Below are 60,948 nucleotides of genomic sequence, written 5' to 3'. Positions count from 1 at the left end.
TTCACCCTGAATATCAATCAGAATAAACTAAGTATCATGTCACTAAATGGTCGAGAATGATAAAATTGAAAACAAAAAGACACAATAGGCAGTTGATGAGAAATGTGACTTGACAGCCATTTAAGGCGTTCATTTTGGTTGGTAACAATTCTTAAATCACATTTTGTACCTTTGACCTGTTAAAAACAACAGCTCCCAAGACAAATATACTACTTAGTTAAAAATTCAAGACAAAGACAGTATCCATAGCTATTTCAAGTCAATATTTTTGAACTCTCTGACTCTGCGCCAGATTTGAAGAACATATGCGCACAATGGTATCAGGTGACAAGAAGTACAACCATATCCTACCCTGATCACATTAAATATGATAATAATTGCTATAATCTAAAATTTTACTATCATTTTTAGGAAGTGAAAAGACTGGTATTAACAGATTGATCAAATATTGGCACTAAGGAAGAATTTTTTTTGGGAAACCTCTGTCATTTGTGTATTGGAAACGTCAAATAAGAGAAAAAAAGAATGTATCAATGTCAAATACGCGTCAGTGTTTTGGCAGCTTTCGAGACTAATGCAGTCTTTTCCTTAAAACAACCTGAACAAAGATTATCAGTTTCTGGTTTACCGTAAAATTGACATGCAGTCGTCAAACATTTTTGTGCATTGCCAGCAACTAACTGAGACCCATCCTTTTGTTCTTCAGGATAATCAACATTATCATAATCAGGGGACGGAGAGCGTTCTTTAGTTTGTTTTGTGTGGTCAGATGTGCGTATGTCATCAGCTGATCGTGGACGATCTAAATTGTTTATGATATTAACCCGACTAGCCAGTTCAGATGAAGGACGATCATCTGTCATTGTATAAAATTTAGATTTACCATGTCTATAGATATATGTATCATCATATTGATGTACTCTGGCTGGTCCTCTGTACATCATGTCTGGTTGGTTACGTGGAAATGTGTTGTATTGGACAGCTTGTGAAGCAGACCTGTGTTTTCTGTCTTCGTCGACCATTATCTGTGATTTTTGTCGGTTATAACACTGTGAACACATGTATGAGTATTCAGATGTGCCATAATGTTGACAGTTGGGAGTTACACATTTAGTTTGATGACAATTCAGAGACATATCGTTGACTCGACTTCTGAGTTCTTCACCTTTTAGTCGTTTCAATTCTCGATCTTTTTCATAACGCTCTCGTGCATTCTGCATATAATTCTTGATCATAGATTGTTGATTTTCTGGGCGTTGTGTTGAAAGTTTTGCACACCGGACGCGATCTTTATCAGAGTTTGTGGCCAGTGTGGTGATGACCTTTGTACTCTGTGTGATCACACTACCAACAGACGCTTTTCTGTTGTTCAATTTATCACTGTCATGAGTTGATTTAGGAGTCTTCCCGAAATTTGCAAAGTTTTTCTTGAATTTTTTACCTACAGACTTCCCAATACTGCCAAATTGTTTACCAATACTCTGCATTTGTTTGGCTTCTTTTTTCTTTTCTGCCTTTTCACCTTTTCCAACACAACCAACACTGTCGATATCAGAATCGCAGGAACTAAAAGAGTTTTTATCGGATTCCATTCCATCTTCACCATTAAAACAAGGTATGGGCAGTTTTTCCACATCCATAAATTTTTGAAGTAAATTAAGTTTATCCTCACAAGATAAATCATTGATAATTGTTTTATTGGGTTTGGTCCAGTCATATTTTGCACCAGGATCCATATGAAAATGAATGGGAAGTAAGTTGAATTCTGGGTCTACTACAGGTATAGCAGCTGAAAGAATATAAAAGAAGAAGAATTTTGATATAGACATTTTGGTCATGACGGTGCCATCAAAGAGATTTATGTTAGAAGTGGCTAAATTTAAAATAAAAGCTAATATCAAAACGGAACAAAAGTTTGGTCTAAGCTCCTAAATTATATTTCCAAGACAGATCTTCTAAGATGCTCACACAAGTCTCGAAAATTAAATGGAATGTAATTTGGAAAGCAAAATGGAATATAGAATTGAATTTAGCAACCCAACAAAGGAAATTGGAAACCTGACAATAATTAACAATAGCCGCGTTTAGACAGCCACAATTTATCCGGGCCAGGTCCGGACTCGGAGTACGGAGTACGGTTCGGCACAAAAAGTGGCTGTGTGAACGGGTTGAGAGGGCTCGGCACCGTGCTAGTTTCAAGAGGGCCGAGTCCCGCAAGAAGAGGTGGTCTCGGTCCGGACCAATACGGCACGGCAAAATATTAGTGCTGTGTAAACGCGCCAAAGGGCCGGGCCAAGTTGACCCACTTAGCCGGGGGCATGCGCAACAATGACCTTCACCCTGTTACTTTATTCGCGGGAACAACAAACTAGGCTAAACTTTGACAAAAAAGGATCGACTTACTGTTAAAATATGTGCCTAAGGGGGAGCTACCGAAGCTCTGATCGCTATTTGGGGTGACGAGATCGTCCAAGTTCAATTGGAAGGTGCCCGTCATAAATAAACGAGACAAATTCAACAAAAACTTCAAAATCATAGCTTTGTTTATAGCGGGAGCCATTTTGTATGTTTGTTTTTTTTTCGCCTCCTCTGACTGGAGAGCAGGTCTACTTTTGATTTTGGCCCAGTGAAAACAGTGCTGTGTAAACGGTACAGGCCAACCGGGCCGAGTACGTTTCACTTCAATTGGGCCAGTTTTTATGGCTGTCTAAACGCGGCTATTGACATATGCCAAATCCTTTAATTACACAAACTACAGACAAAATATATGGTATTTGACTGAAATAGATAGCCAGATTTCTACTTTACCTGGTGGAGAGTTTGGAGTTTCATGATCCATTGGAACTAAAGCCGAGAAGTGGGCAGCATCATATGTAAGCAGTAAAGGTGATCTAAAGTACCGGGGTGCACATTCTAAAGGTAAGTAAATACCACCAAATGGTATAGGTGCCAAAGCTTCTCCACTTGAATCCTTTAAAACTTTATCAGCTACCACTATAATAGGTCTCTCTAATACATGTGATAATACAAACACATGAAATTCTTCTAAACTTTCATATACTACTGGTGTGTCAGAGCTGTAACTAAGAAACAACACTGTTTAGTTTTAGATGTAGGCATACATATGCACCAGGGGAAGAAAATGACATTTCAATTTCCAGCGGACAAAAACGATTTTCAAAACCTCCAACACTAAATCACCCCTTTTGTCTCAGTTTTCATATTCCAAAGACATACAGCACATGTAAGGGTAAATCCTGGTTGAGACATACACACCAGAGGCGTTTTTGTTGACCGATTCGATTAGGTAGTACGATTTGGTGCAATTTGGTTTAGATTATCAGTGGTCCACAAATGCGAAATTCAAATGACAACTAATGAAAGACCACTATTTTTATTACATTAGTAACTTCCACATGCTGCTATCTTGGAAATCTTGGAAAAGCCTAATCGAATCGCCTAACCACCTCCTGGGACGATTAGGATGCTTAGTCAAATCAGTCTAGGTAAACTGGCTCACAAATGTACCGATTAGCCTAATCGTCCTGGCTCACAAACGCACAAAATAGCTAATCTACCTAATTGAATCGACAAAAAGCCTCAATGCCTCCAAATTTGAAAATCAAGCCCCTGCCCCATATTCATTTGCATTTTTGCAAATATTTTTTTAGATGTCAGTTTTAAAATAGCATTGATAGCCTTAAAAATACATTTGTATAAAGGTCTAGACCAGATTATTTTCAACATGAAGAATTATGCTAATTATGCGTGAACCTATATCTTAACCCTTTATTCTAGTTTCTATAAATGTACCTGGCCACTGAGGAATTTTTTTAAAACATCAAATTTGAAGTTTCGTTTACAAATGCAGAATGACAGAGTTTATCACAAATTCATGTTCAAGTCAAAGTGAAATAAAAACCAGTTAAGATTAACAAGTATAACTCAAATGAAAAAAGAAAAGAATTAGTACCCAGTTGATTGAGTGAGTGGACTCTCACAACAGCTATGTCTTCTGTTATTATCTTGATCAGGTAATGTTCGTGGTTTGGTAGAAGCTAATCTTAATAAATTACTCCATTCTTCTGACCATTCTGATTCCGAAAACACTAGTCCTGACTGAAATATCCAAAAATTGTTAATCATTTTTCAACATATGAAAAAACATCACTCATAGATTGTGTAATATCACTTAAAAACAAATTTTATTTTCTTCAAAAATATAGACTTTTCAAAAGACAAGCTTTCATAGTACACTGAATCCACAAAAAGGTGAAAAAATGTTAAAGACCGCTATTTAAATTCTTAAATGGATAAAAAAAAACAAATGCAGCTCTACGATCAAATCAGTAGCTTAAGTGTATACTTAATATAGCTTAAATCATGGGATTGAATTTTCGAAAAACCTGAAACCTTTTAAAGTGAGACTACATTTTAGAATGAACATAAAATTTAAGAATTTTAAACTTAGCGAATAAGAGCCAGTAGATATACCTGATGTCATAAATAACATAACAGGATCCTTTTATAATTCGATAAATCCAAAAAACTTAGTAATTAACCATTAATATGCAATTAACTATTGAAAAACACTTAATATTACCATTAAACGTTTTTCAATAATTACTTAGTTTTATGAATTTTCCAATTTTCCAGATTCTTGCAGGGATTCTGTTGTAACTTTATGACACCAGGTAAGTTCACTGATGAATATATACTCATATTGACCATTCTTGAGAACTTAAATTTTATGTTCATTCTATGACGTAGTATTACTTTAAGACATGGCAGAGAGGTTTACAAATACAGTACAGAATAACTTGCTGTAGACTGAGTTGTCTGCCTACCCTGAATGTCAGCAGAAATTCAGCATGTTTGCTCATGGTACCCAAATGCACAATTCAACCTTGTGTTCATAGGAAATTAAATAAACTACCTCTTTATTAGCAATAGTCTGCTGCCATCTCCACCGTCTGTATAAAGCATCTCGGAAAGTACTTTTAGTTAACATATCATACAGGGCATTTCTTAATATAAGTTGTCTATCATGAACGCCCCACATAGCTATAAAATATTAAATATTGTATGTATCTTAGTTCCACAATGTCCTTTCCATCCTGCATGTCCAGAGATGGGACATTAAAACACTAAAATTATCACAACTTTTTAAATGACACAGATCCATATGGGATGATTGCTCATTGCCAGAACTACGGATAATATACATTTGTTGAAGTTTTGTTTTGTGTTTTTAGGCAAGACTACACTCTTTATGATCTATGCAAAATATCAAAATCTAAAATTTGATAAACATGATATATTCGTTGACCATACCAAATCTTCTTCATTTCAGACACCTACAATTTTGCTTAGGCTCTGGTCAGTTATTTAGGTTATGATTAAATGACCTTCTATAAGATAAAAACATATATTTTGAAATCCTAATCCCATCTTAAAGATATAAATGCGTGACCAAGGTTTATTGATGAATAATGCATACCTAATGAGGCAGCATGTAAGAGACAGTTGCCATCACCAGTAGTGGCCATTGGCCATAATCTCTGACAAATTCTCATTTCAGCCCACCAATTTAATCTCCCTAAAATATAGATAGCATATTAGCAGTATTACTGAAGTAAATCCAAACAAACATATTAATAAGGGCAATTAAAACTGAATTTGATGAACATCACTTGTGATATTTAGATAATGGCAAACTGTCACTAAAATCCATGTATTGATATGACTACTATATGGACAAATGTTATTTCAAATTGATTTTACAATCATGTTCAAAAAATTTGCATACGATGTTCATTAAGTTCAAAAAAGGAAAGTTATCCCCAATTTCTCCTGATGAGGATAATACATTTGAAACAATCTAATCTATTAAATAATTACAAGCATTTTAAAGCTGATTTTTACATTTTCATGAAAATCATTGAAAATGTACAATTTACAAACTAATGTTTGGAAACTGAGACAAAATACCAACCTGCTTGTTCTAAAGAGACTAAGGTAGAAGTTTCTACAAGTTCTTTTTGTAAGAAGGCTCGGAAACCATCGTTATGTACAGTTAAATCAGGTAGCACAAAGGTTTGTATATACATATGATCATGACTATCTTCTTCTATATCATGTAATACACAGCTTCTAGTTTCAGTTAATAAAGAAGCATTCTCTATAATATTTGATATGCCGCGTTTTAACTTGGGTTCTGAAATACAGAAGGTTTAAAAATTATCCTGGTGTGGATACAGTTGGCCTTGTAAATAAAGAGCAGGGGATAAAGCTCACAGATCATCTAGAGATCAATGTAACCTAGCAACAGCATATTTCAGGATGCCAATCCTACATCATAATTGATGAAATAAAATATAGACTTATGGTGCTAATAGACAGTATATTGACTGGAATAATCAATAATAAATGGAATGCTGATATGGTGCAGACATAGAAGCACAGTTTAAGAAAATAAGATTATAGCATACACAAACCTGATTTAGGTACAGTACTAGTTGCTGCAGGTTGTTTAAATTCTGTATTAGGAGGTGTTTTCTCTTTAACTATTTTCTCATCACGGAAAGTTTGAGACTGAACTTGTTGAGACTGGGAGGAAGGGTAGGATTCTTGAATCACAGCACGTGGTTGAACTTTCTTAGGTGATGAATTCAAAGCAGAACCCATTACTTGGATTGGTATTATTCGCTCATTTGATTTAGTTACTGGTTGTTGTGAACTTGAATTGCCTTCCAGTGGACCCACAGGAAATTTAGGAACATGAGCCCTTTGTAAGGGGGGTGTAAAAGTTTGCCCTGAAGAGTTGGAAGATCTATTAGGCACAGGAACGCCATAACCATATTCTAAGCCCCCACCAACAGTGGCCTGACTCACACAAGGTGTTGCTCTACTTATACCACCACCTATTCCTTGACTTGCTCCACCAACATTTGACCGGCTGACTGTACCCTGACTTCCACCACTAGATGGCCTACCACCAACTGTTCCTTGAATAGGCACCTGACGTTGCTGACTACTAGAAACATTAGCTTGTCTCTCTAATGTGGGAACACGTGGTCTAATTTGGTGATTTGCTGTGTTTTGGTCCTTACATGCCTTTTCAACTGAAGCATAGGCCTTCTTTAAATCCCAATTATTTCCTAAAACATATTAAAATATACCTCTTAACCGTTTGAGTGAATTTTTGTTACTGTAAGCTTACTTAATTTCAGATAAAAACAAAATAATATAAGTAATACATTGTAAATTATTGTTAATATTAGTGTTGAAACGGTTAATCAGTAAACTGATTTCGGGTAGTATTTCACGGGTGACCAGGTCTGATTTGAGATAATCTGTTAAACGTCAATTTTATAAGAAGTAAAAAGAGAGCAATTTTGACAGAAAATTTGTCACTGTTTGAGTCTTTAAGCTGTTTTCTTTAGTAAATAAACATCTTTATTGATTGAATAATTGAGATTAATAAATCAAGATAGGGTATCAATTATCAAAACACTAACGAGTAGCAAGAATTGTTGTTAAGATTATCAAGCCTCTTTTTTGATACAATTTCAACTAATTACTCGTTCTGGATAATCGCGATGGTCTAAGTTTGTCAACAGTCACCGTTAACCTAATTGCGGTTTTGAATCCTTTCATAATCTCTAGTAATTAACTGGGATTAACCGGGTAACAAACGGTTATTGCTGACGATTACCCGGTTCGTAAAATTCACTAACCGTTTCAACACTAGTTAATATATGTTTAAGGTACTGCTGTGACAATCACCAATGGAACTTCTTCCTTCTATTTCTCCTGCATATGGTAACATTATTTAATATGTGATATTGTGAAAGGATTGATTAAGATAAGAGTATCATTATATGTTATATCGTGATGTATTGATTTACTGATATAGAGAGTGGATACTGATTAAGATATAGGTATCTTAAATTGAGTTAGACAGGTGTATCCATTCATTAATAACAAAATCACTTCATGACCAAACTTTTGTGTATTTTGTTATTAGATCTACCTTCTCTACAGTCAAAACTACATTTATAATCTTATTCAGACCATGAAATGAACAAACAGAACAGAGTTAATTATCATCCATTTCAAAAGCTCGTCTTCCATCATAATACATGAAATTTCATTTCACAAATTCAAGGGTAATATACTTACGTTCTAAAATATCAGCAGCATAGACTTCATCTGTCAGAGTGTTTCGTACAAATTCACTGATAATACGATCTCTATTGATATCATAATGATGATACATCATGAACTAATGATGGTGGAGGGGTTATTTCAATATATCTCGTAACAAATAGTACTTCATTCTTCACTCTCCCTGTATCTAAACACAAATAAATATTCCAAAATTTTTATTTTGTCCAAACCTGGTATGCTTGTCCAAAGATATGAATAAACATTGTTCTTGTCTCAAACTATTATAGGTACACCTTTCTTGTCTTTGAGGTATTCAAAGGCCTTACTTTTTGAAAACTCACATAGGTTCAATTTGATTTACCAATGGTCCAGAAAAAAAGATTTTGATATCACTATTGAAATTACCATCCAAGATCTTATTATGTTCCCGTTTCTGGAATCATAAGTGCATAGATTGAAAGCCTGATGCCCGGACTGGTGCACAAATACTGAATATAGCATTTAGAACTTCCAAACTAACCTGTCAAAATTTGAAAATTGCTAAAGCTTTTAAAAATACGGTAGTAGGCTGATTTGCACACACACAACTTACAGCACTAAACAAAATATGCTTGCTTTTCACAGGCCTCGAATTCCATTTGACAAATGTTGCCAATGGAAAAAGTGAAATATAGATTCAGGTAACAAATAAACAAGTCAACAGGAAAGGGATAATAATAATGTAGCCCGATTTATAAAATGATGACTCAGTCCCTTACAATTCTGCCAAAAAAAAATAATAAAGAAATAATCAGAACACTTTCTATGGCAATAGTGTGATATGCACATACACAATATGAATAAATCATGATTAGCCAATACTTAAAGCGATTCTTACAAATTAATCCAAATTAGGCTAAGTCAATTCATAAGTTGATTAATAAATTCTTCTTCGACAACCTGTCTTCACTTCCGGTGCAATTTTCGTACTTCCTTCAAGTTTTTGTAACAAACCAAAAAAATGAAATCGATGTGATGTCAATTTCAACTTTGTATGAGAAAGAATGGCCCAATAGTTCATCTCTCATATGCATGGCCCCCATACACTTACAATTTAGTACAGATCATCTTTCAAAAAGATAGATATTTTATACAGAAATATGTGTGAACGAAACATCCTTGATTAAGATACGAAATGACCGTAAACAAAAAAGTCAGAGCCGAAACGTCTTAATCCAGATGGCGATAATTTCAAAATGGAGTGTAACTAATGAAGCTTTCTAATCCTCCCAAGCATGTCAAACATTTACTCGCACTCTCATCTTGCAGTTCTTGTCTCTGAAACTGCATGTCATGAATGAAATACTTTAGTATTTGCCTAAAAAGAACTTGGATTAAAAAAGTAGTGTATGACTATTTTTTGTTATTACATGGACACCGAGATAGCAGACGAATTATAAACGAAAACAGGTTTATTATTGGCATGTCTGGTCTTGTTTTAATGATGTGATTTTCTGGGTCAACCTTCTCAATTGTATTGTATAAGGGCTGAATTACATCTAAGAGCCAATGGGCAAATTAGGACATGTTCTAGACAGGTAAAAAAAACAACTTTCTTTTTTGTCATTTCAAAGAAACAATTTCTTACTAACTTGTTCATATTCGTGGTCAACAGACATGCACCTTGGAGCTGTGTGTAATTAGTCAAAAGATTGGAAGTGAAAAAGTTTGTTTACTATCTGATTGGTATGGAATTACTAGACCATTTAGCACTCATAGTTTTTATTGAATCAATATTTCCTATTGGATTTCATTGGTTGTAGGCTTGATAATTTGCCAACATTGTCTTTGCAATACAATTGAATATGTCTAAGTCTATTTGAATAAAAAGGAATAGAATGACGTCATCTTCTTAGGCTTATCTTGAGTATAAAAAAAAATTGATTCTATTGAAATATCTGAAATTGATTTTTTATTGGAATGTTTCCTTCCCAGGCTAGACCCTAGCAAAGAAAGGGTTTCTCTTTCAACATCATACCATAGTGGACCCATCCAATCTAAATGAAAGACTTTATTTGCTAGGCGAATACAGTGCTAAATGAAAACTATTCTATAAAAGACAGGTTGACATCATTTCTTATTATAGACATTCGATAAATCAAAACATAGAAATTTGTCATCTAGCAACTCAAAATATGATGGTGTTTTTCTTTGTGTGATATTGATTTTTGTTGCTTTTTGATTAAAGAAAGAATTTATAGAATTACAGTATTTAGTGAAATAAGTGAGGCCTAAATGTGTGATACTTTTAATTCTTTCAAATAAGGTCATTGATGAGAAATGCTATAAATCTGAAAATCTCAAATTATTATTTATTATGTACCGTACGGTAACGAAAAAATAACCTAAGGAATGGTTTAGAGAGAGAGTACGGTAATGGATTATTTTATTAAAAACAAACTAATGAGATAAGCTTATTAGAATTTAATTGTCTAATTATTTCCTTGAATAACAATGAACTATGACATGTACAATGGGTTTATATTTGTAGGTAGCCTATTGTCAGAATAAAACTTAAAAAATGGGAACTTTATATGAATGTTTGAAAGAAGCTAGATTAGAGAAATACTATCCGACATTTCGTGCCAATGGAATTTCCAGATCAGATACTCTTGCCAGGTTAACAATAGAAGAATGTGCAGCTATGGGCGTAAATTCACTAGATGATAAAAGACGTTTAAATGAACTTATTGACATAGTGAGATCTGTACACTTTGGTTCCCCTGTCAGAAACATCTCTACCCCATCTCGTGGACAAAGTAGATCATTTAGATCTTCAAGAACTGATCATCCTCAGGTAAATATTTGTTTTTTGTGACCACGAATTTTAGCTATGCTATGATAAGTATCTTTGAATAGATTATTCAACTCGGCATCTCTAATGCAAACTCCACTCCACAAGTGGAAAATTATACAAAAAATCTGCTACTACTCATTCTCTTTGAGTACCAGTACTAGATTAGTGCTTAAAGGGGTTGATGCACCATTTTGGGGGGTTGATATGTGTCTTGAATATTTTGTAAATAGTCTTCAGAAGTATTAAAAATGCAAGAAGATCGCATGATTCCTTTAAACTAGGAATTTCTTTTCCTATTTCTATTGATGTCTTTTTCTATATATAACTGTGTCTCTAAAAAAGATAACCTGTCTTTTAAGCTTTCAAACGCAGATAATGCTGGACACACATGGATTTGAAGGCTCAAATTCGACAATGAGCTCTGTTAACACTATTACTAAAGTATAAAAAAAATGGTGCATCTGTCCCTTTAAGGTCAATGCAACTGGATTTGAAATCCCCAATTTTTATTTAAATAAACAGTCATATAAACAGATATATATAAAGTATTTCTTGGTATTGATTTACTCCTATAACATAGTTAACTAGTGCTTTACTGATCTCGATTTTGTTTCATCACATTCCCCTGGGATTAGTCTATATATTTACCTTCAGTTATATATTGATTGTTCATGGTAATTAAATTAATAATAAATGCCAATAAGATTAGATATGGATAATTAATTACTAGAACCTTAACAAGTAGAATTAAAGGTGGATTCCCATGCTCCTTAATTACAAACTTTAAGTATTTAATAAGGCTTGTATATACACAAACAGGGCACAACAGTAAATATTGAGACAGCCACATCCCTTTAAGCATTTTGTCAGTTTTATAAATCAAAATTAATGCTTTAATGAAATTTATAATACATTAAGCAAATTTTTATAATGCCACCATTTCTGATTTTTTTTACAGACACCAAGCAGACAGCCTGACAGAGATGGCAGACAGTACTCTGGTAGAGGTCTAGAAATAACCAGAGATGTGACAGTTCGTGATCGAACACCTAATTACTCTTCAGCCTCATACCTAGATTTGATAGACATTCTTACAGATACAACCTCTGAAGAGTCTACTGAGGAATCCATGTCTGATGATGAACCTCAAGCTAGACAACCAGCTAGACCTCCTGACTTATCTCGCCATGGTCGTAACCCCACAGAGCGTGTCAAACACGATTCTGGATACAATTATGGCGTACCTAAAAATAAAGTAATGAAAAGACACAAGTCCTCGTCAAAACGTGGAGAGGACAGAATCAGGGTGTGCGTTAGAAAACGACCCGTCATGAAAAGGGAAGTGAAAGCTTCAGATAAAGATATTGTTGATGCTGAGAGTACCACAACTTTAACTGTTAATGAACCTAAAGTTGCTGTAGATTTAAAACCATATTTATTACAGGTAGGCCTATTCTAAAATCATACATAATATATAAGGCTTATTACTTGTAATTTATATGTTTTAGATAAGGAAGATGAATCTCTAATAGATCTAAGTGGGACATGATAGTTTAGCATTTGCATTTCAAAGATTCCTACTTTACTAAGGATCTTTTCTGTCTACTCCTGTCAATTTTTTGCACAGATGTTCCTCTGCAATCTAAACACTTAGAGCTACTATGACTGTAAACACTATATCTTTATCTGTCCCACTTCATCTGTTCCTGCTTGACTGCTCAATAGAAGGAAACCAAGTAAATTTCGTAGGTAGGATGCAAGTCAATCACTAACTGTTTTATTTATTGGTAAATCAATTGGAAACTTGTCTTTCAGCATGAGTTTCGTTTCGATGAAGTATTTGATGAGAATTGTACCAATGATGATGTCTATGTTCGAGCAACCAGACCATTAATTAGCTGTTTATTTGAGGGGTAAGCCAATATGAAATTATGGGGTCTGCCAATTATTAGTATGCCAGACCTAAAAAATCTGGGAATCTCCAAATCGCGTAGAGACTCACATAAATACTGATTGCAATAGTCTTCTTGGATTCCGATGGAACCACTACCGGTAATAGTGATTAATTTTTAGTGCAGTGCATAACACTTTTTTTTGGTGCCATTTCAGGGGTAGTGCTACATGTTTTGCATATGGTCAGACAGGAGCTGGTAAGACACATACCATGATGGGTAATAAAGACACACCAGGACTGTATCTACTAGCTGCTAATGATATATTTTCTCTCATACAATCTGGTAAATATGGCCGGGGGCTACACGTCTGGGTCAGTTTCTTTGAGATATATTGTGGTCAACTGTTTGATCTACTGAATAAAAGAAACCGGTACGTTTATCTTTTGTGTTCGGACAAGGATTTTTAGTGATATTTTTCCTTCCAGGATTTATGCTTTGGTCTATGTTTCATACATCTACTTAATAAAAGCTTAAGCTTACTGTATCATGAACCCAGAAAAGTGAAATGTAGCAGGAAAGTAGGATGTAAAAGTGCCCTTCATTTTGTTTTCAACTTACATAATTGTGATGCAAGTGTGAAAAAGCCATGTCTATATAGTTCCAATCATCATGTCTTATAATGATTTTGCAGGTTACACCCTCGTGAAGATGGTTCTCATCGTGTCTGTATAGCTGGTTTAACTGAAACAGAGGCAGTAGATTCTAATGTTCTTGTTGAGGTTTGTTCACACATTATAAACTAATGAATGTATGTTTGCCTGATACACTGCTAAAAGAATAAAATTTGGAATGATCCTGGAATTATAATAATAATAATGATAATAATATTTATTGTTTAAAGATCATTACACATAATTTTCAACATTTTTCCTGATATTTATCAAATTTGAGTGCTTAAATATTAAGCCCTTAGTTATTTTCCCTTGTAATCTTGTGTTTTGAAAATGTGTATCCAAAATTGAAGAGCAAGTTTGAAGTGTATAACAACATGTTTTGTATTGTGTAGGTATTAGAATATGGTAATTCTGTAAGAAGTAAAGGTGCTACTGGCGTCAACCCTGATTCTTCTAGATCACATGCAATATTACAGATGGAAATTAGAGATGATAATGATCATAGGAATGGAAGGTATATTCTAGTTCATAATTTTACTCAGTAATTCTTAGTATCCCTTTTAGAGTGTTCACAATGCTAAAAAAAATATTGTGTACATTTATAAATATTCATTATCTAAATTGGGTCAAATTTATCTATAATGTGCCCACAAAATTTCATATTTGTTTTATATTTTATTTATGTATTTTATATTTGGATGTAGTTTTTCATTAATATTTTGGAAATTTTTTCATTGAAGTTTTTTTTACTTTCAGTTTATTTAAAATTTGTATGTTACAGGATCTCATTTATAGATTTAGCAGGAAGTGAAAGAGCTGCAGATGTTACTGATACTGACAAACAAACCAGATTAGAAGGGGCAGAAATAAATCAGAGTTTATTAGCAGTAAGTCACATTTAGCAGTTCATCTTATTTTTTGTCTAGTCATGGAGAAATCAACAAGATCTGTCTCATTTTCATGGTGTTGTCCATGTTAGTAGTACTAGAGCTTATAGATTGGACGCACTTTCCCCATGGAATGAAATGTTGAATAAATAAAAAGAAGAAAAGCAAATTTCAGTGGTCATAATACACGACTATAATACTCTTCCCTAATCAAATAATACTTTTTTCTTACAGTTAAAAGAATGTATCCGATCAATAGACCAAGATTCCCGTCATACACCATTTCGTCAAAGTAAACTGACTCATATACTTAAAGATTCTTTTGTTGGTAACAGTAAAACTTGTATGATAGCTAATATATCACCAACACAAACAGCTTGTGAAAATACCCTTAATACACTAAGATATGCTGATAGGTAAGATATTTGACTTTGTATTCAAACAGTTACACCAGAAATGTTGTTTTTAAAATGATCAGAGCTGTGAATTCTGACTTTTGTCAATAACTTTTGAATTTTGAGCCACGTTACTATGATAGAAAATTAAATTTTTGATCGATGCCATCCATTTTGTTTGTGTTGAAAAAACAAATTAGGCTTTTACTTCCATTTGAATTACTCCACTCACTGAATTACATGTTTCCTATTTTTCAGAGTCAAAGAGTTGAGAAGAGACTCAAAGAATACCAACATCAATCAAACCATGAATTTATTAATGAACATTCCCATAACCACTGCTACAGTCTTTAATCCTTCTACAGTGTTAGCTTCTTCAACACCTATGAAATCACAGCAGACCTCTCGACATACCCCACAGAGACATTCTGATTACACAGAATCATCAGACACTCCATTAAGGGGGCACACTCCCCATAGAAAATCAGTAAAAGGACACTCAAGTAAGAAAAAATCTACATCACCATCAAGAGCTTCAACGAGTCGTAGTGTAGCATCACGTTTAGCAGATATTCCCAGGAAGCTGAAAGAGGCTGCCTCAAGATCTGCACCATCCCCTCGACAATCTTTAGCTGGTGCATCAGCTTCATATTCCATAGCAACCAATATCCCTTCTGGTGCATCAGCTTCTCAAGGTTCTGCTATGACATCTGCTGCTATGAAAACATCAGCTTCAGCCAGTGAATCGGACCATACTGATACAGATTCAAATAATGTGAATGTGCCAAAATCTGGAGAATTTGTGGTTTCCAATTTTGCTGTGGTTCGTTCAACAGACACTGATGTTGATTTTCCAACATCAGATTTCAATAATGTTGAAGACCAGTTAAATGACTTGAACAGAAATGGAAATAATGTTAAAAACAAGGATGCCTCATTTGTACCAGTACAAGCTTGGGGAGCTGCAGAAGTTCCAGAGCCAAAATCATCATATTTTCCAGATACTAATATGTTTCAAAATGTCCCACCTCAGTCCATAGATCTCAATCAGCAATTGGATGTATTAGGCCAAAAAGACCAAAAACCCAGAAGTGATTATGCATTTGAACCTGGTTATTTCTTACAATCAGACCAAGTGAGACCAAAAACAAACATTGGAAACAATCAAACACAATCTGGTTCAAAATCTCAACCTCTAGTTACTAGACCATTTAATTCAACATTATTAAAAGAAAGTTTCGAAGATGACTTACTCTTTGAACAGCCATCTGGGAATGCATTTCAAAGAGCCAGCCAACTAAGGCAAGAGTCGTTTGGTTTTCCACAACCATATGTATGGGGCTCTTCATTGGGTGATGGAAGTTCTAATGAGCCTGTGGTACACACACCTAGAAATGGCAATGGTACACTGAATCAACTGTCAAACATACCAGCTGTACTTCCAGCACAAAGTAGTGATCTTACTACATTTTCACAAAGAGCACCATTGAAAGCAGACACAAAACAAATTACTCACCCACGTGTTGTAGACTCCCCGCCTAAAAGTAGATCACTATCTCCAATGTCACAAACTCCACCCTTATCACCAGGAGCACGACCAAAATCTCCAAAATTAAGGATAAAGAAAGCTGACTCATTACCATCATCTAGTCCTATTCCCAAGTCACCAACGCATAGTGATGACTCAATAGAAGGTGTTCGAATGAGTCACTCAGATCAAGGTCAAGGACCATACAGAAATGTCAGATCTGCCAGTTTACGAAAAGGAAACAGTGACCCAATGCTGGCTCTCCATATACAGAACAAGAAGCATACAGCTCCTGATCCAGGAGATTATGCAAAGTATTTGTCCAGAGGAGGAGCTCAAAGATCAAATCCTTCACCAACACCATTTAGTGCTAACCAGAGTCCACGAAGACAATATGGTGATGAACAGGTTTTAACTGATAGTCACAAAGAAATAGAAAGTAGGCGTACACATTCAGATGAATCTTTATCTAGTAGTGTTCAAACAGGAAGCTTACCAGATACCAAGATATCAAAGCAGAGAGGTCTTCATCGTAGCAGCTCTTTGAAGAGCCATCAAGCTTCAAATTCAACCAGAAATAATTCACCTCCCATCATTACAAAAGAAAAATTCAATACAGATCATATCTCTTTGAGCTCTCAAACTGAACTTTTAAAACCAGTTACATCCATAACTCAGAGCAGAATTGTCACACCACAAAATATAAGTGAAGAACCAGTGAACAGAGGTCATACGTCTGTTGCTGATTCAGTACTAGTCCAAACAAGAACCTCTACTGCTGTTTCTATCTTTTCACCTATTCATCCTCAACCAATCACAAGTAAAGGTGTGTCTCAGTCTGTTACCACGGAGATAGTGAGCCAGAATGTTGTTCAACCAAAGCCAATGAGTAGTCGACCGTGGGAATCTGTCAATTTAACCAGACCATCAGCAGAATCTACTGACACAAGGTAAGAGGAGACCAAAGTGCATCAGGAAAATGTATTTCCAATCCAGCTGTCGTGACTGGTATTGCATGTCAAGAAAAATGTATACTGCAAGAAATGGGTATTTGTTGAACACACAGGAATTCGCTAATCTTAACTTTATAAAAAGCTATGTGCATTTCGGCAACCGGTTTTGTCAATGGGGCTTCCATTTCAGAGAGTCAAATAGCTGGTTTTGTAATATTGTTATTTTGTTTTATTTCATTTCAATGTCTGTTTTCAGAACAAGGTTGATTTCTGCTCATGAAGATCAGTTAACGAAGGTAACTTCTATGTGTAAACAAGAAATGAAACTATTGCTGACTGCTAAAAAATCTGGTCAAAAGGTAAAAAATTTTGTTTTATAACTTAGAAAATGACTGAACTCATATCAAAATAGAAGGTATGACTATGCTTTTCAAAATTTCAATATCAATTCCTTTTATTCGACAATAGATCATTTTGTCTTGTGACAAATTACTTTGATAATGTGAAACTCTTAATTAAAATCATTAGGTTCTGTTTTAATATTTCTATATCCCTCTACAATTTATGTACTGAGCACTGTTTAAACAGGGAGAATTTTGTGTTATTATTTGTTATTTGCTATATGATACTTAACATTTATCATTTCAGAATTTTGAAGAATATCTAAAAAGACTTAACGATTTGTTAGGACAGAAAATGGCTACCATACAACTTTTACAAGAAAATATCAACACTTATTTTATAGAGAGTCAGTTACCTTAATGAAAAGCTGACAGTGTTCAAAAATGATGGTAGAGTCCAAGAGTTTGGATTTCCAGTGCATTTATGTGAAAAATTTATACAAAATTTTATGTAGCTTTTAGAAGCCTCTGAAGGTTAAGGTTACTGCTGAACGTTTCAAAAACTAACCTGTAACAAATATTGGAAATAAATTCACTACAATATTACTGAAAGTGAGAGTAGACATCTCCAAAAAATTGGTATGAATTCGTAGGATACCTTTGTATGAAGTTATAAATTGGGCATTTTGCTGGTTGCTTTGTATATGAGTACATATCAATTAGCAATGTGAAAAATTTGTAATCTGCAAACTTTGATGTCCAAACTTTTTAAGTCAATTTAAGATATTTGAAAAGGAGATTCTTTGAAAGAATTGTTAGGTGACAAATCCTGATGCAAAGCAGCATATTTTTAGTTGCATGAAAACATAATTCTTCAATTAGCAAACTTTCACATTCATAGTTTTAAATCGTTACTGCTAATTGGTTGATATTTTTAGTAAAAATTCCCAAATTAAAAGCAGTTGTAAAATAATTAATTGTATATTTAATGTTAAATTATTAACTTAACTTGTCTTTCAAATTTTTCTACATGAAATCCTTCAAAATTTGTTATAACTTATTATTGTCATCCTTGATATATTTTAAAAACTATATTGTATGTGTATCAAGAAAAGCATATTCATAATCAATATTCATTAATTAGAAAGGCTGGAAGCTTTTGAACCTAATAATTTGTTTGCTTTCAATGTGCTTCAACACCCCATACCATAGCTTGTACCCTTTATCAAGCGATAAATATGATTTTGGTTTTTTATGATTGGTTTATTTTAATTTATTGAATTACCAATTAAGTATTCAAAGGTGATTGTTATCCTAACTTGAAGAGCTCAAATGGATCTATCCCTAGTACTTCTCAAATTTGAAATCGTACATCAACAAAACATACTGTGGAAGTTTGGACTTGTGGCTACTTAAAAAGTTGGTAACAGTATCGAAAAGTCAACAGTGTAAACTGAAATATTTTTAACTTTAGTGTTTTTATTTAATTGTAAGAAACCTGAAAGCCAGATTTTAATTCCGATGAGTGATATGGATAGCTGAAAATGACCTCTTTTAGCTGGCTAAAAATATTTGAACAACTATATGCTTTTAAGAATATGTCATATTATGCTTAATGTCTTCATGTAATAAAGTATTTTAGGTTCGCTTCCATTTCAATCATTGTATATTCACGTATTCTCCATAATTTTAATCTATTTTATTTATATAAATATAATGTTTTATTCACAATAAATTGTGCTGTGATAGACATTTCAAAGCTTTTTCTGTTGAAGAATTTTTTTTGCAGCCTCGCTGAATTTTGCAAAATGATACAGATTGAAAACTATCTAAAGCCTTGATGAACTGCAATTGACTTTGCAACACTAAAGATGGGTGCACACAAGGTCTTGGTTGGGGATTTTTGTCGCCGACTAGAGTCTTAATTAAAATCTTGTGTGCGACCATGCTTCCAGGACAGGGGATAAAATTATCGCGTTCCCAACAGTATTTATGATATCATAATTCTCTCTATAATTTTATCATCTGCAGGACAGACAGTCATCATCCAATCAGATTTATTTTCGTTTCAATTGCATGCTCCGCACATGATTATGTGGAAAAACTGACTGGAGATTTTTGTCTCCTCATGTTCCCATGCCATTCGGAGAAACTCTTGACAAGACTTTAGTCGGCAACAAAAATCTTCGACCAACACTGTTCATGTGCCTTTACCTTTACAATAACATATCTTCTACTTGATGAAATGAATTTTATAATTCTTTGGCTCTGATATCCAACTACCCTAATACGGGAGCTATTTCATTGTTCATAGTCCTTATTTATTTCAAGGACATTCGAGGAGTTTTTAGAAGAAAATTTGGAACATTTCAAAAAATCAAGACAAACATTTTTAGGTCACAGGCTACTTTGTTGCTGTGAACTTAAGAGACAATTCTTAAATAATTATTCCCATATAATCAAAGATTTTCAATAATTGTTTACTAAAGTCTGTATTTACTGCCTACTACTAGAGTCATTGCTAACAAAACAAAGCAAATTCAATTTAAGGGTAGGTATTCTCTTTATTGTTATATAACAACATATGAATAATAATAGAGAGAACAAAACAATAATGAATAAGGCACATCATAGACAATGTGCACAAACAAATAATGCAGATGAAAAAGCAGACAGCAATCATCTCTAGACCAACTAAAATGTAAATTTTGGCCACATTACCAGTTGCCCATGTAACAAGTTCCAGACACAAAATCCTCATCAGGACAACTGGTTTTAAATTAGGGTTTGATTTGTTAGTGTAGTCAAACAAACATATTTGTGCACATTCTGCACAGTTCAAAACATAAACGCAGCTGTTCATTTAATTAGTACATTATATAGTAATTTATACTATATGCTTTCAATCCACAGTCTGTACACAAATATCTTTCCTCACCTATATAAATGATCATTTTGAAAACAAGTATAGTTAAAGGGACAGATGCGCCATTTTCAGGGGTTGATTTAAGTCTTGAATATATGTTAATAGTCTTCAGAAATATCTCAAACTAGGATTTTCTTTTCTTATTTCTATAGATGTATTTTTTAAATATGGCAGAGTCTCAAAAAAGCAGACTCATCTTTTTAACTTTCAAATGTGAATAATTCTGGACACACATGGATTTGAAGGCTCAAATTTCGACAGTGAGCTGTGAAAACTATTATTGATTGGCTTAGGCAAAAAATTCTCATTACTGAGACTAAAGTATGATTGGTTAAAAAAAAAATGGCACATTTGTCCTTTTATTAACAAATACAAAGATATTATAAACATAAATATTGTTTAATAATGTAGTCATTAAATACAAAATAATACATTATAATTCATAATAAATTAGATTAGTACAAAAGTAAGAAATAACAGATAACAAACAAAATTAGTATAAATTTAACAGATGGGTTTTTACAACAAAAGTTAGAGCCATTTCATATCATTTTGCCATTTAAGAATATAATACAATAGGTAATCAAATTTAATGGAATACAGTCATCAGAATATATATCTAGCTTATCATTTTTCAGAATTAATATCTTGTGTCCCGTTCTCCTACAATCTAACAAAAGCACACCACAGTGTTTGAGACTTAAAGGGCCCTATATGACATTCTTGTGGGTATTTATTTACCTTTATGTCATTAAGAAAGTTGATAATTGAACATGAGAAGGCCAATAAACTCCCTTGAAGTAACCAGTCTTTTTGCTTGGATTATAACAAAACCAGATGTCAGTTTTTAATTCTGAAAAGTGATATGGATGGCTCAAATTGAGTTTTATTTGCTGATATAATAAATATTTAGGTGACTACATCCTATAAAAGAATTAATGCTGTTATAACATATTAAGTATTGAGGAATAGATGTACACTATGAAATACTACTTTTCTGCACCATGTGAGCTAATGAGAACAGGCAACGCCGGCTTTAGCCTTCTTTTTTTCGATTTCCAACTGTTGTTGGATCTTTAACATGCACAGCCTGTAGCATAAGAGTCCACTGTTTATTTCCCCATCTGAATGACTAGACGCTTTTTAGATGCTAATAAGAGACTGGAATTGATCACAAAGAAAATATCTAACTATAACTTAAAAGCCAATATCTTTGAAAAAAAAAAAAAGAAGCTATACATAACATATTTTCTTTTGCATCAAATAAACAATGTCCTTCTTTAATGTAGAAAGATATATTTCAATAAAATCAAAATTGAGCAAACATCCATTATAATACAAAAGGAATTCCTTAAAAAACCAAAACATGAAATAAGAATCTTCTGCTTTGAGTACATTCAAATTATCAAACTTTTTGGTACATATATTGTCATATATATTTAAAAGACTTTTTTAGCTTAAAAATTGGCATTTCAATAATATTATCGTACTACTTTTTTATTTCATAATCAAATTTCCATCATATAGAAACAAATGCAGTAACATTTAACATTTACACTGTCATCTGTGTAGATTTATACCAAGGATATCAGTTATTCATTTAAGGTGATTATGGTGGATTTCATCTTTGGGAACGGTTTGTTATGTATTTAAATTGTGGTGCATGTCAATAAAATATTTTAACCAATAATATGCTGTCTCTCATAAGGCTTTGTCATCGTTTTTCATAATTGACCTTTATTTGGAGCCTTAAACAATAACATGCACCTTTTCAAAATTGACTTTTACCGTAAGTGCCATAACCAATAACATGCTCTGTTTAGGCTTTTTCATCGTTTTTCATAATTGACTTATATTGAGAGACTTCTTTTACTGTGCTTTGATTGGTTAGCAATATATAAAAAATTCCTCAGATCATAGGTGTTGAGTGCGGTAACCCACATAAATGCCAAAAACTGAACATCTATCTCTGCATCTTAGTAACAGATGTGGTCTAGAAATTAATATTATTCAAGCTATTGTTCAACTCAATAATCTTATCCACATCACACAATAATAAATACTGTTTGAGAGAATTCGGTAGTGATAGATTCTCTGTTAAATCATTAACAGATCTTTTAGCACTTTGGCGAATTGTCACTCGACATAAATGTTGTAAGGAAGGTACATGTACTTGTAAATTTTGGCACCAATTGGCAAGACTTTCTGAAACTCTGTTGACTAGAAGAATCTCATGTTTTTTCCAGGATCTGCCAGTAGCCGAAGCATACAGAACCAAATTTCTCAGGGTTCTGACTTGACAATCTCTAGATGTCCAATGAGAATCCACATAATATACAAAACTGTTGATGATGTCACACAAGGAAGCCATGTCGGTTTGCTTTATGATTTTTAAAGCTAACCATGAAATCTTCATAAGAAAATGGTCAGTGTTGCCATCATAAATTGGTTGAGAGCGATGAAGTTTGACCAATAAAAGTTCATGAGCAATAGGTGCTAGCGTACCATTCAAGAAGATTTCAATCAACTGATTAATGAATTGATCATCAATATATTTAAAAGCTGTACGAACCACGTACATCATGGCATCACGAGAAGAAGGCTTAGCACCATGTTCCAATAATAGAGACACTATCTTCCAACAAACTGAGTGGCGAGGTTCTAACCGATTATCAAATGTGGTTATCAGAGCCACATCTAACGGAGAGAAGTTATTCACATTCAATTTGTTAGCGTCACAAAAATGGCTTTCTAAGAGCACTTTTACAATATCATACTTTGTCAATTTCACAGCTAGTATCAAAGCAGATTCTCTTTGCTTGTTTAAAGCTTTGCTTACATTGGGAGTTGACTTCAAAATTTCTTTGAGTCTAGTAGTATCGTCTGTTATTACAGCTTCTTCAATAATATCGGAAATCTTAGGAGCTCCATTACCATTATCATTTCTAGTTCCTATGTCAATGTTGTGTGTATGGGTGGGAAACAGGATATTTTCACTACTGATAGGGCTGTTATCAGCTGAGATACTACTAGGTAGTTCATCATTGTCTTCATTATTATTAGTTGTCTCACAAACACTAACAGTTCTACTTATATTCTCCATAATATATCTACCGTAATCTAATAGTACATCTATAGTCAGGTTTCAATCTTCTAGCCATAGTCCATCTAAAAAATACCAATCAAACCATTATCTCACTTAATGAATAAACCTCTGCAATTATATAACATATGGACAGTTAGTCAGTCAGCTGGTGTAGAGACAGAAAAACTAGGTGTGAGGGTTTTCAACCCTTAAATCTAAATCGGATCACTAAAGCCCAAATATATTCAGAAAGATACATATTTTTGCAGTTCATCCATACCATCTTTCAGGTGATGTTATATGAACAAAACAAAAGTATCGGTGATGCTTTACATCAATTGACAATCATCTTTAAAGAACACACCTTCAGATGTATCAGTGATGCTTTACATCAATTGATAGTCATCTTTAAAGAACACACCTTCAGATGTATGGAAAATGTCCATAAAACAGGACTAGTTTTTCCGACTCTAATCCAGCCAACAACTGTAAAAGTAGCTATCAGAGAATGGAAACAGAAACAGGGAGAAAATGAAATTGATTTTAATTTAATTTCTATCCCAAAAAGGTGCATTTTGCTATTTATATATGTCTAATGAGCGCCATGAAAAAAAGAATGCATAATTATTGATATGATTGGAAGAAAGCTCTAACATACCTTTTCAAACTCCAACCTTTCAAGTTTCAACTTTGTTTACAAGGCCTATACTATTATTTTCTCCTAAACAAGAGAGTGCATCATAATGGTACTAGTTTGATATAATTTGGGTAAGATTAAAATTTGTGACCGGCGTTCTTCACAACTGCTCTAGCGATTAAGATATTTGAAGCCGGTCACGTGACCGATCAACGCCGAATGATTCATCTGATCGACTTCTTTAAAGGGAGGTTATTGCCTTTCGACAAATTTCAATTGTTATAATTTATTTGCCACCCGTTTCCATGTTAAATGACGAAATTTAACCTTCTATAACTTTTTCCAGAAATCTCGTTGAAAACTTTCCTATATGTCACATGAAAGCCTGGCCAATTCTTAGTTTCTGGACAAAAATTCAAAATAACACGACTATGAAAATCTTGAGGTAGCCAAACTGAAAGTAGACCACCACATAGACTTAATCCACGAAAACATTTGCCAATGATTGTAGTCTAGCGTTACTTTGAGAAATCTTTTCTCTCTCCCTTTTAGAGTCTTAGCATGCCTAATTTTTGAGTAATTTTTGGTCCAGATTTGGAATTTGATGTTTGAAATTGCATTATCTTTAAGTTTTGCTGAGATGATGAGAGACTTAAAGGCGGAAGGATAATACTAATTTTGTGAACTGTCACACTCTAGCGGATGAGTATAACTGGTAGTAGTCTACTTTCAAATTAAGTACCTCAACATTTTCATGGTCATCATATATTGAATTATTTAGGAGACATTGAGGATTGGTCTTGCTTTCATTCAACATATAGGAAAGCTTTCAACGAGATTTCTAAAAAAAGTTGTAGAGGGTTGAATTTCGTGTTTCAACATGGGAAGAGATGGCAAATGAATTAGTGGAGTGAGGCCATCAACACCCGCTTGACAGTCTGCACACAAAACGACTGTTTTTAAAATTATCCTTCTGCATGAAAATCTAGCTTCATCTCAGATATCAAATTCCAAATCTAGACCAAAGATTAGTCAAAAGTTGGCATGCAAAACCAAAAAGGGAGGGTAGAAAGAGGATTTCTAAAAATAACAGGGACTACATATAAACAATCATTGGCATAAAATTAATTACCATAAACTTAATCATTGGAGTGGGCCCATTCAAATCCTTGTGTTTTTCTTTTTTCCGGACCATTTTGTGTTGAGAAGATGCTCAACGCTCTTTCATTTCATTTGCGGAAACCATAGCTTGGAACAAGCTTTAACCCTTTTCTGAGCTAACCCTAATTGGCTTTTCAAAACTAGGGTTAACCCAACCTTAACCCTAAGGTTAACCCTCGCTTACCCCAGGTCTCGGTAGCCCAGTGGTTCGTGCACTTGCCCGGCAACTTTGAGGTCCCAGGTTCGAGTCCCTATCGAAGTTTTAAAAAAAAATTATTTTGCTAAGTCAAACACCGTCTGCTGTATCATTGCAAGTATACAAAAGACGTCTTTGAACTCTAGAATGGCTGAAAACTAGCTGAAACCAAATCGGACACATTAACCCCTTTGGGGCCACTGCAGTATAGATTGTTTCGGGCCCATTTAAACCCCTGTGTTATTCTTTTTTCAAGACCATTTTGTACTGAGAAGATGCAACGAAGTGCTCTTTCATATCATATGCGGAAACCATAGCTTGGAACAAGCTTTAACCCTTTCCTGAGCTAACCCTAATTGGCTTTTCAAAACTAGGGTTAACCCGCAACCTTAACAATAGGGTTAACCCTCGCTTACCCAGGTTTCGGTAGCCCAGTGGTTTGCGCACTTGCCCGGCAACTTTGAGGTCCCAGGTTTGAGTCCCTATCGAAGCTTTATTTAAAAAATATTTTTTTGCTAAGTCAAACACCGTCTGATGTATCATTGTAAGTATACAAAAGAGGTCTATGAACTCTAGAATGGCTGAAAACTAGCTGAAACTAAATCGGACACATTAACCCCTTTGGAGCCATGCACTGGGGTATTTCGGGTCCATTCAAACCCCTGTGTTATTCTTTTTTCCGGACCATTTTGTGCCGAGAAGATGCGCAATGTAGTGCTCTTTCATTTCATATGCGGAAACCATAGCTTAGAACAAGCTTTAACCCTTTCCTCGGTCGTCTTCTTTAAATATACCGCTGTACAGCATAGATGTATACAATAACTATTTTAGAACTCTATGCTGTACAGACAATAATTCTATTATTGCTGGATAACAAAGACTTTAAGCTGTTGCTGCGCATGCCTAGCTTTTTTCTCTATGGTTACGGCAGCCATACTACTTCCGTAAACAACATTGAACACAGGTGTCAGATCCAGTGTATCAGTTCATTTTAAGAGGTTTTGTTATCTGCTTCTGAGGGATAGATCGAATTGAAAAATGAGTCTTATTAACCAAGGAAGAAACGAAATACGATTTAATAACAGTGGTGGCAAATGTCTTTTAGAGAATTGGGTTGAAGAGGTACATTATAAGATCTAAGTTTTACTGTTTTTCGTCTTTAGATATTTTTGTCATTTTCTAGTGTTGATATTCAAATAAGTATTACAATTCATTCTGTCAAAGTCATCCTCTGTGTGAGTTGTAGTTGGATGTCTTATAGAAATTTTTTTGCCTTATATTATGCAGGTATTTACCACATCAAAAATTGATTGTTTAAAAAGTTCAAATAGGCCCTGCCCCTACCCTTAAAAATGTCTACAACCTTGTCTTTTTTTTTTACAGAGAAATGTATCGCATTTGGAGCCATCAGGAAAAGATCAACATACAAAAGCCCATGTATTTAGAGTTGGTCATCCAGGCTTATTAACAACAACTTCTGATGCTAAGGCTGAAAATTTAACCACATTTAGAGTATCATATAAAAAACCAGAAAGTCCTGATGTCAGACAAATAGGTAAGATGATAATATAATTTACATATTGTTATGAGTAGAAATATTAAATATTTAATATTCCTATATCAATCTACAATTGATGTATTGAGCACTTTTTTAACAGTGAAAATATATAACATTTTCTTTGGAGAATTTAAAATAGAATTCAGCATTTTTTTTTTTTGGTACCATAGTGAAGTATAAAAGCTTAGTTTGAAACACCTGCTCCTATTTCAGCCACTGATAGCTATTGTGAATGTTGACAGCTTTAGCTGGATTAAGGTCAGAAAAACTGGGCACTGTTTTATGTGGATTTCTCTGCATTAATTTAAGTGGAACTTTGCCAATATATAAAGTATATATTCATCAGTGGACTTACTTGGTGTCATAACTAAACAGAATCCCTGTATAATTCAATAATAACTTATAGTTCTTTGACTAATACAAAGTTTTTATTCTATATGTAAAATGGGCCACGTTTGAGAATTTTAAACTTATTGATTGTAACATTTAAAGGATATATGTAATAATTGGGTACCAGTATAATATGCATTGTAAATATTGTAGTGTATTGAGATATGTAAATATAGCATGTTTTATAGAGCAACATAATTATAATTTACTTAGTTTTAATTGTACTTTAAGGTGCCAAGAAACAGTTAATGGAACAGATGCTTTATGAACAGATAAGGTAAGATAACCAACAAAAACATTTACTATGAAACTTATTTTAGATTTTATAACATTTACCACATGAAGCAAAAAGCTATGTAACGACAAACAACTCAGCATTAGTTTCGCTAAATCTGAATCTGTCTTGGTAATACATGGTAAATGAAATGAAATTCGGTATGTGTATACATATTCATAAAACAAAGATCTAAAACTAAATTTGAGCCTTTTTCAACCGTAATAAGCAGAGTTATTGCCCTTGGCCCAAATTCTTGAATATGCTATTACTCTCTTAGTTTTCAACCGAATTTGATGAAACTTAAAATGGATGTTTCGTTTCTACCATCCACATGCCGGAAAGGGCGTATATGGCTGTGGTCCACTATCTTTACGAAAGCCATTACTTTAGTTGACATCCTATGAATATTATACAAATTTATTGTTCTTAACCATGCTTTAAGCACAATTATGTATAATTCCGATAGGTTTGTCATTGCCTTGATCGCTGTTTATTTTTTTTTTCATCTATTAGTAAAGAAGTAAATGAAGAATTTAACCCCCCACCACCAGCCACCGATTTTAGATCAGTAACAAAAGTTGATTATACAAAAGATTTCACGCCAGAAGAAGTAGTCGTTGACACATCAGTAAGTACAGATAGCTGATCTTAGGTTACTGTTCATTGATTTTACTCTTTTAGGAGACTTTAGGGATTGAACAAAATGCAAACCACCAAACCAAAACAAGAAAGTTGCATGGACAAATGTTTTTGTTTTATAGATTTTCATTTTACGAACTCAACCTGTTATATGAGACTTAAAAGGAGCTGACATGGAAAAAGTTGTTCGGGTGGGACAATAAACCGAGGCCCCGAGTGCTACAGGCTGTGCACGTTAAAGATCCCTCGACAGTTGGAAATCGAAAAAGATGTCCTGGCAAAATTTCCCTCATGGCACCCTGCATGGCGTTGCCCGTCTTCATTAGCCCACAAGGTGCAGAAGAGTAAGATGTAAAACTCCATTCATTTCATTTTTCTTTGTAATTTGAGACTGGTATTATCGGTGAACTATGATTTTTTTTTTTTTAAGAAACACAACTACAAAACTGAACAACCAGTCACATTCTGGACTGAACATCGAGATAGAGTTACTGTAAGTATAATAACATGTTACTGAGGTTGAGATAAGGGATGGCTGTTACATGACATAAGACCCTTTGCGATTAGTGACGTCAAGCACTTAGTTTTAGTGGAATTGCAGGAACTGCCGACGTCTGATTGAAAATTGCAATGGTGCTAATTGATAATAACTATGAACCAGATGCACATAAAAAATTTAATAAAAAACCTCTTCACAATCCCTTTAATGATAATAAAACGCCATATTTTTACTTATTTCTTGTGTCTATTTAACAGGGTGTTTCTCAAGTCAAGACAAAAGATAGTGGATTTAGGAAAAATGATGCTTTTAGTAAACCTATTGATGAATATTGGGATGAACCTCAACCCTATGAATTAGAGAATTATCCTAAAATGTAAATTTTTATTAGTTTAATTGTAAATAAATATATTTATTTTATAATAAAACAAGTGAAATATCAGATTCAATTAGAGCCTCTAACATTAATGACAGTTCTGGTCTGGGTATTTTTCTTAATTTTTTGGAGTTTGATGCTTGTGTGGTAATCTTGAGTATTGATATGATCGAGGATTAGTCTGAAAAGACATTGTGTGAGTTATGTTTATGGGGCTGGTTTTCAAATTTTATACACATTGGCCAGATTGAAGAAGCAATGACACAAGTCCTATAAAAATGTGTGGTAACATTTGATGATGGCAACATCGTATAATACCTCAAACTAGGAATTTCACTTTTCTTATCTGTATATGCGTTTTCTTTTGAACTTTCGAACACAGATAATTGGATAATTCGGACACACATGGATTTGAAGGCTTAAATTTTCGACTGTGAACAGTAATACTGCTATACTAATTTAGCCTGGCTAAAAAATTCCTGTTTCTGAGACAACGGTACAATTGGTCAAAAAAATTGTGAATCTGTCCTTTTAAGCCCAACTATGTAATTTATAAGGGGAGAAGAAATATCTTCTTTTCATGGATAATGAAGCTTCCTTGTCAAGCTAACGAATAGAACGCCCAATCTTGAAGACAAATTCTAAGGTATTGTCTTTCAGAAACTCTTTATTAATATTGAACATATACAGCATCATATTAGCAACTTTATAAGACATTTACATTTGTCCTACAATGTTGCTAAAGGAACATGGTACAGTATGCATCCCTATCAACATATCTGTATAAAACATAGAATACAGGTTGCTTTGGCAGCATGCTTAGGAAAATCACAACTTGTAGGGTCTTGACTTTTTTATTGTAAAAAATATTTACAACAATGATAAGCAATGAAGTAATTAAAATGAGATGAACATACCAGCTAAATAATGGACACTATATGAAATTCTTTGACAAAACATTCACATTAAATGAGGATGTTTTGAATTGCAAAAGCCATATTTTTTGTTCATTAAAACTCCATATAGTTTGCCAAAGTCTTATAATCTCTTAACCATTTATTAAATCACATCTAGCCAAAGTCAAATTTTCAATGAACAAGATAATAATCATCATAATCTATCAATCAAGGGAATCCCCATCCTCTTCGCTTAAGTAAATTTTCCAAGAAAAAATAAATAATGCACTTAACAAATTAATGAAAATAATAACCAATACACAAGTACAAATAAAATGTTTCTTAAGACATAGGAAACATATGCAATATATTCGGACCGATACCATGGAACTATGCTAGTTACCACATAAGAGTGCTGACTAAAAAGCTCTAAGCAAGTGCTGCCAACTCAGATACATGCCGACCTGTAATGGATCTTTCACAATTAGGCCAAGAACTTTTCAGCCAACCCTCATACTTAGATTTCTTAGACAATGACTGACATGATTTTAACGAATGTTTAAATGACTCATTAAAATAATGAAGTTATTTACATCTATATACATAGTAAACTGTAACCTATCTTCTCCTTCTATCATCTCTTCTTTCTTTCCTGAAATATACCACACCAATATTATAGACTTCATATAAACTACCAGGAATTATGTTTCCTCTCAGTTCAAGCTAATTTGACAAGAGCACATGTCCAAATTGATCGGAGACAGCAATCAGTCCAATTCAATTAAATATAATAATCAGTTCAAATCAAATTGGCAGCCTAATTCAAATTAAAGACAACAATCAGTCTAAATCAAATTAAGCAGTCCAAAACAATCAGGCTGTAATATCTCTGTGTATTTGCTTACTTAGTATTTCTTGGTCCTCTGACGAACGCCCAATCCACATTAATTTTCTGTGCCAATATTTCACTACCATTTAAAGCATCCATAGCTGACTGTGCCTCTTTAAATGTTTCATATTCAACCAATGCATAACCCTGTTAACAATAGCATGCAAATTTGTATAATAACTGTTCTGTTTAGGATATCTCATTTGACCTTTCTTGAATACTTGAACTATTTTATCTCTCTATATATCCAGAAGAAAGGTTGCATGAGAAAGAAAAAATTACGTCATGGAGATGGAGCACTTTGCAACAGATTTATCATTTATCTCAATGTATTTGCTATCTAAGAAGTGTAAGTTTCCTTCAGGAACGATTTAACATGTTTTAATTTTTTACGAACACTGGATATGGTTTTAATCTCTGAAGCTTGGTTTACCCAATCCAGACTTCAATAAAGTAAGCATACCTTGAGAAAACCAGTTCGTCTGTCTAAATTTAAGTGTAAATTTTTAATTTCACCATATTCTGTGAATTTATCATAAATATCATCTTCTTGTGCCTCTTCATGTACACCAGTTATAAATAAGATCCAACCTTCTACAGCTGTTAAATAAAATTAAGTGTTTATCAACAAGGATTTAAGAGGAATCAAGTAATAATTACATAGTTAGACCTACTCTATATTATTTCTTTGATGTTCACACTACAAAGTGTTTATAGGAATTACATTAATGCCCCCACAAATACAAACTGGTATGACAACAGTGGCTCTTTCGTTTCAAAATAAATTGTAGATTTATAATAAATTTATCTGCATGCACATATTTTTTGATAAATATCTTTGTCAAACTCACATCTTTGTGGACCCGGACCATCAACTGGTAAAGCATCATCAACATCCATTCCTTCATATTCTTCCACGCCACTTTTTGTTGGTCCATCTACAACAAAATATTAATCATATAGCTAGCTTACGAGTGTGACTATTATGCCAATGGTTTATGATGCCGTTGTAGGCCTAGCCATTAGTCAAACAAAAAAATAAAAATGGTACCATAGCACAGCATATTACTCAACAAGCAATGTCACTAACATTACTCAGAAATCACATCCACTATCATCATAAAATTTGAAATTCCCAGAATCTTAGATTGAACTAACAGAAACATAATAGAAGCCATGTAATATAGGCTACACAAACTATTGATCATCAAGATCAATAAACGGAACCACAATTTGTCTTTAATAAATAACCTTAGATAACTACAAACCTGAACCAAACCCTCTGCCTTTTCTTTTCTTTGCTTTTTCTTTCAGTTTCACCAAACCCTCTGAAATAGAAACAGCAGGTCAATAGTTAAATTTAACCTTATATGACAGAAATAGAAATTAAGACTTAAGTCTAATCACTTCTCTCTGAATGAATAGCCTATTTATTATGCCAAGCTGAAAGTCATGCACTTGCACTAGTTGCAGACATTGTAATAAACATTTTCAACTACAAACACTCTATTAGAGAATATTTTAGATGGACGTTGGCTTAGCTAAGATTCACTTTCATTTTGCCTGTGTCTTAGTTTTGTACCATAACTGGGATCAGAAATAACAAATATCAAAAATTGAAAATCAAAACAAAGATGAGGATCATGGCGGTCAGCAGCATCTACGACGCAATCTTCCAAGATTTGGTTTCTATTAATTCTACACAAGTAAATTAAAGTTATTTTGTAAACATCAAATGTAATATTGCTTACGATCTCCTTCTTCATCAACTTCAAATTCATCACCATCTTCAACCTCAAGCATTACCTCCGCCATTTTTATTGTAATAAGGAAATCGTTTTCCACATGTTTCATCAGTGCGCATGTCTTAACTTTTTACTACCGAAAAAAAATTGATACTGCCGAACAATGCACATTATCGAACTTTCGTACTAAAAGAATTTCTTTGCTTAATTTAAATGATTTTTTTTTCAAATAAAGACGCCGTGTTGTTTTCCAAACGATAGTCGGAAATATTGTGACGCTTACCGAGTATTTATCGATCACGATGTTTACAGGACCGCAGCAGTTGGACAATGTCAATAATTCAAAAGCTGATATTTTTTAGAGGTGTATATTTGCATGCGATTTTTCTTTTAAACATTGGTTGTACAAAATTACTATGACCGTTTTGATGATATCTGCATGACAGAATGTAAGTAACGATCTTGATACCAACAGGCAGTGGCGGAACCAAAGGAGGGGGGCGGGTGCATAGAGGACAAACCAAATTAAAATAAAAGAGAAAAGAAAAATAATTTCATAGTGATTTTTATCATAATTTAGTTCATATAACAAAAAAATAAATAAGAAAAGTAAACAAAAGTGAAACAGTATCTTAATACTGTTATGGACAGAACTTGGTTCACGAGCTCACTTTGAGGAATAAACAAACACAATTGATAGATGCATGGTTAGAAAATTAAAAACATAAACATTATGCCATATGTTATTATCACTTAGCTGTCTCTACAAATGTAAAACAGCCATTAAGCAATGGTGGACACCCACAGATCCAAACTTGTGTAATCAAAGCAGTCGGTACAGATAAGTGATTGGATGATGAAAATATTCTTGAAACTCCGTGAATTCCAAAGATACGAGACGAAAATCTAGTCTCCAATGTCTAATTATCATTATCATTTTGGGATACATAGAAAGTCTCCAAGAAAACGTTCGTGGATGTCCCAGATTTTATCACATAAGCTTACAGTTCCTTGAAAGCATTTTAAAGGGAAAGGTGTGCCATTTTAGGGAATTCATTTGAGTCTTAAATATGTAAATAGTCTTCAAAAGTACTAGAAATGTCGCATAATTCCTTTAAAAATACTTCGTCATTTTAACATTCAAACGCGGATAAATCTGGAAATTTCGACGGCCAGCTGTGAACACTATAACTGATTGACTTGGCTAAAACAAATTCCTGTTTCTGAGACTAAAGTAGGATTTGTCAAAAAGAATGGCGCATCTGACACTTTAAACACGGAAAATTTGTAAATAAATTTAAGTATAGTTTTTACAGATGACAATGTTTCTTTAAGTTAAGAAAAGTCTAGTAATCATCCAAGGATTGTTCTCCAATATTATGCAATAACACTAACGAGTTAAAAATAAACTAACTTGGAAAATACACATGTGCCAAAAGAGAAACCAACAAATAATATTACATTCACCAATTTATTTGTTTAAGTTAGATCTAGAGAATTTTTCAGCCAATACAGAGGCCAATTTCTTTCCTTTGGTTACTCTTGGTTTGATGTGTTTCGGTATCCAATCACTGTCATTTTCCAGATCTGCTTCGTCTTCACCTTCTTCATCGTCTTCCTCTGATCCATCAGTGGTCAGAGACTTTCTATTCTTCTTGTCATACTTTCTTGAGTAGTCATCTTCATTATCGGAACCCTCAGTAGTCACTGACGCTTTCCTACTCTTTTTCGGTGGTTTGCCCATGGACTCCGTATCTCCTTCTTCGTCGTCGTCGTCATCTTCAGCTTCGTCTGAATCACGAGTAGTAGCAAATGAGCGCTTCATGGCTAACAATTTACCACTACTTCTGGGATGGTTAAGAGCTGTGAAAAACCGCGAACTGTGATTACTGTCTTCACCATCCTTATCAATATCCTTTTCTTCATCTTCTTCTTGATCTTCTCCCTCTTCAACTGAATCAGAATCTGGTTGAGGGATCTTTCTCGGGATGGACTTTCTTTGCTTCCTTTGAAGACGACTGTCTGGTGATAAGAGTCCAGTTTCGGGACTGCTTTCATGTTGGTCTTCCGGTGGGACATTGATGGTCAAACCATGATTTGCTCGACTGGACATGGTGCTAAGAAAACTGACCGCTTCCTCTTCCATACTTTCAGTACTATCATCTATACCATGTTTTACTTTCTTGTGTCTTTTCAAGTTACCTATAACATAATTAAAGGAAAGTCGTCAATTTTTGAAAGAATCGTGTTTGACAAATTGTGGCTCAAATAAAAAAAAGACATGAATTATACCTTCTTTTGCTCTCAAACAAGACATAAATATGATGGTACACAACCACATCAGAAAGAAAGTATCAGAAAAACGTAAATCTGAAAAAATCGTGAAGAATTATGGGTAAAAACAGTGTGTCTGCTGAGGGAGCAAGCACACTCTGAATGTGTACCGCACAGTATTGAGAAAGTGATTCTTTTTTGACTTACCCTTTAATGTGAATGAGCTTCCACAGAAGCAAAGGAATGGCTTTGAATCACTATGCATGTGCATATGAGCTTGTAAATTATGCTGTCTACCAAATTCTTTACCTTTTAAAACAAAATAAGAATAGGGTAAATCAATGATTATTACATACATAAACTAAGTACTAATGGTCCGAACTACAAAACGTAACCCGAAATCATAGTGGTAATGCATTGGTAGCAGCATACTATACTCTTCGTGAACCACATAATGCGATAATTCAATTATTGAACAACTATAATACTTACCACATAGATGACATTGGTGGGGCTTCTTCTCAGCATGTACAACCATATGAGCTTTCAGAGTTTGAGGTTGAGTGAATGACTTATCACATTCTTCACATTTATAGGCTCTATCATTACTGTGTATCAACTGATGTCGTATCATATTAGCCCTCTGGTTAAACGTTCGACCACACTGGGGACATTCATATGGTCTCAATCCAGTGTGAGTAAATGCATGTGCTTTGAGATGGTGCTCCTGAAAGATGTAAAGATAACCAGTTACTAGAAACATATGTGAACTTCAACTAGTATATGTACAACATAATGTTATCTTACAGATATAAATATCACATATAATATATATAAAAAATGGGTTATGGGTTAAAAAAAAAAACACTGTATAGCAACATTGAGGGATTTAGATATACAACAATACAAATCTTACCTTAATAAAATCCATGCCACATTCGGAGCAAATGAATGGTCGATGTCCAGAATGAGATGACAGATGATCCTTCAGCTGACTTGGATACCGGAACAATTTGTTACATTCCGGACATTCGTGATCTTCTCTTTGTTCATGGCTAGCCAAATGGTCCTTCAGTTGTTTTATACTATCAAATACCTCGTCGCACTCTGGACATTTTTCCTTTCCTGGAATGTGTTGCCTTTGTTTATGGATACGCAGTTCACTTGGATACGAGAATCCCCGATTACATACATCACAAACATGGGGCTTATTTTCAGTGTGGACAGCTTGGTGTCTCTTTACGTGACTCACTTGCGTAAATCCTTTACCACATATTGGACAAATGTTAGGTTTAATGTTTTCGTGCGTCAACATATGAGTGTTTAAATGACTGAGTTGTTTGAAATATTTTCCACAGATCATGCATAAATGAGGCTTGATACCATTGTGATCCATAACGTGGGTCACTAGATTATGTTTAGTTGTGTAGGATTTGGGGCACTGGTTACATTTCCAGCGTTTAGGACCATCATCAACTGAAACGTATTGAGAGTCATCTATACGGACATTTATCTCCATTCTTTCCATTTCTGCATCTTTATCTTTGCCTTTGAAAGCCGCCAACGGTAAGGAATTGATCATTCCCGGAGCAAGATTTCCCAACTCCGGTAGTGGTACTTTTGGTATAAGGGTTTTTTGAGGCTCATCATTTTCCAAGGAACCTCCTTGTACTTCCGGCGTTTTGCTTTGAAAATCAGCTGATTGCTCCTTGATCTTGTTACTTTTCGTCTTGACGATTTCCATGTCCTCAGTGGTTTCAGAAATGGCTTCACTAGCTGTCTCTTTGTTGGGTTTTCTCTTATGGTTTTGATACTCATCAATGTCATCAGTGGAAAGGATATTAAATGGTTTATCAGGCTTGTTGTCTGGCGTAGTTTCCTCTTTATTGTCCTTTGATGCTTCCTTGGTAGTATTTGGAGCTGGGTTATTGTATATTTTTCTTTTCAGTGTGGCAATATTCAAATCATTTATCATCAAACTCTTGTCTGTTTGAATCGCGATATCACGACTCTCAATGGACGGATTAGATTTTGTCTTGCCCATTTCCAGTTTGCCTAACAGATTGAAAGCTACGAACGGTTTATCCTTTTTTATTGGTTTTGGATGTGACAGCCTCTTTCTAGCCTTCTTGGGATGTTTCAATTTTTCCATTAGTCGATCATCATCCGCACCTGACGTCTGAAGTGGATATGGTTCCCGCGGAAAGGACGAAGGAATGTTTTTGTAAGAGTCATATTTATGTTCATTTGGTGCAGACATGGAAAGGTTGGTAGGTGTGCCGTATCTGTTCACTTCAGAATGTGGTGAAACAGACTGGGGAGCGGCATAGGTTATTTCTGACTCGGAATGAAGTCTGTGACTGGACATGTCTGGATATCGGCTATAATTAGTAGGATGTTGAGAATACTGTTGTGAGGTATAAGATTTTTGGATGGGATGTCTGGTTTGAGATAGAGCTGGAGAAGGCGATGGACTTATTTCTGAGTGATCCATAGAATCCGTTTGTGGCACGTGTGTGACATACGAATGAGCAAGACTGTTCGGAATTGAAGAGTTGTGACGCTTAGTCTGTTGGTCTTGTGTAGGATAAGGAAAGAGTTTCGGCACACCTTCGCTCATGGATGATACTATAGAGCTAAATTCTGGTAATGGTTCTCGTCTATCCGTGGAATGTGAAGATCCTAAATGAGATGGATAAGGTAAGTACGATAACGGGTCAGCAAAGTTTCCAATGCTTGGTAATGTGTTTGAAGATTGTCTTGATGGAATGAAGTTGTTGTATGAGGTTTGTGGAAAACCTGGAAATGTCATGGCTGGATTCTGGTAAGAAGCTGGAAACCTGTCAAAGGAACTGCCTGCATGAACCTGTTGTTGATAAAATGCATCCATGGTTGATGGATGCAGTCTTGGAGTCTGCTCATTACTGGACATCGTGTTTCAAATGCCTGTGTCAATAATGTTTGGATGTATCGACCTGGAAGTAAAAATAAAATAAAAATGATTTTTGAATTGTGTGCAAATACTATTTTTAACTGTAAATCTATATAAATGCCAAATTTAGACAATGAAATAGTTTTCACAAGCTTTATTGACGCACATCTCCAATTCAAAACTACTTGTAGCACTTTGTAATCGTTTCTACCAAAGCAAGATGGCGGAGAGAACGATTGACAAAGGATGAATAAATCTAAATACCATTAAAATCATTAATTTCAACTTTTGATGCTTTAACATCTTATTCTAACATTAGGAACATGCCTTTAAGGTGGCAAATGTTCACAACAAGAGACGAAATGTGATAATCTCGCCTGAATAAAGATTACACACGAAGTTGTTTGTGGAAAGAGGGAGTGAAGAAGAAGACATTTTGAAGAATGAAATAGCAAATTCTTTCGTCTGTTGATCCCTTGAGATCATTAGATTTGGCTAAATAAAATAATCTCTGCCTTTGGCTTAGATTCCGTAATCATTTAATGTGAAAAATATTGCCATTAACTAAAAAATTACTCACCTAACTTATTGGATAGAGGGATGGTAGAAATCATCGAGCCATTATAGCGGATGAATAGCGGAGGAACAGGTGCCCGGAGAAGAAATAAACAAACATGTATTTTTCATTTTTTTGACTTTTAGGACAGTTATTTCTCTAGAACTAATCTCAATTACAATAAATCTTTTAGGAGTTTTCAATATACAAATTCTGCAGACGACAATATATCGTGAATATCGGAGATTCATTTTTAAAGCGGACTGATTTCTCAGTGAGTTGGTTAATAAAGCCGAGTGGCGACCGAGCAGTGTTCGCAAGTAGGTCAATATTTGCATCTCAAAGCATAGCCTATCAATACCGATAAAAATACATTTTTATCTTTTAAAATAGTCTGTTTGTATCGAAATTGGTGATCTCTTCCTGATCGTTAAGGCATGTGTCATTGAGTCGATAGATGACATGATCTCAGTCGGTGTACACTTTCACCTCGCAAGAATTTTCAGAATTTGATAGAGATGTGCAACAGATTTTTAAAATTCCTGATTTGAGTGTCTTGTAACAATTAAAGAGTAATCCTAACATCTTGACGTCTTCATTGATTTAAAACTGAAATAAGCATTATTATTAAAAATTTTAGTCCCTAATAAGAGAGGTGAAAGCTTTCATTTAAAACTCTTAATAAATTCTAGCAACCCCTGGTTGGCTAAATTATGAATATGTTTCACTTTTGTAACCTTACATTTTCATTATATTTGGTGTTGCCAGTCTGTAACATTGTACAATAAATTTCAATGTTTTGTTTCAATAATAAGGGGATTATTAAATTTCTGCTGTAATAGTAGGCTATTCCAAATATATGATAGAATAACTGTGGTCTGTTATTGTAGTAATTGGAGTTGCTTCCCTTGTGTTATATACTCATCAATGTACATCTTATAAATGATCAAGAAAATGAAATTAATGTTTTACGTCCTACTTGTAAGTGATCAAGGATGAATGGACATAATAATAGAAGAATGATAGTAAATGGAAACAAAATACTTGTACATATTTTTGATCATATCATTAATAAGCTTATAGTTTGCTATTGCTGGAACTGACTGCTTTTCTGATCTGTGATATGACTGTATTGGCATTGTATTGAAATGAATATCCACAGATCTGGACCATTGCAGCCAATATTATGCTTCTACAACTCACCTCTTGATGGTTACTCTGTAACTAAGTGCGGAAAAATTGATAGAAAAATGTTTCAGATTTAAAAAAATATTTTCATCTGAAAATAATTTAGGTTAAAGAGTTTTTAAAGCAAATTTTGTTAAATGGGGTGTGGAATTATCCTTGTTGTTTCAAATTATTCCATTTCAATGCACAGTAATGATGTCTGGTAAATTTCAAAGAGAAAAATGAAGACAGAGTCAGCTAATTCAAGGGGGGACACCATAAATTTTAAGTAGCTTTTGTAGTATATATTGTCAGTCATAGTGATCTGCTCAGCTGGTTGTCACAAGATGGATTATAATTTGGTAGTTTAATATATCTTGAAAGAGATTTCTGGGGGGAATAATGTTAAAACTTTCATTTTGTTATCAGATTTAGCAAAAATAGGTTAACATAAAAGACAAAGAGATTTTTTCCAAATGCACCAAGAAAAACATAAGATTTGCCTAGATAATTGATAGGGGCATCATGTTTTTTTAGGTTGCAATTTTTTTTAGATGAAATTTATGAAAACAATACTCAAAAATTTAAAGAAATATGACCCTTATATGAAAGTTTTTAACCAAATACATCTCGCCGTTAAGTTTTTAATGCCTAATCTATTTAAAACACTTAAAGTTCGTTATGCTTTAGATAATGAAAATTTTGTATACTGCTCATTTCACTTAAGTCTTTAATATATAAGAATTTAATTGGATACATTTGTCTAAAAATTTACTATCAGTTAAAGGTCAATATCTCCTATCCAAATCTCTTTTCAGATTTGAAATATGGTTCTCTTACAATTCAACAAAATATACATCAAATCACAAAAGCATCACAGTTTTTAATGTCGTTAGTCCTGATGAGCTCCTGTAAAAAAGAGGTAAGGGGTTAAAAAATTGCCGACATTTTAAAAGAAGTGTAAAAGTTAATACTTGACAAAGTATAAGCGTAAAGTTTCCCAATAGATAACCTTTATAAAAACCTATTCATTCCAAAGAACCTGTGAATTCTGAACATTGAATGTACTTTTTCTTGAAGAAGATTCACTAATAGATAGGTGGAAGACACTTAAAAATTATTGTATTCACAAACTGATATAATTTGTTGACTCAAGTGGCTTATAATTGTATGAAGGGCTATAATTTCCTCTCTTGAATTGAAAATAAGCATTCTTGTCAAAGGAGGAGTATTGAAATAGGTAGTAATATGTTATAATAATTATATTGGCTAGCCCTGAACACATATTACCGTATATATATTTTACCTTATTTAATCCAAAAACTCATCCATTGAAATTTTTCAATATTTACGAACCTGGTCCCAATACAAAAGAAACTTGCGATCAATGTTTGTCAGTATACTGTCAAGTCAAAACTTTTAGACTTTCATTGTGATATTTTTAAAACAGTGTTAAAGCATTATGCAAGATACATCAAGAGAAGAATGCTTTTTTATGCTATCCCCCTGGTATTGTATTCTAGGATATCAAAGACAAATATGTCATCAAAATTTGCATTAATGAAGGCTCTTTCATTTCTGCTTGAATCTTAATAGAAAGCATACAGGACACATTGGCAGGCAGAGTTGCCATCCTTTTTCTTAAAGAATGTCTCTTTCTATTGGTTTGACAGTGTACGTCAATTTGGTTAAGTACCTGAGTATGTAATGATAAGAGTTAAAGAAGAATATTATTCACAAAGATTTTTAATTGGATCTTTTCAAGTGTCTTTCTATTATGAAGTATGTAAGTGACACTACATGCCGAGTCCATTGTTCATAATGACAGGGTATGAGAAATCTGAAAACCATGTTATTTTACCTGAATTGATGAGATACATGTACCTTAATTACTTTATGAACATTTTAAACTGTTAAATTACATTTTATTAATTTGAAATTATTTTTTTTTTGGTTCATTGACCGTTTAAATTTGCTTAAAGAATAATACTTCTTAAAAATCCACTAATGATTATATATACTCTTATTGGCCAAATTTGATCATTTCAATTATGATTGTTGGAGCAGTGGTGGCTCAGTGAGTTAGACGCTTGCTCGCTAACCTGAAGGTCCAGGGTTCTATTCCTGCATAGGTCGAGATAATACCTTCGTGTTTTTTCAACCTGGTTTCCCCCTGTCAGTGATGCAGGTAAGAGGGGCTGACATGGAAAAAGCGTCTAGTCGTTCGGATGGGACAATAAACCGAGGCCCTGTGTGCTACAGGCTGTGCACATTAAAGATCCCTCGAATCGAAAAAGAGCAGGCTAACGCTCTGTAAAGAGCTGTAACTGAGGTCTTTTTTTTATGAGGCAAAAATGCTGTTGTCTTTCCTTGCCATACTTAGACTTTAACTTGCTAATCACCTTTGCTGTAGAAATAAGCCATATAATGAGCAGATATGATATATTATATTTATATTTTTGATTTTTTAACAAAATTTCTTGTAGCTACACCCCTGCCTTCAGTTTGATTGTTTGCCATCTTTCTTAATCAGACACCTTGTTGTTCTATCAATCTGAAGTATGTTTGTATTGAAATAAATCCTGATAAAATGTTTCTGAAATCGAAACTAGATTGAAATGTACCTGGTAACCTTACATCATAATATTTTCAAATCAAACACAGTGTAAAATTAGGCTCGGTAATGTCAACATCTTTATATTGACATCTGTAGTTGACAGATGATTTGTCAAATGTTGACAGAGTAAAAATCAAACTGTAAAACTAGTAATTTTAATTGAAAATTACATATTGTCCTTTTGTCTCACGATGAAGAATAAATATAATTATTTCTGGAATTCAACCTGTTAAAGGGAAAAATTGTGATTTTATACACACGCATTATAAAACAGCTCTCCAAAAAAAAAAACCACATTTATTCTCTGCAAAATTTTCTCAACTCAGTTCCTCAAGGAGTCCAGAACCAACACAAAGCATTATACGTTTATATTGTGGTCACCTCTGTCCGGTTGTCTGTCCCTGAGTTCTTCTGAAGTCGCTATAGACAATATGGATATGGTGATCGTAAACTGATTGCTGTGAGTAATCTATCAAGGTGACTAACAAAGTTAATAATATATCAAAGGGAGATTAATAATATTGCTAGTTTAAATAATTAAAGAATAATCTATTTGAATAGTGTGTTATGACGCATCGTATTTACATGTTTTAGTCTGAGTCATTTGACAATCGTATTCCATTATAAATGTCATGGTGAATCAGCCGTTGCCAAGTGACGTCACAAAATGCTTTAAGTCACATAATTTGGAGTTCAGGGAATATGACATTTTATTTTGTTCACACTCAGTGTTTAAAGAGTTAAAAAACATGGCTATATCTGCAAAATATAAAAGCCTCTTGTCAATGATTGTAAGACTTAAAGTGCTTGTTGTAGTGGACCACATTGTCTAAAATATTCAAGAGATTAAGCAAATGTTTTCCCATAGTTTCAGCAAATTTTGTAATGCACTGTATGTTTAAAAAAAATAGCGCAATGGCACAAAAGGAAACAAAAGAAATACTTTATAAATTGTTGAATTATTTTTATAGCATGGGTGTTAAATTTTTTGAAAATGCCTTGAATTATTAACTATGACTGTTCATACTGATTTTATATTATGAGTAACAACTTTGTTGATATTTCCCAAGGTGTTCCTTAATATTTTGTTTCAATAATGGACACCAACAGAAAGTTGTTATTTTCCAATAAGAGTGTTATAAGCTCTGATCATAGTCTTCGCAGAGTATATATTTTGAAGAACTTTTAATTTTGAAAGCACAAAGCAGTGAGTGTTTTCTGTTAAAATTCTTCAGTTGTTCAGTAAATGATCGATCTAATTTGTAAATTGGACATGTTGGAGCGATTTTTCATAGCTTTTTTTCTTATGGCACAAATAATTCTCCCACCCCCTTTTCTTTTGGCTACATTGACAATTTTTTTTCCATGGATATAAAAGTTGTAGTTAAAACTGAAGTCCATGTAACAGGAACTTAAACAGGAAACGTGTGTCTGTTTAAACAAATTGACCAGTAATACCCCAGTCAAGATTCAAGATTCAATGCATTTCATTTGCACCTGGCCTCCTAGTTATAAAGTATGTTATATCTATTAAAAACAGACTTGACGTGGTCAATTGAGATGTTAAAATTTTAATGTCTTATAGATCTCTTTTATGTGAATGAATAATGAGAAGGGATTGAAATGGATAAATGGAATGACATTTATATACAGAAAAGTGTGCTAATATGACCATTAATCATAAAGATTCCTACTTATTCTCTGATAGCCATTTTTATTGTGATTGTCCAGAGTTTGAGATATGGAATCAACAAGTGTCGACTAAGTCAATCTGATTAACATGCAAAGTTGCATTTCCACGTGCCATCCATGATCTTATAAGATTGTTAGTATCTCCTTTCTTGGTCATTATGTATTCAACCAATCAAATGCTCTGTTAGTAATATATAAAAAAAATTCTTTATGATTGTGATGAATTGTGGGATATATCAAAGTTTTTGATTGGTTATTATTAATTATGACAGCTTTGATTCCATAGAACATACTTCACAGAAGGATCACACATAGTGATACATTTTTTGCATTATCAGTTAACAAACAATGTGAATTCAGGCAAACTTGGTTTACCATACAATCTTTGTTTTGTCATAGTGTGAAAGCAATTGGTTATAGTTTTAATAACATTTCACAAAATAGATTCCCTATATATTTTAAAACCTATAATTACAAAGAAATTTATGGTTAAGGCTGAGAAATGTAAAAGGCTAGAAACTTAGAATTTATGTTTTAAAGTTGTAAGTGGGTGTTCCAGTGAACATCTAGAATTTCTATTTTACATTAGCCAACAATTTAAGCTATTCTTATCTCTAACTCAAATGTCTTTCTGCTTGTTATATGTTGACAAGTAAGAGATTGGAAGAATAACAGTTTTGAGGTGTGTGGTAAGTTAGTGTAGGGATAATGTTTTAACAAAAAGAATAATGGCAAGATATTCTTTTGTTGCTATACAAAACTCTGCTAATGAATTTTCAAAATTCACCACTTTTACACTTGTTTCGATAGCAACCAAATTTTACAAATTTTCTCAATATATGTATTATGAAAATTGCAATATAAATCCAAGAATATACAAAAAACTACAGACATCTTTAGACATAAATGTCCAAAATATTTTTCACACGCTTTCTATCTTAAAACACAATAAAAGCCCTTTAGAAACTGGTCATCTTTATTGTTGATCTTTTGATGAATGTTATTAGATGGGTATTGTTGAAGGTGTTTGTATAGTAGATATTGAAAGGAGTTGGCGGGAAGTCGCCATGTTTTATGTCTGTATATAGGTACATGTTATCAAAGATGATAAGAAGCAAACTAAAGAGATTTACTAGGTGTTGATCCCCACCTGTAGCTTTAACTCCTTTCAAACACCCAATTACTTATTCTAATGTGTCCAGTTAACATCACAATGGGCAGTAGCAGTGGGTGATATTTGTCAATGATTTTTTTGTCAGGTTTGGTTGGATTGAGGTGGTGCTTGTACTTGAATGAAACCTTCCATGTAGTGATACGTATGCAAGTAGTTTTCAAATCTTGATCTTAAAAGATTTTAGATTGAAGTACCTCACTTTTGGGTACATTGGTCTATTTTTGTCAGGTTTGAGTGGATTGAGGTGGTGCTTGTACTTAAATGAAACCTTCCATGTAGTGATACGTATGCAAGTAGTTTTCAAATCTTGATCTTAAAAGATTTTAGATTGAAGTACCTCACTTTTGGGTACATTGGTTTATTTTTGTCGGATTTGATTGGATTGAGGTGGTACACGAAGATGTACATAGATGTAACCTTTTTCGTGTTTCGATACATAATAAAGTTTTAGATGGTGAATCCATGTCTTTTGCAAGTCCTTGACTCTTAAAAGATTTGAGATTTTTGAAGTACCAGATTTGTGGGGACAATGGGCAGAATCCATGGAGAAATTTTGTCCATGATTTTTTGTGAGTACATTGGGTAGATTCGGTAGGGAATTTTTGCCAAATATTTATTTGTGGCACATGTACCAAAATGCAACCATTTCTATCTAGTGATACATAGATTTTTTGATGGAAAATTCAAGCTATTGGAAGTCCTTTGCTCTTATAAGAAATGATTAAAATAAACTTTGCAATGGCATTTATGGTTTATTGTGCTCATCATTAGTGTTTTTTTTTTCAGGTATCTTGAGAACATGGTCATCACCTTGTCCTTCCTTAATGATCCTTCTTTTATTATCTTATACTTGAATTGAAAATCTGTACAAAGAATTGAAATCCAATTGGTACTTTTTTATAACCATTGAAGTTATCATGAGAGTAATTTAGAAGCTTAATGAGCCTTAAGGTGATGAAAACATATATTTCATGTGTCGTTGGTGGGCTGAAACATCATTGTTAAAAACCTATAGCTGAACATTGATTACTATCAATTTGTGGTCATCAGACTGTTGTGTTTCATACCATTACCCCCTACCCCTAGTCACCAGCAGTGATAGATGACAGCTCATAATTCATTTGATGGGAGGCAATTTATCCCTCTGATAGAGTCTTTACGCCTCCTTAATGGTCATTACCATCCTAGACTGTTGACGTCCTATTGTTAGGTAATTCTGTTTGCCTTCATTGACCCTTGCCTCCATTGTATTCATTGACTTTGATTTTCTCTTAGGTTTACCTCACAATGTCCCCTTTCATGATCAAAATGATCCCCTTTTACTCCTCTTTGTCTTAAACTGCCTCCTTCATCCTTTCATACACAGGTCCCTTTATCACTTAAATAAATTCTTTCAGAAGTAAACATTCTAGGTAAATTGAATTTAGAATTAGCTTCATAATGTTGATTAAAGTTTGTTGTTTCTGTAAAAACATCAAGAAGTAATTGTATTCTCATGAACTTAACAAGTGACTGAATGTTGGTTGGTTGGTAGATGACAATTTAACGTTCGCTTCCAGCGGATGCTAATATCGCAAACTAGGTAGTTGTAGTAGTTGGCAGTTGGATTGGTTCAAATTGGATGATTCTGTGTTGTTGGTTCGGTTGTTGGTGACTGAATGTTATAAACTTAACTTTTATAACCTATTTGGGCATCAATTAACTGTCGTTTGGGTTAAACACTGGATTTGATTTTTTCATACCATCCTGTCTAGACAGATCTTCTGTTCATCTCCTTAATCTGGGTTCAATTCCAGATGATGGATCCACAATATACAAGATGCACCTTTCTTTAAAATTGTGGTTTTCATCTCAATGGAGAGCAGTACCACTACTTGTTTTCATCGCCATTAACTAATAGAAAGTTTTCCATTTCCCTTCAAAACTGATGCAGAATCTGAAATATGCTAAAAAACCATTTTTGATGAGCAACAATCTGAAGTTGTTGACATACGGAATAGAACAGATATTTCACAACAGATAATATTACATACTAGTAACCTTTGATCCTTGGTGAAATAGTGAAACACTTGTTGTGCGATGAAATGTTGTTAATCTGAAAGTTCTCTCTTGAATCTGAAAATATAAAAAAAAAATGCAAAAAAATGATTAAACTATAATTATAGTTTTATGTTGAGACAGGTTAAAACAATTTTTGCAACTATGTGTAGAATTTTGCACCTATGGTTAAAATTATCAGGAATCGTTTTCTTAAATCTTGAGCAATCTTAGCTCACAATTTTTGTTTTGTATAATTTTTGATTGTCAGAATCCTGGAATTCAGAAGTGATTCTTATTGGTACATAATGCTTATAGTGCACCATCTGTTAACACGCTGACCTGGATTAGAACCAGTGACCATGATTTGTTCAAATCCTCACCAACTCAGCTACAGAACAGCAAAATCATGTATAAAAGTATCATGTACCTAAATACCACCCTTTTCCTCCCAATTGTTGTATAGTTTTTTACTCAGTGATAAATCCCTTGTAATCCTATTTGTTGTTTTGTTGGTAGAAGACAGGGTTACCTATTTTGACCCTCATGTTTTGTATAGTTCATTGATGAATACAGGTAGAAATGATAAGCTTGTGACACTGTAACATCTAAGTTTTAAATCAATTTTCTCTCAAGAAAAAAAGTAAATGTTCTCATTCGTAGCATGTATTTGTTTCTTAAGCTTTAAGCAAATTCTTTTAATGTTATCTCTTTTGATGTTCTAAAAGTGATGAAAACTTACTTAATTGAGTATATATATCAATATATCTGAAACTTTCGTTATTTTTACTGTTTCAGAATACCAGACAGACCTTGTATTAGGGACTGACCAATCAGTCGTAAACTTTCATGTAGTCATTTTACATTTTGTTTTGTAAATACAAACTCATGAAACAAAAAAATAGGCAGTATTCTCATAATAAACAAATCGCTTTGCTTGCTTTGCTTTCAGCTCTATTCATTCTGATATAGATAAATGTGCATAATTGTTCAGTTATCAGTGTTCAAAAAATTCAGAACGCTGGTTTAGAAGCTAAAATCGCAGTGTCTTCATCTTAGTATACTGAGTATTAATCATGGTGCTACTTCTGTTCTGTCAAAATTTCAATGCTAGACATTTGTAGTCTTGAATAATCAATCCGTTCAATATATTTGTTCGCACAATGATGTCTTATATCTCGCTGTAAAAAAGGTAATGAAGTCGCAATATATATGAAATAAAAACCAAAACAAAACACACCATGTTGTTCTCCTACATACATAATTCTAAAAGCAGAAAAAGAATCTTCCCCACAAAATTTCATTATATTTTCAACATGATTTATTATTGGATCCTTGCTGACATAGGCAAACAAAAGCCAAAGATTTTTCTTTTTTGAATGTGTTTATTCTTGAAGATAATTTGATATATAAATCTTGTATATAAATATTGTTTCAATAGACCATGTCATGTAGTTGAGAAATTTATTAGAAAATTATTCATGAGAAATTCTTTCAAAATGATGTTTTGGACTCAAGATGGTTTAACGTTTTTGAATGTACAGGAGATTTCTCGCTGTCAATCTGGATAAATTTATATTAAAACATTCAAAACTAGAAAATGATAAAAATTGCTAGAATCTCGGGAACAATTGTATCATGAAGGATAAGTAAAATAAGAACATGTAAAATAGTAAGCTGATGCTACTGTCCTAGGAAAATTTCCCTTATTGCACACTGCATAGCATTGGAGTAAATAACACCCTATTTAATTTAATTTTTGATAGATATTGAGATTAAAGATTTGGCCAAAGATAATCTTTGTGTGCTCTATTTTGCACCTCAATGTTAGTCTCCCCTTTTTGTCTGGCCTTCAGATTAGCTTTAATAGGATTTGTAAAGGCATGTGGCTGGCTGGGTATGGTAGGGACATAGCCTCAAGGCTAGTCAACCCTTCACATTGCCACTCTGTTTTTATAACTATTTCATTTAAACTTCATTATTTGTACAATAAGTACGAAACGTGATTGAAAAAGCTGTCACTTTCAATAGATTTAATTCATAATTTGAAATCAGTCAGGCATATTTTACTTATTTCGGCCCATTTCCTGGGGTGAGCTTTCCACCATATCGGCCCTTTATTTATTCAAAATTAAATAGAAATTTATTTTTGAGGGATTTAATTAGAAATTATTTACTGAGCAATTTGATATCATGGATTAACAAAAGGGGTATTTTTTCACCCCTGTCAAATGGTTGTATTTTGATAGGATCATTTAGTTTAGGATTTCATATTTAATGTAAAAAAAATGCACAAAAGATGTTATTTTGAAGTGATAGAGGAAATATGAGTGATGGATTTTTAACAAAATTGAACCAAGGATAATCTCAAAAAAAGAAAATTCACATACCAGAGTTTTGGTATGTACCCACAGTCACAGGTTAATCTTTGCAGCTTAGCATTTATTTGGGTGGGCTCCCTTTAGCTTTTATGGTATTCGCGCATTAAAGGAAATGTTATCATATAATATTTTGTGGTATCGTTTTTCTGGTCTGAATTTCACAAATACATACAAGAGAGCATTTTTCACAGTTTGAAAATGACAATTGTTCATTTTGATTGTAATTTTTCAATGTTTGAGTCCTCAAAAACCGTTTTTTAAGAAATCCAATGTTAAGAATCTAGGGTTTGATTTCCCCAAATAGTCCTGATATAATTCATTTCAAATTTTACAATGTTTGATATTCTCAAAAAATCTTGATTTAATTTAAATCTAAAATTTCAGATGTTTGATATCCTCAAAATGTTCAAACAGAATAGAATTTAAATGTCCTTTTGTAAAATGTCAAAAATATTGCAAATCAGATCGCTCATAGAAAGATGCAAAAAAAAATAGAGAACTACTAAATATCATAACATTCTTTATTGTTTTTTTTAAATTATGTAAAACAATATACTGGGATCCTTATCAAAACAATTATATTATACAATAACATTACAAATATATAGACACAGCTTTATGGAACAATAATCACTGGTTAAAGTTTTATGCAACGTTTCGACGTGTTTCCCCCCCGTTGTCCTCAGGCACATAATGATAAGAATTGATGGGCAAACTATATATACATTAATGCTTATTATTAAGAAAACACAAGAGATGGAAGGTTTATTATTATTACTACATTACATTACAAATGTTTTGCATATTGTTTGTCCATTAAAACCATTATCCAATCAATTTAAGATGTTTATGTGGCTAGCTCATACCAAACTGTAAATTGAGTACCCCTTGAGGGGGAGATAGTGACAATCAAGTATGGTAGATCATTGAAGCGTGTTGTCATACTGTCGTTATCCTATATCCTATCTATTTAACACAGTGTGTGTCTCTCGTATTTAACGTGTCGCTATCCAACCACTACTATTCTGACCATTGTGTACAGTTTGGATTAAATCTTCACTTGTTTCCTTGTTACAGGTAGGATCGTATTTTCACCTTTCTCAAGTGGTAATGAATATTTTAAAAGCTTTCTCTTTTCTTATCTATTTGATAATACTTGTAGAAATTAGATCACTTTACTGTGTTTGACATTGTTGTCACTTGTAGTTTAAGGTTACTGTTTTTTCAATATGTAGTGTATGTTTCGTTAAGATTTATTTTCACAATAACCTGTGTTCATATGGTCATTTAATATGGTTAGATTTACCGATCAGGGTGTCAGTTATGATGGTGTTTCAACAATCTTTTAAATTTTAAAAAGTATTTTTAGTTTTCAAACATTTTAATAAAAAAAGAGAAATGTCAAATTGTTTTCATGAAGATATTATCCACAAAAAAAAAAAAACACTGAACAAACCCTTTCCATCTACCAAAAGTTAAATGAAGCCTTGTTCTTTATCTCAAAATTGGATAAACTGTAAATATTATGTGTTATTGTGGATATTAATATGTACGAGGCATAAGTACATACATAGATATCCAAGGTGAAGTGGCCAGGTGTGTAAAGTAAAAATATTGGTATTATAACAGAATATTAGTAAAAACTCTCTATATTTAGGGAATGTTTTGTCATGAATATGATCTTTTGAGGTAAACATATTCACAAACAATTACTAAATCTAATAATATCTCTATAATACAACTGTGAGATATATATTTCACTTTAAAGGGATTTTTTACTTTGCTACTTGACAAATTCGAAATGAAAACAAAACTCAATTTTTAAATATACATACAGTAGTAGCAGGAAATAGAGAGGTTGAACAGAAGATTACAGAGAGGAAGTAGTAAGGGAGTAAAAGGTATTGGAAAGAGTGGTGATTTAAGAGTAAAAGTAGCATAACAAGAGAAGAAGTTCTAGAACAGATGATTTAGATTCTAGAGGGAGAGCAGGAGATGTAGATTAGAGAGAAGGTTGTAGAATTGTTGATTAGAGAGAAATTGGTAAAACAGGAGATGTAGATTAGAGAGAAATCAGTAGAACAGGAGATGTAGATTAGAGAGCAATTGGCAGAACAGGAGATGTAGATTAGAGAGCAATTGGTAGAACAGGAGATGTAGATTAGAGAAAAATTGGTAAAACAGGAGATGTAGATTAGAGAGAAATCAGTAGAACAGGAGATGTAGATTAGAGAGCAATTGGCAGAACAGGAGATGTAGATTAGAGAGCAATTGGTAGAACAGGAGATGTAGATTAGAGAAAAATTGGTAAAACAGGAGATGTAGATTAGAGAGAAATCAGTAGAACAGGAGATGTAGATTAGAGAGCAATTAGTAGAACAGGAGATGTAGATTAGAGAGAAATTGGTAGAACAGGAGATGTAGACTAGAGAGAAATTGGTATAACAAGAGATGTAAATTAGAGAGAAATTGGCAGAACAGGAGATGTAAATTAGAGAGAAATTGGCAGAACAGGAGATGTAGATTAGAGAGGAATTATTAGAACAGGAGATGTAGATTAGAGAGAAATTAGTAGAACAGGAGAGGTAAATTAGAGAGAAATTAGAGAGAAATTAGTAGAACAGGAGATGTAGATTAGAGAGAAATTGGTTGAACAGGAGATGTAGATTAGAAAGATTGGAGATTGGAGATTGTAGAAAAAGAGAAATGGTAGGATCGAATTGTAGCTTAGAGAGAAGATGGTAGTACAGGAGATGTAGATTAGATGTGCTCTGAGAGGCAATGATCAAAAAGCCTTAGGGGGATATCTTCCATACCAATCCTTTAGTAAAACACTTAAATTTGAATGTGAATGTTATACAGTGGTTTCTTATTTATGAATATTCAAAATTGATAATAAAATTTTGTAAATTAACAGGTTTCTTTGTGTATAATTAAAGAAATAGAATGGGTTGGATGCATCCTACTTAATTTTTAGAAAAAAAAATTCTGGTATGTTATGGGAAGTGAAAAGAATTTAATTTTTAATATTTGGAATACAAGTGGTAAAGACTCAAGGAACATTTTTTTGCATATTGCTCTGGATTATCCAGGTCTTTTCTAAAGGAAGCTTTTAGTTACTGGATAACCAAGGCAAGGTCAGTTGTAATGGAGGGCCAACAGTTGATCATTTTGGAGGAATATTGCATGTTCTGGGTTCAGAGATAGTCTTTTGAAGTTGTGGAAAGATCTTAGAAACAGGAATACTTCAAGAGAGGATAAAAATGTATGTTTTTGTTTTGGATGTAAATAGTTTTTGTTATTTTTTTGCCATGTTACAAGTATTAGAAATATAATTGTATAAAATAACAATTTGATGCCAATTATCTTAGAATGACTTCAGGTTCTACAGAATAAACACACTGCTCTCCCAGAAATTGCTCAGAAATTGACCTTTGTAAAACCATATTTTCAAATAATGATTTTTGTTGGTTTGCATTTTCATTTAAGACTCTCACTAGTGTTTTGGAGTTGATACTTCATTTCATACAAAAATGATTGCCAACATCTGATTCTGTATAGACATTGTGTTCAGACAGTTGTAGCTGTTACAGATGAAATGTGTTTGCTTCTATTCAAAATTTGTTTGTATGCAACTTTCTGACTTTGCCCAAAAGCTTCTAAATTGATATATTTATTTAGAAAATATCTTGCATTTTTATGAAAATATGTGGTGTTTTTTATACACCCACATCTCTCTATGTGGACGTATATTGTCCGCACCCCTGTCCGTCCGTCCGTCCGTCCGTCGGTCCGTCTGTCAACGATCTAAAAACTAGATTTTTTGATGGAATCAAATGAAATTCGGTATGTGTATACATATACATAAAACGAAGATCAAGTTCAAATTTGAGCTATTTTCGACCGTTAGAAGCAGAGTTATTGCCCTTGCCCCAAAATCTTGAATATTTACCATCCGCATGCCGTGGTGGGCATATATGGCTGTGGTCCACTATCTTTCAATTTTAATTCAAAATAGAGCTCCTTATTTAGTAGATCTTTCTGTCTGTTTTCTAGCCCCAATTCAAATTAACTTTAAAGTCATTGAATTCAAACACTATTTCTATACATATGTAGATTTAGTGACATATTTACATGTACTGAAGATGACTGTCGGTCAACATTATTGGTACTAAACATCCTCCTGACTTTTAACACCTCACCTCTCTAAAATTAATTACCGTAAACTTTTGGTGGTCAGTCGTGAACACACAAACATTAGATTAATTAGGTGTTAAAATGATGTGAGTGTGAACGCTGTCGAATGCTATTGATCGCCTTTACCTACATACTCTAGCACCTCTATTATTGACTTAAACTCATTGAATACTGTCCAGTCAAATAGTCAAACCAACTTTTAAAACCATTGTCAGCAAGGGGGCCGAACATTAGAAAAGGGTCATTGCAGACACACTCTGTATTCATCATGGCTAGTTATTGTAGTCCAGTAATATAAAGTAGATCTTCTGTCATTAAAACTATTCAAATCAGACTATTTAGTCGTATTTAATCTTCATCAATAAATAATTTCTCAATTTGAATTAAAATTTGTGTTAAAACTGTTGACCCTTATTGACCCCTAGCTGGCTTCAAGCTTAAATTTACATGAAATAATAATAATACCATATTGATGGTTTTGATAGGATTTTTAAGCCAGAAGCTGAGAAGTTAGAGGGTGTACCATGCACGTTAAGGATCCTTGACTAATGCCGAGGTTGTGGCAAATTTTCCCTCATCGCACACTGCCTGATGTTGATGTCTTCATTGACCAAATTAGGTGCAGAAAAGTATAATTTAGAAATTCATTTCATTTCAATTTTATTACATAACAAATTCTTCATATTGTTCCAGTCTTTACTGGTGTAAATGGATATTAAGGACAAATATTCAATAATAAATTCTTAAAAGGTTTGGCCAAGAATCAACTGATAGAAAAGAACCTTGAGAATCAAAGTTGTAAAAAAATGGCTACTTCTGTCTTTCTTTGAACCAAATCCACAGGGACTTGATTAAAACTTTTTCTAAGGTGTAATTAAAAGAATCCAAAAATGATATACTACTATGCTGGGTGATCCTTTTCACATCTTATTTTCTTTGCTTTCTATGGAAAGAAATTGAATAGTCTACCCCCAAATAAAGCCACTTTCATTTAAAGCAAGACAACATTGTAACATTGAATAAATATTTTCAATTTCCAACCCAATGGCTATTGGTTTATATGGGGTGTTATTTTAACTTATCCAATGTTTTCAGAGCTGACAGTTAATTCTAAGGCAGACGTCTTTGATAGGGGATTTGTGGTCACCTTCAAATTGAATGACAATGTTTTTTACAATATAGTCATTGTCGGCTTTGATTTGAAAAGGGGTTGGATTATTTGAGAAATATATTGTGAGTTATGGGTGTAAATATCTTGTGTCCAAGGTATCAGGTGGACAGAAGCTGGACAGTTGACCGCTTGTTGATTGTTATAGATACTTATAAAATTACTTAAGGGCATCATTTTATACCCACATTAATATATACTGACTATACAATGGCCTCTATTTGAGGTATTAATATGAAATCTCCATTAATGAAGAGTCTTTTTAAAATATGAAAAGAATTTGAAAGGGTCACTATGGCTACAGGATGTTTGTTGAGAAACTTTGAAGTGCCGAGCAGATGGCACCTGTGTAGACAAAATTTGAATGGAGTACATAAAACTTATATCTATAGAGTACACAGAAGTGCATTAAAAATTGTTATTTGGTATATTAAAATTTTGGAATCTATTGATGAAATTTTCATAAAATTAACCACAATTATTATTGTTTCAGACATTTGAAATAAACGATTTGCTATAGGTAAGAATTTTGTAAGATTTTTATAAGGGCTATGACATCGTTGTTCACATGTTTTGCAGCTTTCTATACTAAGCTACAAACATCTGGTCATATGCAAGATTCTTGCGGTAGAAGTTCGTGTGAATTTTCCAAATCTACAAACATGGAGTGACTATTTGATGTTGCTTTGTTATGCAGTGGACTCCTATTTAAAAAGTGACAATCCCTCTACAAACTATTCACACCTGTGCTGTAACTACGTCTTTCCTTCTCAACCTAAAACATTTGATGGGTCACAAGTTGAGAGGTGTTTGTAAGGTAAACACTCCTCAAGCATGCCAGGTTTCTTAGACTACAAAACGATTAAACATTTTGTCAAAAGTAAATAATGGACAAAATAACTTCTCTAAGCACAACATCAAATATATAAACCACAGAGAGGTTTGTGAAAGTCAATACTGTTTGCCTTTGATGAGATCGAGTGGACACTCTCACAAGTAAATAGAAATATCCCACAAGATAAAATACTTTTGATGCATTTCCTACCACATATAAGTCAACAAAAAATACATGGACATCTTTGAAAAAAAAACCTTCAAAAGTTGCCAAAAATAACAGATCATATGATGGTCATATTTTTTCTATCTTGAATAATCCAGAATGATTTAATATTTACAGCATTGATTTTGAGAATATACACATTGGTGTATGTTGGTTTTTTCCTTGTAATTATAAGCAATGTGGACTCTCCGAAAGGAGTGTAGAGTTGATATGATAAAGGTAGAAGCAGAGGGGTGTCTGGTGCCACAATACTTAAAGAAATGAATTTCAAAGCAGATAAAGTCTTGGAATGTGGTCTGAACTAAAATATCAATTTCTGTCAAATCTAACTCGCTAGAATATGTAAGTGTACTTTCAAAGCAAGATACTGTTTTCTGAACGATCTTATTTCTTATTTTAGTTCTGATGAACACATCATTTTTTGTGCTCTATAATTAATGTGTTTGCATGATAAAATGTAATCTTTGTTTATAGCCAGTGGGTTGAACTGACTGACTTTAAGTTCCTTGCTTGCTGCAATCTTGACATCCTTCCAGAAACCACTGCAATTATTTGTTGAAAGACATGAATTATTGAAAAATCTTTATTTTGTTGATAAGAAATAAAATTCCACAGCCTTTTTTTTAAACTCCTATTTCTGTTCTTTTTTATGATGGGAAAGGTTTTATAGATATCATTATAATAAACACTATTTTCAACTCCTGTCTTGTTGATAAGAGATATAAAAATGTGAGGTACATTTTGATTTTGTTTGCATGTTTGCGGATATAGTTCAATTTCAGCTGTCTGTGTTACTTTTTAGAATAAAAAATGATGTCAGGTTTGTGTACAATTAAAATAAGGTGGACAGCATTTTCTTAATACCAGGTGATGGGAGATGATGGTGCCATATGTACTGATATTAAACCATTTGGGGCCTAAAAAGAGGGCATAAATGTGTCTTTCAATTACAACAAAGCACCAAAATTCCGAGAGATGTTTTATCACACATAAAAATTTGTCCAAATCCAGAAAAATTCCGATTGAATCTGTGCAAGTCCTCTGAGCTCTGTAATCATTATCAATTTCATAAATCATAAAAAAAAATTTCACACGGGCTTTGGTGTGATTGATATTCAGAGACTCGCTTGAATTTTATGTAAATAAGTTTAAAATAGCCTTCTGACAGTTTATATCTAAACACAGATTGAACAAAAAACTGTTTCTTGCCGTCCAAATATACAATCTGCACATATATAATGCTCATTCTTTTTTTTATATCTAGCCCAAAGGCATACATATCAAACCTATCATTTACCTAACTTATTACAATAAAATATAAGGTGGGGCAACTCCCTCGTTATTCATAACATTACAAAAGAAACTGTATGCAAACTCATGCTTTCACAATACTTGAAAAATAAGCGAGTGTAGACACCATTCAGTGCCAATGACTGAAGTTCAAAGTTTATATTATGACTAGAAGGACTCTATGTTGAATTTGTGTACATAATTTATGATTTCAAGAATGTCATTTTCAGCTTTTAAGGAATGTTTACTTACACATGTATAGAAATGTGTAGGCCTATAGTTATTCATCTTCACAATGTCAAGCTATCATGAAGTTTGTCATATACCTTGACTGCAATAGTTCATATTCTTTTATCATGGAATGCAGCGATTTGATTGGATTGTAAGCCAGCAAATACAGCCAATCAAAGCTCTTGACAGAAAGACAGTAAAAATAATGGTTTATTGTTTATAGACTTTCTGTCGAGAGCTCTGATTGACTATATTCGCTAGCGTACAATCCAATCAAATCACTTCATATACAAACTTCCCTGATACAAGATTAGTGGCTTTTGTAGTCAAGGTATGAGACAAAGTTTGTAATAGCTTGACATTGTGAAGATGATAGTTATGAAGTCTGGTTGAAAATGTAGGAGTAGAATGTCATTGTAGTTTGGTCAAGGTGTTCTGAAGGGAGATTTCTTTTGTAAATAAGCTTGCATTTTATTTCTGTTTACATATACTCCTATATATGTCGGAAATGATTGATGATATATATCATATTCCTTTATGTAAACTATTTACCAGACTCTGTAAGGTATATAGGGGAGCCGTGGTGGCTCAGTGAGTTAAACGCTTGCTTGCTAACCTGAAGGTCCAGGGTTCAATCCTGGCATAGGTCGAGATAATACCTTTCGATTTTTCAACCTGGTTTCCCCCTGTCAGTGATGGAGGTAAGAGGGCTGACATGGAAAAAGCGTCTAGTCGTTCGGATATGACAATAAACCGAGGCCCCGTGTGCTACAGGCTGTGCACGTTAATGATCCCTCGACAGTTGGAAATCTAAAAAAGAGCAAGCTAATGCCGCTGTCCTGGCAAAATTTCCCTCATGGCACCCTGCATGGCGTTGCCAGTCTTCATTAGCCCACATGGTGCATAAAAGTAGGATGTAAAACTTCATTCATTTCATTTCTGTAAGGTATATAGAACTAAAGGGCTGGATGGCTGTAAGGTTCATGGTTGCCTACCTGAAATGTTTATGTGTTGTCAGTTTAACATGATGCAGGTTGGAGGTGATACAAGTACATGGATTAACTGTTCAATATTACCTATCTTGGAAAGTCAAATCAAGAGTCATGAGGTGAAATGTGAAATTCTTTTCCATTTAGTCTCATTTCATCTGGAAATCAGGCTAATCCTTAGAAACCCCAGAAAATTATTATTTGACAAGGGGTCAGTGGTCTCTTTTGAAAGAAAGAAATTGATAGTGGTTGACTGTTGACTTATTAACCAGTATATAATATTATACAGAGATAGGTTACTTACAATCAACCTCCTGAAAATGCTGATTGTTGCCATTAAAGTCAAACAAACATAATGATTTGTCAAATTTCCCCCCAAATTTTCCTAGGTCAAGGATATTTTGTGTTTCCCTCTCTCATTCTAACTGAAATAATGAGGAAAACAGCAAGATACTCTTTACCGTAGATGATCAAATTGTGTCAGAGGCAAATTTTACTTGGAGAATTTAAGTTGGCATTTTCTTAATGAATAAAATCATGTACAAGGATGTAGACACTTATTCAGATAGCTACGGTAATTAATTTTATAAGCTAAAACAATTAAAAATTGAGATAGTGCATATTGTTTCCTCTGAGTCAGAAGATTGCTTGCTGACTTGCATATATACAGGTTAATTGTTGTCATGTTAGAGAGATAAATTATATAGTGTGACACAATGTCAAGACTTAAACACCTTGATCATGCACCTGCATAAATAGCGAGCTCAGTCATAATAAGCCCTCTCCTAAAGGGATTGTCAAGAGGTTTTCTAGATTTGTTTATGTGTATCAAGAACACTGATGGCCTCAATTTGCACCATTCCAATTTTCAATCAGATGTCTGGTGTACCTGCAATTCAACTAAAACTAAGAGTTAATATGTCAATGTCACAGATAATGTCAAAACTTTTATGTTGGTCTGAACACTCACCAAAGAAACTCCAATATCAAGACCCTTAATCCTAATTACTAAATAAAGTGTCTGCTCCACCCTAGGCCTGTACATTTGGGCGAATCAAATCCTCCCTTCCCCGAAATCAAAGAACAGTTGATAGTAAAGTTGCCTTTACTTTAGTCATCTGATGCACTACTACAAGTGAGATTTCTTTTGTGAAGAAGAACGTAATTGATAGTGTGATAGGATTTTACTCTTGAAATGTAATACACCAATAAAATAGTCAGATTGTATATGTAGATGAGTTCAGTAGTCAAATGAAATAGTCAATGTTATTTGTGTTGATTATATCTTACTTTCCACTTCATCTCATATGATCCTCTATAATCTTTACTATCTATCTGATTCAGATATGCTTCAATGATCTTAAGGTATGTAAGGTATATACATTTGATAGTATATAAGCAATATTGTGATACAATTATCAAATTCTGACACTAAAAGAACATATTTTAAGCATTTTTGCTCTCTATTTTGAAATAAAGCAATACAATTCCGTTATATTATAAATTTCGTTCAAGGAATGGGAAAATCAGGAGTACTAGTAATACAGTAATACAGGTGGGGCATATTCAGATTTGGGTGTGGACTGATAGAATAGGATTTTACTCTTGATATGTAATACACCAATAAAATAACGATACAATTATAAATTTCTGACACCACTAGCTTTGAGCTAGCTTTACTGCTTAACGTGTTGTGTTTACATTGAGTTAAACTGGTACCCGAATGATTTTAGCCTCGATCACAAAGTGGCGCATTATTGACTACTCCTGATGTACAAGACTACCGTTTAGACTCGTAAGAATGCAATAGACCAGAAAAACAAGCAGTGCCGAACGAGATAAAGCTGGCTTTTTGCTTTTCCACTGAGTAAAGTGAAAGCTGGCTGGTCCTCGATAAATTGCCGAACACAAAAAGAGAGGTTTTTGGTTCCTAAACCGTAATGGTTCGGCAATTGCCCATTGGAAACACACAAAAGCTAGCTTAAAGCCAACTTTTTCCCTCAGTGGAAACATAGTTATTATTCATAGCCAACAGAAATCATGTCATTCTCATCTTCACCCTCATGTACCCTTAAGGCATCTGAAATAGTTCTCCACCTTAAAACATCATTTCAAACTTTCTATTATGTTATTTGGAGTGAATTTAAATGGCTTATTTGTATTTTTGGCGTAGCTTTCAAAGATGAAAATATAATGTTTGATTCTAAATATTTTTAAAGGACACTTAC

The 60,948-nt window shown here is 33.5% G+C and overlaps 6 protein-coding genes across 6 annotated transcripts; 2 read left to right on the top strand and 4 right to left on the bottom strand.

Annotated features, from left to right (window-relative positions):
- Positions 1-536: 536 nt before the first annotated feature.
- Positions 537-8,281, bottom strand: LOTGIDRAFT_165810 (hypothetical protein; the record flags this gene model as incomplete). The annotated part of the gene is made up of 8 exons (XM_009062827.1): positions 537-1,789; positions 2,809-3,077; positions 3,974-4,119; positions 4,937-5,064; positions 5,501-5,599; positions 5,996-6,217; positions 6,498-7,160; positions 8,185-8,281. The coding sequence occupies 8 exons, from the start codon at positions 8,279-8,281 to the stop codon at positions 537-539; spliced, it is 2,877 nt and encodes a 958-aa protein (XP_009061075.1).
- Positions 8,282-12,266: 3,985 nt separating this feature from the next.
- LOTGIDRAFT_126440 (hypothetical protein) lies at positions 12,267-14,884 on the top strand (the record flags this gene model as incomplete). Its single annotated transcript, XM_009062826.1, has 7 exons — positions 12,267-12,452; positions 12,824-12,921; positions 13,118-13,333; positions 13,595-13,682; positions 13,970-14,091; positions 14,359-14,464; positions 14,699-14,884. 7 exons carry the CDS (start codon positions 12,267-12,269, stop codon positions 14,882-14,884), a joined length of 1,002 nt encoding a protein of 333 aa, XP_009061074.1.
- A 7,716-nt stretch (positions 14,885-22,600) lies between these two features.
- LOTGIDRAFT_165808 (hypothetical protein) lies at positions 22,601-23,710 on the bottom strand (the record flags this gene model as incomplete). Its single annotated transcript, XM_009062825.1, has 1 exon — positions 22,601-23,710. The coding sequence occupies one exon, from the start codon at positions 23,708-23,710 to the stop codon at positions 22,601-22,603; it is 1,110 nt and encodes a 369-aa protein (XP_009061073.1).
- Positions 23,711-26,634: 2,924 nt separating this feature from the next.
- LOTGIDRAFT_234660 (hypothetical protein) lies at positions 26,635-29,498 on the top strand. The gene is made up of 6 exons (XM_009062824.1): positions 26,635-26,808; positions 27,070-27,241; positions 27,866-27,911; positions 28,425-28,539; positions 28,981-29,043; positions 29,307-29,498. The coding sequence occupies exons 1-6, from the start codon at positions 26,725-26,727 to the stop codon at positions 29,427-29,429; spliced, it is 603 nt and encodes a 200-aa protein (XP_009061072.1). The 5' UTR covers positions 26,635-26,724; the 3' UTR covers positions 29,430-29,498.
- A 1,724-nt stretch (positions 29,499-31,222) lies between these two features.
- Positions 31,223-33,025, bottom strand: LOTGIDRAFT_126420 (hypothetical protein; the record flags this gene model as incomplete). The annotated part of the gene is made up of 5 exons (XM_009062823.1): positions 31,223-31,357; positions 31,674-31,810; positions 32,062-32,148; positions 32,479-32,538; positions 32,962-33,025. 5 exons carry the CDS (start codon positions 33,023-33,025, stop codon positions 31,223-31,225), a joined length of 483 nt encoding a protein of 160 aa, XP_009061071.1.
- A 2,088-nt stretch (positions 33,026-35,113) lies between these two features.
- On the bottom strand, positions 35,114-36,811 carry LOTGIDRAFT_126291 (hypothetical protein; the record flags this gene model as incomplete). Its single annotated transcript, XM_009062822.1, has 4 exons — positions 35,114-35,157; positions 35,437-35,538; positions 35,722-35,956; positions 36,146-36,811. Coding segments are annotated over 4 exons (1,047 nt in total), but the record flags the coding sequence as incomplete, so codon positions are not given.
- Between the last annotated feature and the right edge of the window lie 24,137 nt (positions 36,812-60,948).

The sequence above is a fragment of the Lottia gigantea genome (genome assembly GCF_000327385.1).
Source record: "Lottia gigantea unplaced genomic scaffold LOTGIsca_53, whole genome shotgun sequence".
In the NCBI taxonomy this organism is placed as follows: domain Eukaryota; kingdom Metazoa; phylum Mollusca; class Gastropoda; family Lottiidae; genus Lottia; species Lottia gigantea.
This window is presented reverse-complemented; position numbering and strand designations above follow the sequence as displayed.

What these genes read in the sequence shown, in the direction of transcription:
- LOTGIDRAFT_234660 (XM_009062824.1), top strand. Translation starts at nt 26,725, where the DNA reads ATGAGTCTTATTAACCAAGGAAGAAACGAAATACGATTTAATAACAGT. An exon ending in TAGAGAATTGGGTTGAAGAG is followed by an intron (nt 26,809 to 27,069) that starts GTACATTATAAG and finishes TTTTTTTTACAG; the next exon opens with AGAAATGTATCGCATTTGGA. An exon ending in AACATCGAGATAGAGTTACT is followed by an intron (nt 29,044 to 29,306) that starts GTAAGTATAATA and finishes TCTATTTAACAG; the next exon opens with GGTGTTTCTCAAGTCAAGAC.